General features: G+C 37.2%; 2 protein-coding genes and 1 pseudogene across 2 annotated transcripts; 1 reads left to right on the top strand and 2 right to left on the bottom strand.

The window, feature by feature from the left end:
* Positions 1 to 15,569: 15,569 nt before the first annotated feature.
* On the top strand, positions 15,570 to 25,374 carry LOC107787573 (tryptophan aminotransferase-related protein 4-like; annotated as a pseudogene).
* A 616-nt stretch (positions 25,375 to 25,990) lies between these two features.
* Positions 25,991 to 37,910, bottom strand: LOC107787574 (putative S-adenosylmethionine carrier 2, chloroplastic). Its single transcript, XM_016609169.2, has 12 exons — positions 37,741 to 37,910; positions 33,197 to 33,304; positions 31,103 to 31,189; positions 30,702 to 30,774; positions 29,808 to 29,898; positions 29,335 to 29,388; positions 29,165 to 29,260; positions 28,868 to 28,957; positions 28,213 to 28,264; positions 27,349 to 27,410; positions 27,177 to 27,257; positions 25,991 to 26,645 (listed from the first exon to the last, which is right to left on the bottom strand). The coding sequence occupies exons 1-12, from the start codon at positions 37,769 to 37,771 to the stop codon at positions 26,541 to 26,543; spliced, it is 930 nt and encodes a 309-aa protein (XP_016464655.1). The 5' UTR covers positions 37,772 to 37,910; the 3' UTR covers positions 25,991 to 26,540.
* Positions 37,911 to 68,139: 30,229 nt separating this feature from the next.
* On the bottom strand, positions 68,140 to 71,603 carry LOC107812183 (uncharacterized). The gene is made up of 5 exons (XM_075240338.1): positions 71,008 to 71,603; positions 70,201 to 70,574; positions 69,332 to 69,934; positions 68,709 to 68,776; positions 68,140 to 68,580 (listed from the first exon to the last, which is right to left on the bottom strand). Exons 1-5 carry the CDS (start codon positions 71,601 to 71,603, stop codon positions 68,140 to 68,142), a joined length of 2,082 nt encoding a protein of 693 aa, XP_075096439.1.
* Positions 71,604 to 72,089: the final 486 nt, after the last annotated feature.

Raw genomic sequence — 72,089 nt, 5'->3', positions numbered from 1 at the left:
ATGGTAAGGATATGATTAGTTCCTTGGGTGTGTACGGGGTAATGAGTTCCTACATGTATTTCGCGGCAATGATCTTAGGTTTTGATGGCTTGCGCAGCTTGGTCGAGTTAGAAGGATTCAGTCCCGGCAGGTCTGGTTTGTGCAAGGGGAACTCGGAGAGTCGTTGATGGCTTCTACCTTGGTTGGAGATGCATATTTTGTATGGGCATGAGGAGCATGGGATGTATAGTGGTTCTTTGCTAGATGGGATCAATGGAAAGTTCTTGGCTAGTGGAATGCATAGTGGCTTGCGGTTCGGAAGGGATATGAAGTACTCATGGTTATCCTAGAATGGTATGGGTTATGCAGTATGTTGTAAATGATTGAGAATTGTGTGCGTGAGGTTGCGGTTCAGTTTTGAATGGAAAGTCATAAAATTCTTAGGCAACACGGGCAGTTTTAGATAATTAGAGGAACGAGCTTCAGATAATTAGAGGAAGGGTCTTCGGATGATTAAGAAAATGGTATTGCTAATTTGGGGTGATTTGATGAGGGCATATGTTTCAAAAAGGGCAATGTGATTAAGTTGGTGATACTTCGGTAGTATTGCGACATTTTTCTGGTTAGAACGACTGCTGATACTCGAGTTTGCTTGGTGGCACAGAGGGATTCTAGATTATCTCTTGTGAAATGATTGGGTATTTGAGTTGTGGTATGCATTCAGACGGCGGAATTGGAACCAGATATGTGGATTCATGGGCCATATGGAGTTGGAGACGGGAAGTTCTCATATTCAGTCTATGTGGAGGTTGTGAGTCGTGTGTATCAGCACTGTTTAATGACTATCAGAATTTGGAGACCCGAGCGGATCTTTTGTTGCTTGGTATGTTAGATTTTGGATGTGATATTGGGTTCAGACTGGTTGTCTCTGTATTGTGTCATTCTGGACTATTGCACTAAGGCGATGTTGTTGGCTATGTCGGAAATGCCACGGATTGAGTGGCGAGGTCCGTAGGATTATGCCCTAGTGGAGTGGTTTTATATTTCTAAGGCCCAGCGGACGGCTAGGAAGGATTGTCTTTCTTATTTGGGCTTTTGTGACGGATATTAGTGTAGAGGCTCCTACCATTGATTTAGCTCCGGTGGTGAGGGACTTTTCGGATATGTTTCTTGTGGTCGGGCATGTCGTCGGGCAAGGTTGTTGATTTCGGTATTGATTTGATGTCAGGCATTGTATCGTATGGCACCGGCAGAGTTAAAGGAGTTGAAGAGCAACTCCAGGATTTTTGTGATAAGGAGCTCGTTGGCAAGACAATGTGAATGCGTGTTCTAATTTGAGCCGGCTTGGTTGGCTCTGAATTGTACTGTTGAGGGGTGTATTGATTCGATTGTTATTGAGCTTATTAGTAATCTGGGGAGATCCATGAGTTACCTTTCTGTGTTGTGAGATGTTATGATTTGTTGGTTATAGGTACATATGGTGCGGTCCTATTGGGGTCTCGTAGTGGAAGTCGAGCGGGAAGAGTAATTGGGTGTTGCTCGATGAATGGCGTATCGGTTATGTCCTTTCGGTTTTGCATGGTGTATGTTATTTACTTCACCGTGAGTATGATGAATTGCTTTGGTTCCAGCTATCAAATTGTGCGTGGTTATCAATTTCGAGCTAGTGACTTAAGGTGGTTCATGTGTGGCAGTATTGGATAGGATCGAACATTCGTAGCGAAGTTATGTAGAGGTATGACCTTGCGGGTTATACTCGTGTGTTCTGTTCCTATGATGTGAGATGGGTTCTCAGCCTTGTGTTGTGGTGGTACCGGTGAGCTTGAGGTATAGCTCTTTCATTTGAGTCATTTTCATGATTTGAGTATGTTCGGACTATTGCATATTGATGCGTGTATTGTGCAAGTTGTGGCTTAGGCCTGTATGGATGTGTCATGTCACCAGAGTAATGTGTTGGATTAGAGGAGATCGTTGGGGATCATTAATAAATACGAATGGATGTGATTTCAGCATGTTAGAAAGATAGTATCGAGCTTCGGTTCGGAAATTTGCTGTGGTATTTGCCAAGGAAGAAGTGGCTTCATGAATGGTTGATCTATAAAATGGCTATGGCTTACCGTGTGTCTTAGTGATCATTGGCAGTATATGAAAGTGTTGGGATGAGACTTTAGTTGATAAGAGTTTTTCTATCGGTATGCGGATGTTGTGTGCAACTGCTGTGGTTAGAAGTTATCACTACAAGTGTTGAGTTATATGGTATATCATGTGATTGCACCGGAGATAGCATATATGGTTTGTTACAACTTGTTCGGACTTATTCACAGTATAAATGTGAAATTATGATCGTGTCGATGATTTTAGAAGAGGAAATGTGGTTCCATGGTTTATGGACTAGGATGGACTGTGAAATTTCCATTATATTGTGTTATCAAACCTATGCGAGATAGGGTGACGTGGGATCACCCCCAGGTATGTGCATGGTGAGGTTATTCAGCAATTGGTTGGCTTTTGGAACAACTCTGGGCACGTTCGATGACGAACGTATGTTTAAGTAGGGGAGGATGTAACGACCCGATCGGTCATTTTGAGTATTTGCACTTTGATCGCCAGTTCTCGGGCATGACTTGCCCCGTGTGGTGTATTATGACTTATGTAAATCGTTGGTGTTGCGTTTTAGGTTAATCAGAATTTAATTTGGAAGAACAGTCTCAGTTGAAAGCTTAAAATTTGAAAGGTTTGACCAATATTTGGCTTATTTGTATATGATCTCGGATTAGAATTTTTATGATTTGGTTAGCACCGTATGGTAATTTTGGATTTAGGATCGTGCCCGGGAAATTATTTGGAAGTTTGTAGTTTAATTAGGCTTAAAATGGCGAAAATGAGAAGCCAAAGTTTGGAAATTTGACCGAGGGGTTGACTTTTTGATATCGAGATCAAAATCCGACTCAAGAAGTTGGTATAGCTCCATTATGTCATTTATGACTTGTGTGCAAAATTTGGGGTCAATCGGACCTGATTTGATAGGTTTCAGCGTTGTTTGTGGAATTTGAAATTTCTAAGTTCTTAAGCTTGAATCCGAAGTTGATTTGGTGTTTTGATGTTGTTTTGAGTGATTCGAAAGCTTGACAAGGTGTTAATGATGTTATGGGAGGTGTTGGTATGTTTGGGTTCAGGTTTGAGGGCCTCAGGTGTGTTTCGGGTGGGTTTTGAGCGAGTCTGAATATTCCTGAACTTAGAAAAGGGATGGGGGCAGAAGTTTTAGTGCTGGGCGCGGTGGATTTAGAGCCCGTTTGGCTTAGCTGATTTAGAGTAGCTGATAAGCATTAGGTGCTGAAAATTACTTTTAAGTGCTGAAGCTGATTTAATAAATAAGCAGTTACGTGTTTGGTAAAAGTGATGAAATTAATAATAAGCGACTGAAGTTGTTTGATTAAAAAGCGCTGATAAACTATTTTTATGTTAAAATGACTTAAATGACCTTATAACAATTTACACTACTAAAAACGTTATTTTTTTTCAAAATTTTAGATTCTACATAGATTCAAATACAAAAATGACCTATTTATCATGTTATTTTAATTATAAAAATTATTAGATGATATATAATTTAGTTATAATAAATATATAATCATAAATTAGAACAGGTGGAGTATAAATTAACAAAAGTTAAGAAAAAAAACCTTAAATAATGCACAGTAGGGAAGAAACATGCACTTAATATAGTCACATGGGGACTTTCATGAGAAGTACAAGCTAATGTAACGGTAGATTGTAAAACAAAAATATAGAGTGCAAAACGCATAAAGGGAACATACAATAGCATGTAACTAATCAGTAATATTTTGAAATAATATAACTCAACATATTAAAAGAATAGTCTGGAAGTAAAGAGTAAAGCTAATATGTGTTACAACACCTGTGTATGTGTGTTCCCATATAAATCAATTACACCTAGAGCCACGAGCAGAGTCACCAATGGACAATCTACAAGCAGAGAAGAACGAAAGATGGGAATTCCACGTGATAGAGGAAGCAATAAGATCAACCTCTCTACTGTTGCAGAGGCACGGCTGGAGAAGGCAACGACTGTTTACGTTTTGAAGAAAACTATACGAAGAGTTTTATTTTAAAAAGAAGTATTTTAGGGATAGAATAGTAAATATTTTGGTCAAATCTAAAGTGCTTATAAGCTGAAATTTGATAAGTTGGGGGAGACCAACTTATGATTTTTGGCTTACTTTTGGTTTATAAGCACTTAACTTATAAGCTCTTTTAATTTTACCAAATGCATAGATAAGCTAAAAAGTGCTTATAAGCCAATTTGACCAGCATATAAGCTTAGCCAAACACCCTCTTAGTGCTGGGAGCGGTGGTTTAGTGCAGGGCGCGGAAAATGGTCCGCGATCATGAAGATCCGCAGGTCATCGGTCCAACTTCGGAAGCTCATATCTTTTGATCTACAAGGAATTTCAAGATGGTTTTAAACAAAAGTTGTAGCCCTTCGTGTCTAGTTTCCAGAAAGGTAAAGATATTGCAATTTGGACATCTGTAGCAAACGTTATGGCCAAAATACTAAAGTATGTCACTGCAGAGGAAAGATGTGCGGCCGCGGTCGCTTTTGTGCAGACCGCAATGGTTTGTGCGGACCGCAGTCGGTTTTGTGCGGCTATCGGAGGTTGAAATCTGAGGGGTACACTATAAATACGAGGTTTTGGATTTTATTTGATATTTTGACCTAGAGAGCTCGGATTTTGGCGATTTTTCGAAGGTTTTTCAAGAAATTCATCGACTAAGTGATTCTAACTCAGATTTTGGCTAGAGTACATGAATCTATCATTGAATTCATCATTTAATCCGTGATTTGGGATGGAATTTGGGAAGAAATTGTAAAATCTTTCAAAAATATAAAATGATGATTTGAAGGACCAAATGGTATCGGAATTGGATAATTTTGGTATGGATAGACTCGTGAGGGTATGAGGATTCTAAAAATGTAAATTTTACCCGATTCCGAGACGTGAGCCAAGGGCTCGGGTTTTGGTAATTTCGGGAATCGTGCCCTTTGTTGATTGTTTTTGCTTGGGCTTTGTTTTCTTAGCATATTATGACGTATTCGTTCCGATTTTGGATAGATTCGACGCTCGTGGAGGCCGATTTGAGGGGCAAAGGCGTCGCGAGCTAGAGATTTAGCCGGTTCGAGGTGAGTAATGGTTGTAAATGATGTCCTGAGGGTTTGAAACCCCGGATTGCACATCGTAGTGCTATATTGAGGCAAGAAACGCGCTGGATGATGAGCGTGGGGTCTTTTACTACTGGGGATTGTGACTTGGTCCGTCCCGATTGATGATTTTACCGCGTATTTGACTGAAATTCATTTGTTACCATCATGATTTGGGCTGATTGCCATATCTGGGCTTCGTGCCAACTATTTGAACCCTTTGGGAATTTTTATCACTGTTTCCTCACTGCTTGACTTATTATTTGAACTCAGTCCTGTTGATATCTACTATGTTACAAACTCAGCCACTTTTACTCAGATTTGAAACTTAAATGATATTTCTACATCATGTTTTGGGTTGAGAACTACTGTTTTACTAATGCTCAAGGGGCTTGTGATGATTCTTGGACTGAGTACGGCCGAGGGCCGTATGTGAGGATATGCTGAGTGATATGAGGCTGAGGGCTTGAGATACTTTATATGCCACGAGGTGGCTTGAGTGATGTGAGGCCGAGTACCGAGTGATGATGCCACGAGGTGTCTTGATATAGCGCTTGGGCTGTAAGGAACCCCTCTGGAGTCTGCACACCCACAGTGAGCGCGGGTACCCATTATGATCTGAGAGTGAGCCCGAGGGGCTGATACTATTCTAAGTGATTGATACTGAGCCCGAGGGGCTGATACTGTACTGAGAGTGAACCCGAGGGGCTGATACTATGCTGAGCGATTGATACTGTGCCCGAGGGGCGGATTTCTACTTGTTATTTACTTGTTAAATTACCTGTTTTACTTGTTTGAAAAGGAATATCATTTGATTTCTTCACTGATTTACTGCTTTAAGTGATTTTACTGCTTGATATGGAATTGCTTTGTGCCTTTATGTGTTTTCATACTTTCAGCCATTATTTATAATTATTACTCACTGAGTCGGAGTACTCACATTACTCCCTGCATCATGTGTGCAGATTTAGGCATCGCGGAGTCCGCTTCTGAGTGCTGATTCTCCCAGTTCAGGCAGTGATTCGGAGACTACGAGGTAGCTGTTGGCGTTCACAGCCCCGTGCCTCCCTTATCTTATCATTTTCATGTTTTTAGAACTATTGTATCGGAATTAGTGTTCAGTAGACTTGTATCCGGATTTCTTAGTTGCTCATGACTTGTGACACCCCAGTTTGGGCTGTTTCGGGATGGTTTCCACTTTTGTTATCGTTAAATTTTCGCAATCTATGGATATTATATTATGTTTAATATTGTTTATGATGATTAACTGTTTAAAAGAGGTGTTCCGTTTTGGTCTGGTTGGCCTTGTCTTCACGAGAGGCGCCATCACGACCAGGTTCGGGAATTGGGTCATGACAAAATTCCTCTAAAAATCGCCCACTCTCGGACCTAGGGTTTAAAATAGGATAAAATGAAGCAAAAACCCCAGTTACACAGCTGAAAACAAGCTGCAAATGTCGCATTTGCGTTGCGAACCCTCACAATAGCGAAGAAAGCCTTCACAATTGCGAACAAGGAAGGGCTGGAAAAGGTCGCATTTGCGACAAAAAGTTTGCAATTGCGAACTAGGCATCGCAATTGCGATAAAGATGTTTGCAATTGCGACTACACCAGAAACCAGCAGTTTTTTCCGACACAGAAATGAGCATAACTTCCTCATACGATGTCCAAATTCGGCGATTCTTTTTGCTAGGTTCCGTAATTACGATACAGATCTAATGGTTTAATAAAAACTGAATTTTGAGCTTATTTGTTTAATGTGGTACCATTTAAGTTTGAAGAAATGATGACGAAGCATCAAATAAGAGCATGATTACAACCCAAAACACACCCGAGGCCCCCAGGACCCCGTCCAATCACACCGACCCGCTGCATAACATAATACGGACCTACTCGAGGCCTCAAATCGTACCAAATAACATCAAAACTACTAATTGCACATCGATTCAAGCCTAAGGAATTATTGAACTTCTAACTTCCACATCCGATGCCGAAACCTATCAAATCATGTCCAATTGACTTCAAATTTTGCACACAAGTCATATTTGACATTACGGACCTACTTTAACTTTTGAAATCGGAATCCGACCCCGATATCAAAAAGTCCACTTCCGGTCAAACTTCTCAAAAACCTTTAAATTTCTATCTTTAGCCAAATGACTCTAAAATGACCTACGGATCTCCGAATTCACTTTCGATCGCGCTCCCAATACCAGAATCACCATACAGAGTTATTCTCAGACTCAGAATCCCAAATGGACATCGATAACACTGAAATGCGCTTTAACCCAAACTTATGAAATTCTTCCAAAAATGCTAACTTCCACAATAGGCGCCGAAACATTTTCAGGTCATCCAAAACCCGATCCGGACATACGCCCAAGTCCAAAATCATCATGCAAACTTGTTGGTACCTTCAAATCCCGATTCCGAGGTCGTTTACTCAAAAATTCAATCTTAGTCAAATCTTTCAACCTAAAGCTTCCAAAATGAGAATTCTCTTTTCAAATTGGCTTCGAACTTCCTGAATTTTAATTCCAACCACGCGTACAAGTCATAATACCTGAAGTGAAGCTGTTCATGGCCTCAAACTAATAAACGGCACGCTAGAGCTCAAAACAACCGGTCGGGTCGTTACATTCTCTCCCACTTAAATATATGTTCGTCCTCGAACGTGCTAAGAATTGTGCTTGAGTTGTCCGAAATCATTGTTTAACACCTCGAGCACATACCCATACTACCACAACTCAATTGAGCACATTAACCCGATTAAATGTGAAGATATTCTCTTTTATTTAGGCAAGTAAGCCTTAGAGTCCAATTTCAACATCTGAAATTCTCTGTCAGGCCTGCTTCCAACATGTGAACACCGTATCAATCACCATACGATGCACCGATACAAGATTGCATGCTTTTGCTGAATTCACACTATGCCCTCCATAACTCACTCAACCATAATAATATTCTCTGAACATAATAGCCAAATTTCCACAAATCTGATGTCCCAATGCATCTTATGACCTATACAAGTCTCGTCCCAACCTTTGCATTACCGCCACGACGGAAGAGATGTGCAGAATTTCATAACCAACTATCGAGTCAACAAATCATTGAGTCTATACTTTTAACAAGAGTCATTACCTCATTCTGAACCAAATAATAATCTTTGCTCTTTAATATACTTCATATAGTCCGCACCGATCCTAGATCCAATAATCTCGTCTCACCCAGTACGAACTGCTCAGGCCATAAGCTACCCCGGACATGACCAAAAGTCCCATATAATGCCACAACGTGTCAATAGGCTATGAACTCGAACGTGATACATAAGGAAGACGAACTCTGGAAGGGACTACTCAACTCACGCAACTAATATGTACTTTTCTCAGAAAATGGTAGACAAAACACATAAAAATAAAATATAAAAATTGTACTCGTCATCACACTGTTGCGACGTGCAACCCGATCCAAACAACATACCCGTGGCGATGTGCCACCCGATCCGTACATAAAATTCACATAAGGAGATACACACCGAGCTAAATTGCTCATTACCACAATATACCGAATGTCGGTCTCAAGCACGCTAAGTGCATAATACCATCCTTGGGGAGACAGATAGCGCCATAAGCTACAAAACTCAAGAACAATCGAGGTGTGATATATGATCTAAATCACAAGAGCCATCTTGCTCACATAACACCATCGCTACACGAAACCTCAAAGCCTAAGAATTTTATCAAGTTGTTTCACAACACACGGCAGAATATAGCATTACCTGAAAAAGCCGATGATGAAATAGCATCCACCGTCCGAATACTCCTCCATAAGGAGTGCTATGCTGAAACAAACACATCCGGCCTGATATAGAGCCCACCTTCATGTTTAAATTCATCAAAAGACGTCAAGTCGATTCTGATCACACCGTTCTAGGATAATAACCTTTTATGGGTCCATAATAACCCCCATTTTCCCATAACACACAAGGACAACCATCATAACCAGAGCAAACCTCCACAGCCCACAACCCAATAAACCGAGTGCCCTCCAGGCATAAATTCTCAAATAGTGATATTACCAAAATCTTCATACTTGGTTTAAATCTTCAATCGCTCAAGTGACTACATGTCACACTTATATAATCTTCCCGTGGGATACGCTCCCACGACCTTCCGCACCAGGTAACAAGCCTGTACATTCATACGACCAGCCGCGCTAAGGTTATAAAGCAAATCAAGAATCTGCAAATCAATACACGAAGCCTTTTGTGCAAGGCACTGATCTCAAGTGACGCTAAAGACAATACCAGCTTACTCTAAACATTCAAATTCCTTTCCTGCTCATCCGAGCTCGTGACATCCTTGCCAATGCCGAACGACAACCTTGATTCCCCACTTTCAAATTCCATACCACTCACTGCACCTAACATGCCAACATGCGATAGTACAAGATATTCATCATAACTCCTGAACCACTAGTAGGTTAATACTTCACCATATAGAAACTTTTCACTTAACTTATTTCAGGGGAACCATAGCAACACGCGAGTGCATCCTCATAACTGTAGAATATGCAAATCTTCAAGTGGTGGTCTAACCCTCCATAATCTTTCCGAGATCCGCCTACCCGTAACAGGTTGTAATACTTGAATACTTCCGATAAAATCAATCATGGCGGCCATCAAGCCTCACACATACCGTCACAAATCACATGCATAACTTAATTATGCTGAAGGAACTGATCACTGCCACCAGTATGCCAATCCAACCATGGCTAACCAATCCAACCTCTTCTAATTTATCCTTAATTGCTTTAGAAATAATACTAACTCCATTCAACACATAACTCACTCAACCTGCACTCATCCCGAGTGGCCTTGTAGCACGATACCATGCTGTCTCAAATTTCACGAACCATTTCACACCTTCCTTGTGTGCATATTCGCATTCTCAACTGGTATGCCCATTCTGATAACCCTCCTACGAATCCGAAGTCATTTCCCCTCATTCCCCCAAATGTTACACTGCAAGCCGAAAATATCATAGAACATTCCAAGCCTCTTTTCATAATTCGCTGCAAAGGCTCGATTCTTAACCATACTTATGGACTCGAAATCCTTAGACACCACACTTTAACCTTTGAATCCACTAGGACCGTTGTTGAGAGCCACCCACTCTGACTTGGTCCCGAATATAATCAACTCCAAGAATCTTCTAGCGCATGAACACCCTCTCGACGAAGCACCCCGTCGAATCACTTTCCTTGAAGCCCGCACCTACACAAAGCATAAATCATGAACCTTCCCCCATCCTGAACATAGGTCAATAAGGCCAACTATAGCACACCTTTAACAATTCCCTTGCTCAATTACCACTTATGTTCTTTTCCCTTAGCTGAAATAACTCATCAATACGTTGATAACCCGAAACCTCACAAATAGGCGACCATGCAATCCAACTATAAGCGATGGGACTCTCCCACTTAGCTTGAAGCCACTTATTACATAACTTTGGAACCCACCAAGAGTCCTTATCTCTTATTGACACGACCTTGCACAATCAAACCACGAAATTCCTCGAAATCCTTCCGTTAGCATTTCATGAATACTCTACATCTCTAGCAATATTCACATATTCGGCCTCTTACTGGATAGTCAATAGAATTCTTCGCAAAAGCTTTGCCAATTATGTGGTCGCTGACCTTGCCACAGGAGATAACCCACCTATGAAAATTACATGCCGACATTATCCAACGTTGCTACACGGGGTACATTCACTACGGCATCAATAACCCATCCTGAGCCCGTTCTCATTCACCAGTTGTAACAGTCTATTCACTCCTTGTGGATATCAACTAAATGTACGACAATGTCTTCCATTTCAAAGTTATGTTGTATCGTTTTTCATATCAAGTAGCTCCTCTCCGTCATATCCAATCTCCCACCGTATAATAGCCAATACTTCAGATTAGATCCGTAGAACCAATCACTGACCACTAAAATTCCCAAATTATTCCAAACTTTTCTCAAGGTGCATAGTCATCCGACCACAAAACCCATATGCAACTCCGCCACTTTCCCACTTTGGCGAAACTCACTCCTTTAAACAACTACTCGACCTTTACTTCTTATACTTGGCCTTCTAGAGATTTAACCACCGCTGGACACTTCCCACATGTCCTTCCTCATCCTTCGCCGCCCAGTTGTTGCCTTGATTCAATCTCTATCTCTGCAGCATTTGAATCAACAGATTGCTACTAACTTTAAATCTCCCTGAAGATCATCTTTCTCGAGCCATCAACACTAGAAACACCTGTTCAGCCCTGAACCACTGCACACCGCAATCTCTAACAGTCGCTTCTCCTATATCATTCCACAATACCCTGCCCCAAAGGCAAATTGAATAAAACCATAACACTGGCGAACTTAACGTATTCAATCGAGGACGACGATACCACATCGCAGGTGAAAATTCCACCACACTTGAACACACTAAGTCTCGTTACTCCATCAACTCAAACCTGAACATTCATGGTCTGATTGCCCTTCCTCTGCCGAAAACAAAATACCGAATCTCTGAATCACGCACTGAGTGGACCTTCTTTCAAGTCATTCACTGTCTCGGCACATACACAAGCATCCTACTATTACGCAAACACTATGCGATAGAAACACATGAATCGTCATAACAGTCAATGCCAAATCTCAAAACCTTAGGTAATACTGATACTGAGCTGGAACGACAGGACGGCCTTCCGCAAGGCGACGATAATAGCCTAATCAAATACGCAGGTAGAAACATCCTGCACCACATCTATAGTATCATTACAATTCCTCAGTTCCCAATTGATAACAAGCGCTTCACGTCGTGTAGGATTGAATAAGAAGGAAATAAGGGCACAAGACTCAAAGGAATCAAACCGCACGATGAGGAATCAAGAAGGGAAGTGCTCCTAACAATCCTGTAACCTCTCGAAGATAAGCACAGACGTCTCTGTACCGATCCACAAGACTCTACTAGACTTGCGCATGACTCGTGAGACCTAAGGGAACCTAGTGCTCTGATACCATGTTATCACGACCCAAAACCCACCAAGGGTCGTGATGGCGCCGGACACTATTGTCGGGCAAGCCAACACCCAATAACTAGTAAAATTCTCGTTTTAATATTTTTGAAATTATTTATTTTAAATACTAAACAATAAATAATAAACTTCACTGAATAAATAATGATGTCTTTACAAAATTTATCTACTGAATAATCCTTAAATTATCCCAGAACCCGGTGTCACAAGTGCGTGAGCAATTTCTAGGAAATAGATGTAATATAATAACTGTCCGGAATACAAATTGGAGAGTAAGGAAAAATACATTACAATACTCTTAAGGAGACTCTGCTGGCTGCAGGTCATCTCGAGAGGTGCAGCTCACCTAAGTCTCTATATCTACCATGTCGCGGCGCCTAACTAGGCCACTAGTCATACGTGCGCTTGTGCAACAAAAATGCACAGCAAGAGTAGTATGAGTACAAAAACAACGTGTACCCAGTAAGTATCCTGTCTAACCTCGAAGAAGTAGTGATGAGAGGTCGACTTCGACAATTAGTAGAGGTCCAATAGTAATATATTAATAATGTAAATAATCAGGGATTTTATAGGGCAAATGTAAACTAATAAATCCTGAAGCAAGTAAACAATTCCTTTTTAATAATAATAGATTCTCAATGATTTTTATCTCATCATGTTTATCAATTTATCTCCAACCAGGGAGGCAACATCAATTTTGTAAATCTCAAGAAAGCATCACAAGCATGCGCAAATCATGTCGAGGTTGTACTGCCCGATCCAACAAATATTTAAACTGTGCACTGCCAGAGGGTCGAATGGCTCGAACCATAGATGCATCTATTTAATCTGCCGAGGCGTTCGGCCCGTTCCAAAAATAAACACACACAGATAGTCAATCAAGAAGTCATTAGGGAACAATTATCCAGGAAAAATGGAAATTTCCCTTGTAACAGTTAAGTAAATGGAGTTAAACCTTTTAGAATAATTCATTTACTAATTTGATATGATTTAAGCAATGTGAATTATCAATAAGGTTACAAATATTCCAAGTACAGCATGCTTTTGGGTCCTAGACTACCCGGACTTAAGCATAATAGTAGCTACGCACGGACTCTCATCACATCGTGTGTACGTAGCCCCCACAAATAGTAGCATTTAATTAATTATTTCACCTATGGGGACAATTTCCTCTTACAAGGTTAGAAAGGAGACTTACCTCGCTCTGAAGCTCCATAACCGACATTCCACACCCTTCCGAAGGATCAAGTCAATGCACAACGCTTCAAAGCTAGCCAATAATTATGCAAACCCAATGATTTATGCCAAATTACTCATAATAATCCAATTCATAACTATTTCTAACCCCCGATCGAAAAGTTGACAAAATCGCCTTCGAGCTCACATACCCGAATTTCGAAATTTTTTAAAGATAAAGTTTACCCATAACTTCATGAACTCAAATATATAATTTGCTCTCAATTTCATGCCCAAATTCGTGATTAAAATCCAAGAACACCAATTTCTAGTTTTTTCCTCAAAACCCCAAATTTTCCTTTAGATTCTCACGAATTTTGATGTTAAATCTAAGGTATAATCACAAAATATAATTGAAAATTGGTTAGAGTCACTTACCAATGATTTGATACGAAAATCCTCTCTCAAAATCGCCCACTCTCGGACCTAGGGTTCAAAATATAATAAAATAAATCAAAAACCCGAGTTACACAGCTGAAAACAAGCTGCAGATTTCGCATTTGCTAATTGCGAACCCTCGCAAAAGCGAAGAAAGCCTTCGCAATTGCAAACAAGGAAGGGCTGGAAAAGGTCGCATTTGCGACAAAACAAAAAGTTTGCAATTGCGAACTGGGCATCGCAATTGCGACTACACCAGAAACCAGCAGTTTTTTCCGACACAGAAATGAGCATAACTTCCTCATACGATTTCCAAATTCGACGATTCTTTTTGCTATGGCTCCGTAATTACGATACGGATCTAATGGTTCAATAAAAATTGAATTTGGAGCTCATTTGATTAATGTGGCACTATTTAAGCTTGAAGAAATGACGATGAAGCATCAAATAAGAGCACAATTACAACCCGAAACACACCCGAGGCTCCCGGTACCCCGTCCAATCACACCGACCCGCTCCATAATATAATACAGACCTACTCGAGGCCTCAAATCATACCAAATAACATCAAAACTACTAATTGTACATCGATTCAAGCCTAAGGAACTATTGAACTTCTAACTTCCACATCCAAATTCACTTCTGATCGCGCTCCCAATACCATTCTATCTTTAGCCAAATGACTCCAAAATGACCTACGGACCTCCAAATTCACTTCTGATCGCGCTTCCAATACCAGAATCACCATACGGAACTATTCTCAGACTCGGAATCCCAAACAGACATCGATAACACTGAAATGCGCTTTAACCAAAACTTATAAAGTTCTTCCAAAAATGCTAACTTCCACAATATGCGTCAAAACGCTTCCGGGTTATTCAAAACCCGATCCGAACATACACCCAAGTCCAAAATAATCATGCGAACCTGTTGGTACCTTCAAATCCCGATTTCGAGGTCGTTTACTCAAAAATCCAATCTTAGTCAATTCTTTCAACTTAAAGCTTCCGAAATGAGAATTCTCTTTCCAAATTGGCTCCGAACTTCCCGAATTTCAATTCTGACCACGCGTACAAGTCATAATACCTGAAGTGAACATGCTCATGGCCTCAAACTGCTGTACGGGGCGATAGAGCTCAAAACAACCGGTCGGGTCATTACAATTCCATTTAAAAAAAGTTTAGGGGGGTAATAGGATTCCCGCAAAGATAAAATATGTAATTGGGAATCCAGAAATAGGTCGGGGGTAGTTATGCATTTTCCCATTATTTTTTGTTTTGTTCACTTATATAGCTTTTAAATGCTCCACGCCTTTACATAATCTCATTATGCTTCCCATGTCGAAAACACAAGGCCTGGTTTGGTAGCATTTGAATATATACTTTATATTCATTTTGGTTTTAAAATTGAAATGACACTAAACTTCGATTTTAATTGGTCAATTATTGATTTATTTGTTTCAAGTCAATCAAGTTGAATTTAATAAACAGAACTAGAGATCACGACAGCATGCCTAATAAACTGTAATTAGCTGCAATAAGTCATGAACTTAATTCTCAAAGAAAGAAAGAAGAGAGAATAGAGATAATTAATGGCAAAGAATATTCAGAGGTTCAGGTATGTTATGTGTCACTTGGTTTTGGTACTTGTGAATATATTCTTTTTTACAAAAATGTATTATGAGAAGCAGAAATTGAGTTGGAGCCAAAGAGCAGCAGAGGAAGCAGAAGCAGTGGCCTCAATTTCTTGCTCAGGCCATGGAAGAGTGTATCTTGATGGGATTGTAGTAGATGGAAAGCCTATTTGTGAATGCTATTCTTGTTATGGAGGCCCTGATTGCTCTCTATTCTACCCAAACTGTCATGTTAATGTTGACAGGTAATATTCTGCTCCCATTTCCACATCCTCCACCCTTAGACGAATTAATCTAGAGCGAGTTCATATATAGTTCAACTGAACTTATTGCTTTCCACCAATAAAAATCATATGCTACTTCAGTTCTAGTTTATGTGATAGCATTTTCTTTTCGGTTTGTTCCCAAAAAAGGCATATTTCTTAATCTTGAAAATAATTAAAATAAACCTTCCTATTTTACCCTTAATGACAAACTTTTATAGTTTTACAAATATTATCATACGCTTAAGACCATAAGTTTCAAAAGTCTTAATTATTTATGTCATATTTAAGACCACATGTGTCAAAAAATTTATTTAATTTCTTAGACTTTGTGTTCTTTCTTTTTTTTTTTCATTCTTTCTCTTGTCGTTTTAGTAGATAAAATTCAAATTAACCTTTGACCCGAAAAAAATAGAAGAAGTAAATTTCGTTAGTTTTGCAGGGTAAATTTGAGAGTCCACTAACGATAAGGGCAAATATTTGGAACCAAATTCAAACCAAGGACAAAGTTATTCTATTTCCCATGGTTAAGAGACATTTTTGGCCCTTTTCCATTTTCTATATAAACAAAACAAATTTCAAAAAGTTGCTAATGTGTTTGTTGTTTAATACACAGTGGGGATCCCCTATTCTTAGAACCTTTTTGGATACAAAATGCAGCTAGTAGTGCAGTAGTGGTATCAGGTTGGCATAGAATGAGCTATTCCTTTCCTAATCAATCTCACATTTCCAAGGAGCTTGAGAAAAGCATAAGAAAGATACATGCAATTGCCAAGAATGCCATCACAGATGGAAGATACATTATTTTTGGAGTAGGCTCTACTCAGCTCTTAAATGCTGCAGTTCATGCTCTTTCCGTGGAGAATTCTTCCTCTCCTCTCCCTGCAAAAGTGGTTGCACAAATCCCTTATTATCGGGTTCGTGATCTCCTCTATGATACATATCTACACAATCTCAAAGTTCTAATAATCTTGAGTTTGAAATATGTTACTCCCTCCGATCCATTTTCAATTTATGTGGGTGGTATTTGACTGTTCACGGAATTTAAGAAAGAATTATAAAAATTGAAATTTAAGGTCCTAAACATGTCATGAGATTTAAGTAGCTATAAAAGCATGTTAAATCATCTCTAGATATAAAAATATATCATTCTTTTTTTAAAGAGACAGATGAATGTTAACTTGAGCTGGACAGAGATGCAATGGAGGTTCCTTAGTACGACATGCAAATCAGTTCACACAGACTCAATAGCAAAGAAAAATCGATCGATCGAGAGAGAAGAAGAAGTAAGAGAGGAGATCATTTTTCATTACCTCAACTGATATAAGTGTACACTGTTACATAGAGAAGCAGCGCACTAAGTGCTCTCTAACAGATTTCTATTTTTTAATTCCTTCTAGTTTTAACTAATTACACATTGACCCCTCACTCTTTAACTGAGTTGTTCTTCTAGCTATTTTAATACCCCCTACCCCTCAAGTTGGAGGGTGGAAAACATTCAACACTCATAGCTTGGAGATCAACAACTCATGTTGAGATGTCCCCAGTCCTTTAGTCATTAGGTTTGCAAGTTGCTGTTTTGTAGGTATATACTCTTCCTTGATCAGTCCCTACTTGATTCTTTCCCTAACAAAATGGCAATGTATTTCTATATATTTGGTTCTCTCATGAAAATTGGATTGACAGCTATTTGCAAGCTGCTTTGCTATCACAATGTAGGTGTACAGGTTCTTCTACATTGTTGCCTAGCTCCTTTAGTAAACATGTCATCCATATTACTTCTGCAACTACTGCTGCCATGCTTCTGTATTCTGCCTCTTCTGAGCTTCTACTCACTGTTTGTTGTTTCTTTGACTTCCAAGATAGCAATGAGTCTCCCAGTTTAACCATATAACCTATGACAAATCTTCTTGTATTTCGGCATGCTGCCTAGTCTAAATCACAGTATACTGTGAGAGTATCGGTCTGTTTACTGCTCAACAGGATCCCTAGTCCAGGGCTTCCTTTGATGTATCTGACCACTCTTAATGTTCCTTCCATACGGGATTTCTTAGGAGACTGCATAAACTGGCTCGGCACTTGGACTGAAAAACATATGTTTAGCCTTGTAATTATCAGATACAATAGTTTACCAATTAGTTTTCGATAACTACATATATCTTCCAGCAGAGCATCTCCAGTATTACCAACATGCTTATCATAATCAAAAGTGGTAAGTTTGTGATTTTTCTACATAGGTGTTGAGACTGGCTTGCAGCCACTCACCCAACCTCTTAAGTCATCTCCAATACATACTTTCTTTAGTTTAGGAGAATGCCGTTATCTGACCTCATTACCTCAATTCCTAAGAAGTATCTGAGCTCACCTAGATCATTCATTTTGAAGTTCCTGTGTAATGTTTCCTTTGCCTCTTCAATGAGACTGTTACTACTTCTTGTTAATAGAAGATCATCTACATACACCAAGAAAACTACAATGTCTTTGTTGGTCTTCTTTGTGAATAAGGAGTGATCATAACTGCTCTGTATAAAGCCAGTTTGAAGAAGTGCATCTGTCAACTTGATATTTCATTGTCTTGAGGCTTGTTTCAAGCCATATAAGGATTTTAGCAGCCTGCATACTTTGGACTCCCCCTGGCAGTGAAATCCTTGTAGAAGCTGCATATAGACTCCTCAAATAGATCACCTTAGAGAAATGCATTATTGACGTCCATTTGGAACAGAGGCCAACTTTTGGATGATGCAACACCAATGACTGCCCTCACTATTACCATTTTTTTCACATGTGAGAAAGTTTTATGGTAGTCAAGCCCCTCTTGTTGAGTGTAGCCTTTAGCCACTAACCTTGCTTTGCACCTATCAATCTCACCATTAGCTTTATGTTTAACTTTATAAACTCATTTAGAGCCTATAGCTTGTTTGTTAGCAGGCAGATCCACTATCTCCTAGGTGTGGTTATCTTCAAGGGCCTTGATTTTGTGTTCCATTGCATGAACCCAATTTTGATCAGCTGCTGCCTCCTTGTAGGTCTTTGGTTCAATGACAACTGAGAAGGCCTTTAAGTAGAACTGATATGTTGGAGACAAGTGATCATAAGTAACATGATTGGAGATAGGATATTTGCTCTTTCCTGGTAGGCTGCCTGTAGTGATGTAGTCCTTGAGCCAAATTGGAGGTCATGCATGTTTGTGTGGTCTAGAAGAAATCACTGCCGGTGGAGAAGGTGACTGAGATGAGGGCAATACTATTGGTGGAGTAGGTGAAGAACTAGTTGTATCAATGTGCTAAGGTAGTGAATGATCAGTGATCTCTGCATTGTCTAGAATTGAATCCTCTTCTGCAGAGGCTGTATAGGTATCTGCTGAAGAAGGTTCATGAGGTTCAGAAGAATTTGGATGAGGTGCATAAGGTTCTGGTGAAATGGCAGGAGATGCTGGTAGACTTTGCTCGGTATGAATTGGAGTGGATGATAGCTCTGGGCATTGAGCATTCTTTGAGAGTTGTAGAAAAAGTTTCTTGTTATCAAGAGAGTCATTTAGGAAAGGAAATATATACTTATGAAACTTGACATCTCTACTGACAAAGAGTGTTTTTGTTTCAAGATCATACAATCTATAACCCTTCTGGGTTTCAGAATACCCAATAAATACTGCCCTTGATGCTCGAGCTGCAAACTTGTCCCTTCTGGGCAATATGCTAGCATAACATTGACATCCAAACACCCTCAGATGATCTATGTTTGGTATTTTCCCATACGACATAGCATAAAGAGTCTTTCCTTCTAGGACTTGTGTAGGTAGCCTATTGATCAAGTAGACTGTTGTTCTAACACACTCACCCCAAAACTTAATAGGCATACCACTCTAAAATCTCAAAGCTCTAGCTACCTCCAAAATGTGTCTGTATTTTCTCTCCATAGTCCCATTCTATTGAGGTGTGTAGGAGCAACTGCTTTGATGAATAATGTCAAATGAGGACAACAGTTCATTACATTTGAAATTGAAAAATTCTGTACCATTGTCTCTCCTCAGAATCTTGATATTCACATCAAACTGAGTTTTTATTACAGAAATGAAATTCTTCAGAACAACATAGACTTCAATCTTTGATTATATCAAACAGACCCAAGTATACCTACTAAAGTCATCAACACTAGTAACAAAATACTATTTTCTATCATAGGTTGGAGTCTTATAAGGTCCTCAGACATCTAAGTGAACAAGATAAAATATACTGGTGGACTTAGTAGTGCTAGTAGGAAACTATAATCTATATTGTTTGGCTAAAGGACAAACAATGTAATTTTCCAATTCTTTTCCACTAACATCATTTTGTAGTGAAACTATATGTTGTATAGATTTTTTAGAATCATGTCCTAGTATAAGATGCCATAGCTTTGTGCTTTCCTCCTTCCTTACAGCACACACTATTATTCCTACTGCCTTTGCACATTCTTTCAATATGTAAAGACCTTTAGATTCCTTACAAATTCCCAAGACCTTGCCACTTTAGAGACCCTACAGCACACAAAAGTCAGGATAGAATTTGACTGCGCAAGTAAGGTACCTAGTGAGTCAACCACATATAAGAGGCTGAACTTAAAATTTAGTATATGTAGTACATCTTTTATGCACAGGCCTCCTAGAATTACTGCATCTCCTGTGTGTGTTATCCCTACCTTGTTTCCAGTTGGCAATTGCACACCATTACTTCCTTATTTTCTACTTGTTTTAACATTGTTTAGTGCTTTTTTATTATAAGTAATATAGTGAGTAGCTCCTGAGTCTACCACCTAACTACTTATAGTAGCATTGGACAACAAGGATACAATACCTGCCATATTAGTAGAACATTCACCTCCTGCAAGTTTATTCAGAAGTCCCACCAATTGCTTGTATTGTTCCTCTGTGAGATAATGTCCTTGTGGTTGATTAGTGCTCCAGCAGTATCATCTGCACTAGAAGTGTTGGCATAGGTTATGTTTCCACCAAATTGAGGCTTCTTTTTGCTCTTAAAATCAGCTGGATATCCAACTATCTTATAACGATTTTCTTTCAAGTGACCTTTGTATCCATAATGTTCATCAGATCAACCCAATTTCTTAGGCTTAAATCCCTGAGTCTTCCCCGCTAACATTGTCAGAGGATCTCTGTTAGTATCTGTCACACCTAATGTCCTCTGACTTTTTTCTTGTGTAACAATGACATATGCCTCATTTACAGACACCACTGGCCTTCTCAATAATACATTACTCCGCACATTGTTGTAGCTCTCATTTAGCCCCGTAAGGAACTGAAGCAATCTTTGCTACTCTAAATGAATCAAGAAAGGTCTAGATTCTTCATAATTACAAGACGATTTAGGTGCCAACACATCCAATTCACTCCACAAATTTGTCATTTTGGAGTAGTAGGTAGTCACTAAATCAGTGCCTTGTTTTAGTGTGGCTATTCCAGTCCAAAGGTGATAAATCGTTGTTAAGCTACACCTGTCAAATTTTTCCTTGAAATCACTCTATACTTTCTTAGCATTAGATGCAAAAACTATGGTTGGCATTAGCTCACTCGCAACTGTACTCAATTCCATGACAATACAATCGCGTTACATTTCTCCCACTGCTCTGCCAATTCTCCCCTATACATACTCTTAACACAGCTTCCATCCACAAATTCAAGCTTACTTTTACTCCTAAGAGCTAGTTTCATTGCCCTACTCCACAGGGCATAATTTTCTAGCTCAGTCAGTTTAGTAGGAATCAAAACTTGTCTTGGAGCATCAGATGCTTGTAGAAAAAGTGGATGATTGTGTTCGAGTAGGGTTACCTTATTCTCTGCTATGTTTGAAAAATTAGGGCTTCGTATGACTTGAATTTGCCGGAATTTCGTCAGATTACACACCGGAGCTTCTGTAATTCACGATCGCCGCTCTAATACCATGTTAACTTGAGCTGGACAGAGATGAAAACCAGTTGACAATGGAGGTTCCTAAGTAAGACATGCAAATCAGTTCACACAGACTCAGTAGCAAAGAACAAACGAGAGAGAGAGAAGTAAGAGAGGAGATCATTTTTCATTACCTCAACTGATACAAGTGTACACTGTTATATAGAGAAGCAGCGCACTAACTACCCTCTAACAGACTTCTATTTTCTAACTCCTTCTAGTTTTAACTGATTACACATTGACCCCTCACTCTTTAACTGAGTTGTTCTTCTAGCTATGTTAACAAAAAAATATACGGAAGAGAGAGATTATACATAATGATAATGTTAATATTATTATTTGTCCCTTCCATGCAACTTAACCCGTTGAACCAGATATTACGTAACTTTAATATAGTCGATAATATATTTATTTTTATTTGGATGAAAATTATTTTGTCCCCTCTAACTACTTAACCCGTTGAACCAGATATTACGTAACTTTAATATAGTCGATAATATATTTATTTTTATTTGGATGAAAATTATTTTGTCCCCTCTAACTTTTCTTAAAATATCAGAACCCCACTCCCATTTTGGACAATAGGCATTTTCTCCTTAAATCCTAAGTGATGTCTATTTATTCGAGTGAATTGCATCGATGTTCATTCAACTTTGAATTTATAATACAAAAGTTATTTTTCTATTTTTTGTCACATAAAAGTCATTTAATTTTGAGTTTGTAACATAAAATTACTTTTTTATTTTTTGCCACATAAGTCATCCGACTTTAGCCAAATTAACTAAAAGGTACTAAATATCACTTGAATTTTTATATTTTATACTGGGATTATGACATGACACTCCAAAAAGTAACTATTTAGCTTAATAAAACATATCAAATGTAATAGATTAAATTTAGAGACCCCCTTCTCCCAATGTTTCTCTTTGTAACATTACTCTCCCTTGTGGTTTATGGAATTATATTTATCTCCATATTTTGATTTCTTTGTAACAACTCGTAGCCATGGGAAAAATATCGAGTTGATATTTTCGATCCCTCTTCTATGTAATTATCTTTCTACTATATAAGATAATTTATTTTAGATAAAGTTGGAGGGGAAGTATGATTTTCACCCATTTTTATTTACATTATACTACAGTTTAACTAGTTATAGTATATTACTTGTTCTCTAGATTAATAATATGCAATTTGTATAGATTATGGATATTTAGTAGTAACCTATTAAGTGATCTAAAAGTAAATAAGAAAAATTTAACTATCAAAACATAGTTAAATTATTGAAATAATTGTTCTCGTTGGTAACCTTTTGTTTTCCCAATACACTTTAGAAACAAAATTATTTCTTGAATGCACTTGAAACTGATCTGATTTAATTTTCTCAGCCCTATAAGCTTCAAACAGAGTTCTTTCAAACACTGTATTATGAATTTGAAGGAGATTCATCCATTTTAAGAAACAAATCTGATTTTGCTGGGGATGTGATTGAGTTTGTGACTTCACCAAATAATCCAGATGGGAACTTGAGAAGTCGCAGTTTTAAAAGGCGCCAATGTGAAGACAATTTATGACCATGCCTATTATTGGCCTCATTACACAGCAATTCCAGCTCCTGCTGACAAAGATCTCATGCTTTTCTCAGTATCTAAGCTCACTGGTCATGCTTGAAGCAGATTTGGGTAATATATATTCAATATTTAATCTAAATTACTGTTTGTTAATAGAGGCAACATAATTTATGGATATTTAACCCACGTATGCAACTACGTGAACATTGGACGTGTTCAGAATTAGAGCCAAGATTTGAAACTTGATTCTGATTCTTTTCATTTATTTTTTTTGGTTTTTCATCCGGTGTCTTTTTTGGCTTTCATCCGGTACCTGCATTAGGACCCGAGTAAATCTAGATTTGCGCCGGGAAGTCTCACATTGGAGGGCAAAAGCATTCTATAACAAAGACGACTCCATACCCAGGGCACGAACCCGAGACTCTGGTTAAGGATGAAGGAGTATTTACCACTCCATCACAACCCTTGTTGATGAGTTATTGAGTTCTAAAATAATAATTTATAAATAAAACTCGTAAGACAAATACAAGCTTCGGACAAAAGTTACTGAATTCTTTGACCCGCCCTGTTCGGCTCTCCCTCCATCATGGACACATAACGGCTAAAACCAACTCTATTTTTTGTTTTACCGCTCACCGTTTTTTAATAATTAATATTGTAGGTGGGCTATTGTGAAGGACGTGAATGTGTATAAAAGAATGATGGACTATATTGTTCTGGCTGAAATGGGGTTCTCCAATTGAGAGCCTTAACTCTACTGAAAGTTGTTGCTCAAGGAGATGGCAAGCAAATCTTCAATTTTGGACATGAAATCATGAGGGGCCGTTGGGAAAAAATGATTCACATCTTCTCTTTAACTAAACGTTTTAGCCTCCAACGCATTCCAACTCAGTATTGCACATTTCTTGACGGTCAGAGAACCATCTCCAGGTGACTTTTTTCACTCAACAAAACTTATACATAAAAATATTTTTATTTTAACTTGTTCTTAAAAGTAAAAATCAGATTGAACCGGGAAATATAACCTTAAAACCACTACAATCCCATACTAATAGCTTCTAAAATCAGCTTATTTTAAAAAGTACTTTTTTCAAAAATACTTTTCAAAACTTATACATAAAAGGATTTTTATTTTAACCTTTTCTTAAAAGTAAAAATCAGATTGAGTCGGGAAATACAACCTTAAAACCACTACAATCACATACTTATAGCTTCTAAAATCAGCTTATTTTAGATAGTTAATTTGAAAAATATTTTTCAGCAGTAATTAGTGTTTGACCAAGCTTTTAAAAAGTGCATCTAAGTGGGCGTTTAAACACAAGAATTGTGAAATTCCAGAAAAAACTCGGAAAAAAATCTCAAGTTGAAAATGGTATGTGAAAATTAGATTTGTGCCTGACATGAATACAATTTGGAGCTGTTTTTTAATTTTTGTAAGTGATTTGAAAAGAATTTTAAAAAATAGCTTTTTTGAGTTTTTCAAATTGCAAATAATTCTGAAATTCAACTTCAAGTGATATTTGGAATTTTCATGGCCAAACACCTATTTCGGAAAAAAAAGTGAAAATAATTTGAGGAAAAAATAAAATTTTTATGGCCAAACAAGCCCTACGTGTATTTTTTTCTCAAAAGTGTTTTTGGGAAGAAGCTATTTTTTTCATTTCTCAACAAAAAATTCTGCTTCTACGCACTTTTTTTCCTTCTAAAATCTTGGCACAAGCACGTTAACTTTGGACAAAAAAAAAATTTTAAACAATATGTAGGCCTACATCATGTTCGCAACATTATCCTAGGCCACTGTGTGCGCGCGAGTGTTCGCTGTTCTAAAGAAGAAATCGTTGTGCTGTTGATGGCAGCTTATGCGTGGGTGAAGTGTAAGAGAAAAGAAGATAAAAACTGCACAGAAATTTTTAGAGTAGCAAAAATCATAGGTCGTCCAGGTAACAACTTCTTTGCAAAAGATCGTTACGTTCGACTCAGCTTGATAGAGTCAGCATGATTTTGACATTTTGATTCGTCGGGTGAAACAATTGGTTGATGAAGAAGGTGCACAAGCCATGTCAACTTTGTAATAGGTGATTTATAGTACATATATTCTTCTAGATTTCATCATGAAATAATACACCGCCTATATCATTAATTTTAAATGTCATGCGGTAAATCTCCCTAGACTTTCAAATTCTATTTAATAAAACAATGGTTTAATCTTGAAGTATACAAATCATGCTTTCATTTTATTCCTGTGTGGCAAAACTAACTTCATATTTTATTGGATCATGAATCTTATTCCATCATGTTAGTTAGTTATCGGTTTACCCGATAAAATAACTCAATTTAGAGGGGGAAATATAGTATATAACACACTAATTGACTTATAACCTTGACCCCTTTCAGTTATATTCTAAGGAGTGAGCAAAGTTTCAAGGACACATATCTACCCTCCTCAAAAAGTTTGTTCAATTGCAAATAACAACAAAAATGCTCAAATGTACTTCACATATTCACACACAAATGAACATCAATGAGATTATGAAATGAAAGAGGATGGCTTCACCATATTAACTTGCATCCTATCAAAACATTGACTGAAGAACTCATTATTAATTTTTTCATCAAATGTAATGATGTTTTATTGTTTAAGAGAGAAATATTAAATATACTGATACGTGAAATGTATTGATCCAACAATTGCTCATAATTACAAAAGATGCTTTCATATTAGGAATTAAGAGATTTGCTCAACTCTAGTAATCAAAGCAAGTAGAAACAACACAAAATAGTACTAGCGATTACACCTTAAAAAATATCAAGAAGTCCAAATGTAATACTAATAGAGAATAAAGCCCTAAGGTGGCTTTATATACCTAAGGGTAAAATTATAAATTTGATAAAGTTTATTGAGCTATCGGTTAAACCGTTAATAATATTGGGCAAATCGAGACCTGAACCGATAACCCAATAATCAAATAACACTAAACCGTTATCTAACCATTGACCCAATAACAATAATCCAATAAGCTTTCTCGGTTCGGACTATCGATTTTACTCGATATATGCCGTGGCTCTAGATCCCTCGCCCCATGTTGCGTCGTATACAATTTCATAATGCCATACCCCTTTGATTTTTAACAGGGTTCAGCCAACCATAATTTACAGACAAATGAAGAAATGTTTTAAGAAAACTATTTCTGGTCTTGTAGCAACAATGAAGATAGAACAATTTCGAAGGATTCAAATTTTAATCAACACGGTCTTTAGCAGCAACTAGTTGCTTTACCCTTTCAAGAACACCAAAAAATATGGATCCTCCAATACCTATCCAAAGTATTCTTGGCCCCATTCCCTGCAATATACAATGGACTAGAATTAGCTTAATTTCTAATTAGCTTTTGTTTGGTTGATTATCACAGCTATGTTAAATTATTTATCAACGTTATTTATATAGATATCATTTCCCGTGAGAATTCCAGGATAATTCTGTTGCCACATAAAATTATTTCCGGTGAGAAGTCCAAGCTGAACCACATTTCAACATTAAAGTCCTAGTGCTTTTTACATGAAATTGTTGAGGAGATTAAAGGTTCAAAGGAACTGGTATTGTTTTGGAACTTCTTTCCCACCCCCGAGATGAAAGATGTCAGGTATCATGTCACTGCTCATAAAAAGAAGAGGGAATGACTGAAGATGATGCTTCTATCACATACAGCTAACACGGAGGCTATTCTGAAAATTTGTAGCTCAATCAGTATAAGAAAGTTTATGTCAATCCATCATCTGCACTCTTTTCTTTGCGGAAGGACAAGATGAAAATAAACATTATAGCCACTCTGTTCAAAATCAAACATACAGAAAACACAGGATGCAAAGTGCTGACCTTAAAAAGAGTGGAGGCTCCTTCTTCTTTTACGATACTGCTAACACAATGCAAAATGCCTTCATACTGCTTTGTTGAACCCTGCACGTAATATAAATAAACAAAAGCAGGTGTCGTGTTTTCAATAATGAATAAGAGAACTGTAGTTAGAGAGATGTGAAAGGTGCCAAACCTGAATCATCAATCTGGTTTTTATCACATCAAGGGGAGTAGTTATGGCTCCAGTTATTGCACCTGCATTTGATGTAATACTCAAATGTAACAGATGCCCGAATAGAAATTATTGCCATGATATTAATGGATAAAGGGTTTTACAATCAGAAGTAAATTGACGAAGGCTCCTTATATAGTCTTCGCCTCTTGGGTAATCCTCACCTCATGAGCTAATTGTTGCAGTATAATTAGGCTTAAAGCTTATTTTTTTAACATGGAAGAGCCAAACTCATCCCTATCTTGGTTTACCCAACGTTGGGCCCCCATGTTAATGCCCAGCTCCGGCCTACTGTAGTTGAGAATATGGGTTGTTGTCTCCTTATATGATCTTGCGCAATCCTTACACTGAGCTAGTGATCCAAACGGACGGAAGAATAGGGAACTCTATAAAGCATGGCACAGATAATCTTCAACTCATAGAGCACATAGATTGTCTCATACCAAAAAAAAAAGGAAATCATGCAGGTCAAGCATATTACTTTCAATAATGGCCAAAAGAGTAAGAGTTCGCTAGAAGGGAAAGTAAATATGTTTCTCTAGAATTCAAGTCTCAACTGACACAGTTTTTTTCCCTAATATATTTAAGCATCTCTCACATAGATTAATCCATAGAATTTTCCATAGACTACAAGGAAAAGGCTCTTGTGATCCTAATATGGCACATGTTCATGTTTGGACATATATGGACTATTTCACTCTTTTAAAAATTACAGTGAATATACATGGATTGGTTCTTGATAAAAATTTCTGCATATCACAGGGTAAAGCTCAATAACTAAGATGATATCAGCAAGATTGGAAGTAATATAAGACATGTTGGTACCTGCAAAGGCACCAATCATTGCATTCTCAGGATCTTTAAGGTCCCTTTTTGCCTGCATAAAAACAAAATCATGTCTCTTCTTCGAAGAAAGAATATAAAAAATTACTTTATAGTTTTCTGGATAGAAAGAAGTGTTTATATATAATCCTTGGGCAAAACTTAATGAAATCTTGTAGTGAAAAGCAGAATTAAATTGAGCAGTTCGAGCTCAATGCGTATAGAAAAATATATAAATGGATGAAATCTTCATGCTCCACTGGTGCTTCAATTTTAGACAGTTAATGGAATCTATACACAAATAGCCGGCCAGATTCACTATTTAATTTTTCTAGCCGATTTATATAAATTATACACTGATTATATACGGTTATACAAATGTTATACATCTGTCGGCTATTTTTAGTTTAAGCCGCTGGGTAGGTGGCTATTTAGGTTAATTCTTCCCACTTTTGCACCATAGAAAGAAAGACCGGAAAGTTTCATTGTAATTGCCAGCTCCTAGTGGTCCTTGGGTTCAAAGATAGATGGTGAATTTTGTTACTACAGACCTTTGACAACATAGCTATGATTCGAATTTGCCATGCATGACAGAACCAGTAACTTTTATTTTGATTGAAATTGATGAAATGTAAGCATCAATAAGCAGCCAACTTACAGCTAACTTATATCCCATCCGCAGTTGCTCGTATAAACAAAACTGGATTGCATCAAACGGTAAGTCCCGCAGTAGAAAAGAGCCATAACCCTGCACTCAAGCAAGAACACAATGGAGCACTCAAAAGGTTGGACAAAGAAACCCATCATTCAACTAGTGAATTTCTCTATCAAATTTCACATATTTTTCCTTTTTCTTTTTCTAAATTTTGTCTGAAATGTCCAGATTGTAAATAAACAGGAGTGTTTTAAACGGATGTCAGTTTCTGACAAATTCACCAAAAAGACACCTACTTACAGCATAAAGGCCTCTAAACCCTTCCGTAGCAACAATAAGCCGGACTGCATCAGGGGCAGAAGCAAATTGGCCAGTCTGCATCCTTTGCTTAACCACCTGTAAGTTATTCATATCTTAAATCTCTGAAGCAACATCAAAACCTAGGATGTGCGAATTAAGTTTTCAATTACCTCAGTGGGTACACGGACAATAGAAGAAACAGCTCCGCCTATAGCACCTGCAGTCTAAATGAAGTGTAAATAAGCTTTTGTAATTTAAATGAAGTGTAAATAAGCTTTTGTAATTCAATATATTTGAAATATGGAACATTTTATTGCTGGTCGTTCTCCTAATTTATTCACTGAAACTGCATAGTTGATTGAAATACGGCAATGGACAGTTTAAACTTATCATCCCACAAATATCATCTAAATCCACTTACATGTGTTAATTGCAAAGCTACTTCCAGAAATAAGAATAATGAGTGTTAAGGAGTTCCATTCCATCTTCAGGATGGTATTTTAACCCAGGATTTAATAGTCTAGTAGTAGATAATAATTCGCAGTCCACAGATTTCCTGGGCCCTGATCACTGAGAATTTAAAATAAAGTAGGACTAAATAAGAAGAAGATTTGCCTAACAGTTTATCAGTCAAAATACTTACCAAATGAGCTAAGGCACTAAGATTTTCAGGGAAGCTCTCCAACAATTTTCGCTTGGTAGGTTCATATACACCAACAAATATTGCCGATGCTCTGAAACAGAAGAATATTTTAGTGACCAATCTACTTTGGTGAACAAAAGTAATGTATTCCAAAGAAAGCAGTTCCAGATTTCCAAGAGAGTACAACATTTGAAAGCTGTAAGTTGGTTTTAGAAACCCATGATATATAGAAGATTAATTACACAAACAAAGATCTAGTTACCATTCTATTGAAAGATACAAGTGCAGCACAGTAATTTTTCAGGTTCTTCTTCCACATAAATATTAAAAGGTTTTCTATAACCTAATAGGTAAATTTTTATCATCATTAACCGGATGGTCAACATACAGCTTACTTTATTTGTTGCAGCTATATCACTGAAAATAAATCAAACAATTAGAATAACATGAGTCCTTTCACATTTTCTTCCGCTAAATTGTAGATAACAATCATTTCACACGGGGGGGGGGGGGGTGGCAATAGAGGTTCTGGAGAAGACAACTAGTTTGGCTTCAGCAGGCAGCTCGCACTAAACTCCATCAGTTTCCAGCCCTTCTATAGCTTTCTGTCAAGTGCACATCCAAATTACTTGTCATTATCCAAAATGTCAAGCAATTGCAGACTATTTAGTGATGCTGAAGCTGAATGCATAACCTGTCAGCAAACAAATTTCAGCTTCACAGTTCAAGGCCTTGTTCAGTTCAATTAAGTCTTAGGACAGGATAAGATTTCGAACACATAATATGTAGAGAAAGGACCTCAGTGTAATTTTATAATGCAAAATGTGCACTGAAGATAAAGTTCATCCATGTATTCAGATTCATAAAGTGAAGTATTCAAAATCCACTACTTACGGTAAGACACCAGCAAGATTTCCAGCCAATCCTGAATAAAGACCTTTCAAAATGATTTGTCCCCCACCACGAACTGCCTAACATTAAACCATGAACAGCTGGTCAAATCAACTATACTATAAGAGCTGATGAGCTACATTAATCTGAAGGCCAGCAGATCCTCGTATAAATAAAAACAAGTTTGAAGAAATTTACACTCCAGTATGACAGTTTGATGGATGAGAAATAAAAGGGTGCAAAGCTGTTAAAATTTTTGTTAAGAGCTAACCTTATCAAAAACTAGTCAGAATATCAAGTGAAAACCATCCAGATAAACAGTCAGTATGTGCTACTGGAGAAAGTAGTAGGAAGGAAGAAGAGCAACTATAGGTGATATTCATGAAATGTTACACAGTCTAAACCTGCTTGTAGTCGAGTTTTAATTGTATCAATTGGATACAGAACAGCTTCTACAACAACACCAGCAGCAGCTCCAGTTATAGCTCCCTCTGCAAAAACATTTACAATAAAAGAGAGTACATGCACATTTTTTTGAATTTATCATTTGATGTACACAATCTCAAAATCAACACATCAGAAGGCTTCGGAAACACAAAGCTGTATAACTATCAACTGCACTGCTTAGAAGGTATAGAGTCAACCAGGTTCATGATCTACAATCCAAAAGTGCACAATTATTACTGAGACAAAGAAACCAAAAATATTTATAAGCTATTGCTGATTAGTAAGTTTGTACTATATTTCTAACATTATAAGAAAAAGCATTTTCAGTATGTATTTTGAGCAATTGTTCAAGCCAGATATGGGGATCAGTTCTTGTAAACTTCAATAATTATTAATAGTTGCATCCCTTTGAGTTGGTAACCCGGTGTGACTATATAACATATTGATGACAATTTAGTAATGGGATTCAACACCATTAATTACAATGGCGCTAGAAGACACATTTTGTATTTCAGTACTGAACATACAAAATAGAGACGTAATGCTGTCCATAATTTACAAAGACACCAGACTAACAAAATCATATCAGAGAGAAGGTAAGTGCTAATTCTCAATAGGTGGACATAGTTTTAGGCTTTTAATATAATTGTAAAGGGAAGGAGAATGATGCAATTTCAATTGAAAGGAATATAGTAGTGATATAGAACACACATGAATGTCCAACAAAAGTATGTACCAGATGGTTAATTCCCAGCTTAGTGATGACAAATATGTGTTTGGTTCTACGTTCACCTATTTAAGTTACTTTGAGTTTCTTAATCCAATAGAATGTGGTAACTCTGCATGAGAGCACTAATGAAAGATTCTTACTACCGTTCTTTTGTTATTTTTCGTTTCAGATTTCAGAAAATTCTTTATAGTTTATTCAGGTGATGCCTTTTTACTCATAAAGTAACTAGAGTCAATCTTTAGACATAGAAATCATATACAAGGAGGATTTTAGTTCTGGCAAGCAGTAGGTCAAATTAGCAAGAGCTTTAAGAAGTGCTATTTCGAGCCAAGTCGGAAAAATGGTGCAACGGCATTAGATGAGAAGCATAAAATATCACCAGCTTCCTTAAGTAGGAAATAAGATGACAGAGAAGACATAAAAGATATCGGATATATAGTCTTCCAACTTTAGAGATGAATTTAGTCTTCTTAAATAGGATCCTTTTTCATCCTTTATTTTCTTAGTCCTTTCAAAGAATTTTCTAGTTTATTCAGGTGATGCCTTTTTACTCATAAAGTAACTAGAGTCAATCTTTAGACGTAGAAATCTTATACATGGAGGATATTAGTTCTGGCAAGCAGTAGCACAAATTAGCAAGAGCTTTAAGAAGTGCTATTTCCAGCCGAATCGGAAAAATGGTGCAACAGCATTAGATGAGAAGCATAAAATATCACCATTTTCCCTAAGGAGGAAATAAGATGACAAAGAAGACATAAATGATGCCGGATATATAGTCTTCCTACTTTTGAGATGAATTTAGTCTTCTTAAATAGGATCCTTTTTCATCCTTTATTTTTCTTAGTCCTTTCAAAATACTCTCCAACATATTCCGGTCAATTAATAAAGGACACAAATTAGCTTCCCAAGCACAATGTGATCTGCACGTGTTTGCATGATGCATTTGCACATGTCAGTGAAATAGTGCAGATACTGCAGACATTGCAAGTATCACAAATTCTGTATCACTTGAAAATTCATAATTTTGTATCTATTCTTGCTATCATTGTGGTTATCTTACAAGAAAGTGAAAACTGAATGCAAATGCAAGCAGAATAAAGATGATGTTAATTTGCTCTGGGGATAGGAAAAAGTTTTACCCTTGAGTCTGATATTTTCATATTAAAAGGTTCAGTCACTCTTTTATAAAGTTAAAAGGCTTGAGCTCACCAGTAAAACTCCAGAAATTATAGTGGTAACATCTTGCACAGGCTATCAATCCAAGAATTTTTGTGGTAACATCTTGCACAGGCTATCAATCCAAAGAATTAAGATAACTTACCATATAGTATGCGTAAGAGATCAAGTGGTGTCTGTTGTTTGCTGATTGATGCAACGGGTTTCTTTGACATGTTGTGCAAGTTGATTGCTCTCGAATTCAGTCTATCTCCTGCAAGAAGTATTTTCTTATCATCAAAAGTGGCAAAAGGGAACATCAATTATCTGATTTATTTAAATTTTTGTACAGGTCTAAGGAATCATTTCAAAACCTGTGGAAGGTATAAGGAAAATTAAATATGCAAGCAATGTAGTCAAGTGAAAAAGGAAAGCACACATGCCAACCTAAAGGCACTTTCCAATGCTTTGAAATATATATTTTTTTGATAACCGAGAAATCCCCAATGGCCATGGTGCACGGTTCGTAACTCAGTGAATAATGGCCCGCCCCTCTACCCTTTTCTACTTAAATACCAGGCTTTTGTCTGTGACAGGGTTCAAACTCATTACGTGTGCGCTTTGAAATATGTCTTTTTGTTCGTTTCTTTGTTTTCTACCTTCCTAGCAACACAGACTATATATGTGAATTTCATAATACTATCAAAGTAGATGGCAGTGGCACAAGCATAGATAGAAGGATATCTTTTCATATTCGGTCATCAATGGAGTTCTTTTTCCTTCTTGTATGCACCAGTGTTGTTAAAAGCGAGCGATGCGAAGCGGACCTTTGGCGCTTCTCTGATCTGAAGCGTATCAGGTTACCTAAAGCGATCGTTTCTCCAAAAAAAGCGAGAAGCGTGAAAGCGAAAAAGCGACAGAAGCGAGTGCTTCTCTTTATAACTGGCTGCCAACGTTATTAAATTAAAAAGGCTCTCTTTTTCTAAAAGACCATCGAGCAGGCAGCAGCAGAGAACAACAGAGGCGACTAGGGTTCAAGTTTTCTGCACTTTTTAACTTCAAGATCATCAAGTTCAAGCCCAGGTATGTGATTTCTTCTTCTTCTTCCTCCTCCTCCTCCTCCTTGTTCTTCTTCTTTTTCTTTTTCTTTCACTATTTCAGTCTCAAAATAGCATCGAAATGCTGGCAAATTTTTTTCCCTTCAGGCCTTTTTCTCATTCTCTTCTTCTTCTTCTTTTTCTTTCACTGTTTCAGTGATAAATTGCAGCGAAATGCTGCCCATTTTTTCGTTTCAGTTATACTGCCATTTTTTCGGTATACTTACTGCCAGTTTTTTAATATTATTTATTCTTAGTTCTTATTATCTTTTGTATGTGTTATTCAGTTGTTCTTTTAGTGGCACAAAAAGAAGATAGGAAAGAGCCGGCTTGGGCTTATTTTGTAAGAGTTAGCGAGACCAACAAGATGGAAATTAGATGTCTTTTTTATGACAAGATTTCGAATGGGGGAATCTATCGTCAAAAATTTCATCTAATCGGTGGTGATCCAAACGTCGCATCTTGTCCTAAAGTTCCGCCGCCTGTGAAGGAAGAAATGAAAGCATACCTTAAAAAAAAGAGTCAAAGACTCAAATGCATCATGAACAAGAACAACTACATAATCTTGACGATGACGATGATGCGATAGAAGGTGACGATGGTTCGTCGCTTCCATTAAAATCACAAAAGCGAGGAAGGATACAAACAATGTCTTCAAGTTGTGGATCTACTGGTAAGACTAAAGGTCCTATGGATTGTTATTTCCTGCAAAAACCAGGAGATATGGGAGGGAAAAGTGGTAATCGTCAAATTGATGCCAAAGCGATTTTGAGGGATTGTGCAGTTGCAATGTTTGCGCGGCGGATGTATGATGCAGGTCTTCCTTTTAATTGTGTTAATTAAACTGACATTTTTTCTGCTTTTATTGAGGTCGTAGGCCAATATGGTCCAGGAATGAAGCCTCCAACTTATCATGAAGTTAGAGGTCTATATCTAAAAAAAGAGGTGGAAGAGACTAACGAAATCGTGGAGGAGCACAAAGTAGAATGGAACAAGTTTGGTTGTTCCATTATGATGGATAAGTGGATGGCAAGAAATGGAAAAATGATCATCAATATCTTGGTGAATTCTCCTAAGGGAAGCTTGTTTCTTGAGTCCGTTGATGCAAGCAACTCTTCTATTGATTCAATCAAAATGTACTTCGTGTTCAAGAGTACAATAGACTCTATTAGAGCAGAAAATGTTCTTCAAGTTGTCACGGACAACGCCAGTGAAAATGTTAAATCTGGTGATTTGATGTCTGTAGCGTACCCGCATATTTATTGGACTCCATGTGCAGCACATTACATTAATTTGATCTTCGGTAACATTTTCAAGGAATGACCCTTCAGTTCAGCCTTTAATCAGGCAATTAGAGTGCATTCCTATATTGTTCAGAGGCCTTTATTATTGAATATGATGAAGAAATTCACTAAACAAAGAAGCTTGGTTAAACCTCCAAAGACAAGATTTGCTTCCGCTTTCTTGACTTTGCATAAGATGTATGAGCAAAAAAGCAATTTGAAGAAATTGTTTATTTCAGATGAATACACTAACAAAACCTATGGAAGGGAAGCTCGAGGGAGAGAATCTGCATATATTATGCTTTACACTTCATTCTAGAATAATGTGGTTCATGCATTGAAAATTGGTGATCCTTTAGTTAAAGTGTTTCATTTGGTGGGTGGAGAGCAAAGACCAGCAATGGGCTACCTTTACGAAGCAATGGATAGGGCAAAGGAGGCTATTCGAGACTCTTTTAGTGATAAGAAAAATATAAAAGAGTCTTTGAGATCATAGATAAAAGGTGGACGAATCAAATTCATCGCCCTGTGCATGCAGCTGGACTTGTTTTGGACCCGGAACTATTTTATGACAATGAGGATAGGATTATAGGAGATGAAGAATTGTGGAATGGATACATTGAATTTACTGAGAAGTTGATGCCGGAAGAATCCGTGCAAGATAAAACAACAGAGCAATTTAGTACTTATAGGAATGTTGAGCAACATTTGGAAAAAACATGGCTATTAGACAAAGAAAGATGAAGTCACCAGGGTAGCAAGTGCTTATATGTTGCTTTAAAGTTAATAAGTTATTTCTTTATAAATATTATGTTTTGAATATTTGTTCTACTTCTACAGCTGAATGGTGGAAGCAATATTGTCATTCCACTCCAGAATTACAAAAGTATGCCATCAAGGTTCTAAGTCTAACGTGTAGCTCATCCGGGTGTGAAAGGAATTGGAGCGTGTTTGAACATTTAAGAATTAAGAAGAAAGATTTAGTATATTGATATAATTAAATTATATCTCAATTGTTCTAATCTTACTAATTACTTATTATTTGCAGATTCATACCAAAAAAATAGGAACAAACTAACCTTGAAGCGTCTCATCAATGATCTAGTCTTCATTAAGTACAATAGAACATTGAGGCGTTGTTAGAACGCTCGCAATATAATTGATCCAATTAGTTTGGACAACATCGATGATGCTAATGAATGGTTAACTGGAGTCCCGAAAGATTATGCAGATGAAGAAGTACTTAAGGAAACTTCTGATTTCACTTGGGGTAATGTTGCGGAGGCACGTGAAATTAGGGAGAGGATTTATGGTTTGAGGGGGAGTACCTCAACTTCAAGTTCACACAGGAAGGGAAAAGAAGCAGCAACTTTGTCCCTAATTGATGAAGAAGAAGAAGTTGAAGAAGATGACTAGCAATATAATAATGACAGTGGAACACAAGAATTTGACAATCTTGTAGAAGAATAGGATACTCATTTTGTGCTCTAATTGATACTACTCTTTAGTTTTTACATTGAAGTATTGAACATTTGCTTACGGTTACATGTGTTGTCTATACAGTATTTATTTTAATATTTTTTTAAAATTCCGCTTCACTTTAAAAAAGTGAGCGATTCGCTTAAAGCGAGAAGCGAAAATGGACTTATCGCTTTTACTCGCTTCACGCTCTTCACAACACTAGTATGCACCTAAGTATACCCCTATATTTCTCTCTTTTTAGCAAGAAAAATTTGGAATACAAATTTGCGCACGGTGATGATCTTACAATCAACTTTAGTAATTTTGCAAATACTTTGTGAGATATCCCCAGTGGTGCTGCCTCCATATTGTGAAGGCAGGTGAAAGTGCCTTAACTCTAAATAATTAATACATTACGACAAAAGGCACCAAAATGAAACAGAAAATGTTTGCTCACCCCGAACATTATTCAAAAAATGAGATTCACAACTTTCATAGGGTTAACATAAAATCCTCATCACGCTGAACTGAATTAGAACCATATCATCTAACATTTCGCGTAGGTAATGAAAATTTTCCTAAAGTATATGTTTAATCATTGCACATACTGTAAAACTGTCAATTTAACTCTAATTACAAACATGATTTACATGATGTTCGAATTGAGGTCCGAATTGAGCAACTCACACGTTACCCAAACCTGGTCAATTTTTTGGGCCAGAGGGAGTTTAAAATTCATTTTTCAACACTTGAAACAGAATGGATGGAGCACAAAAAAATAATGTGAGATGCTTTAACTAAGCAAACAGATATAAGGTTCGTCTTAATCCTAAAGATCTAAGGCTAAATTAAAAAATAGAGGAAATCACCCGGCAATTCCGTCTTCGGGTTGATAGCCATTCTGTATCCCTGAAGAATAAAAATCAGTTAAATGAGTCTGAAGTTTACTCTTATGAATTAATTATGAACACCTGTAGTGCTTGTAGTTGCAAGAACTTTGAGGGATTTATTAGAGAGGGGTTTATTAGAGAGTTTGAATCGTAAATGACCAAAAACTATGTTTCTTTTTCCGAATTCCCCTCTTTGTTACATCTCTCTATTTAAACACACTTACTACTTGCTACATTTTACATTTTAGAAGAATTAACCTAAATAGCCGTCTATCCGGCCGCTTGAACTAAAAATGGCCAATAAATATATAGTATATGTATAATTAATGTATAAAATTAAATTTAATTAGTATAAAATTCATGTATTCTACTATCTAATAAGAGTGAGTTAGCACACGGCTGGACGACCAGGTCTACTTGGGGTTGTAAGGATAATTTGGTCATTTTGGGTAAAATAAAATATTATGGTTGGCTAAAAAGGAATATTATTGTAGCTGCTATGTAAACTTTTGAGTAGCTTGACGAAATTGACCTTTGTTTGTGTCATAGTCTGTCATTGCACACTTCTCATAGTAGCTTTACTCTGTTCTTCCCCATGTGGACCCCACGCCCAATCCCCACCTAAACCGTCTCTCACCATTTGCATTTTCCAACCATTCATATTATTACAATTGTCACTATTTACTAATTGCATACACTTATATTGATCTGTTAGCTTTTGGTTCTGTAATTAGTATATACTGAATTACCATTATATGTAAATAATGTGACTAATTTTTTTTTGGAAAAGTTTATAAATTAGTTTTTTTAAATAAAAAAAATCATCAAGTTTTTTGTTAAATAACCACAAATGGCGTAAATATTTCAAATAGAAAAAGGAATTTATGTTCTACTTATCATATTAAATTTATAATTAACCTACTTGCTGATAAAAAATAATAAGAGAACATTTACTTCTAATTTTATCATATCATTATGCAATATTAAACTATCTCTTTCTGATAAAATTTACTGTTCCACAACTGCTTAGATTCAATAAAGACTTAATAACCTAAAAATACTTGGAAATATAATTATACTATTTTTTTTCCAGATAAGTTCAACACTAAACTATAATGAAGAAAACTATATTATACTCTATCAAATACATGTATAATGAGACTAAAAGTTTCATAAGGATCAACTTATTAATTCATTAATTTTAAATATTTAGTTTATAAATTTTATGTTAAGGTCAATTTGACTAACTTCTAAAGCAAACAGAAAATCAATCTTTTTAAATTAATTTTTTTACAAATTCCATCTAATAAAACAACATACAAAACTTAAAACTTTAGAAGCAACAAAAATATTTATTCGAAAGCTAGATTTTTATTCAATAATTGGCTAATAAAAATAAAATGAATTAAACATACTGTGAGCACGTGATTTTTGCCTCATACGAATTACTCCAAAATAATTCCCAAAATTAGGTATTTTCTTTAATTATGTGTTATTTTTAGGAATTATTGTGTGATTTCCCTGATTGTTCGCATATATTTGTGTGCATGTTTAATTTTATTAATGCATTAAAAATACAAAAATATAGCATTTTCATTTAAGATTTGATTTTTACATTTTTTGGAATTAATTAATAATTAGATATTTTACAAAAATGAAAATTCAAAAAATAATAACATATTTTTTGTAATTTTAGTCAAATTGTTGTGATTTTCTTTTAATTTGGCATTTAATTATTTGTGATAATTATTAGTTGGAGTTAATTAGTATTTTTAAGTTAATTTGGTGTTTTTATAATTTAATTTAGGATTTTGGTTTTAAGTTTTCAGAATTGGGCCAAATTTAAGTTGATTTAAGAAGCCCAAAACCAAAACCCAGCCAAAAACCAGCCCAGACCCGTCCCAACCCGGTCCGCCCTTACCAGAACCAAACAACGTCGTTTGGACACGCTTTGATCAGGGCCGTCAATTTTATTTGATCGAACGACCCAAAGCTTTGCCCATCACCCATATCCGACCCATTTAATCTAAGACGGATCCGGTCTTCAGCTCACTCAAACGACGTCGCTTTATTTAGTCAAATGATCCAAGTCGTTGATCTCGTTTGATCGAACAGCCTGGATCCAATTCCACCCCAGTATATATACATCCAAACAAACCCCGTCCCCCTCAGACCCCCCCCTCCCATCTCGTCTATCGTCTCCCTCACCCCAAACCCTAGAGACCAGCCGCCACCATTCCTCACCGCCTTCCGGTGGCGGCGCCGGCTCCGTTCCCCTCCAAAATCACACCCTAGAACCACCCCAACCCCCTCTTTCCAAATCCATGACTCGTTCCCCTCGAATCTTGCCCGAACCTCTCGAATTTTAGATCTAAGTTTCAAATCCCAAAACCTCTGAACCCTAGCCGACTCCAATCCCTCCCAAATTAATACCACACAACCGCCTTAACCCCCTCATACCTAATACATCACCAGTTTCCCTTGAATACCCTTGAAGCCCCCTCGAATCTGGATTGGAAAGAAAAAAAACGAACCCCAAATCTCAAAAATCCAAATCGTTAGATGCTTGAAAATTTGAAATCGAAATCGACCTTAGTTGTGTGTTCTCAGTCGAGAACACTCGATTAAGGTCTATTCCAGCCACAAATTCGAAGAAAATCAAAGGCCTAATTAGAGACAGTATTCAGATATTTGGAGGTAGATTTCCTGATTTTAATTTTTTCTATTTTTTTTATTATTATCTTCTTCTACTCCTTTCTGTTATTAGAATATTTATTTGGTCATTATTGTTCTATGTTTTTAGTTAATAGATTGTTTGTTGATTTTGTTTGGTGTTGTTTTGTTTCTCAGTAGTTTAAACTCACAGTAGTTCTTGAATTGATTCTTGTTAATTTTATTGAAATTATTTCATTTTAAGAACTATTAGGCAGTCTGCTGGGAAAGTTTATTTGTATAAAGATTGAATAACCTAAAATGATATGAATTGAGTTCAGTCTGGCCCATGAATTTCAAGTTTAAAAACAGAAACTTTAAGATAATAGTGGAAATTATTTAAGTGTTCACCTACTTAAGAAGTTTCTAGTGGATAGTAGGGTAGTATTTGCACTAATGGATTAAATAATTAAGTGGATAATTGAGTGAACAATGGAGTGGAGCATTAAAGAAATGAAAGTTAAATTGGTAGTGGAAAATGCACTAATTGAATGCCTATTTAAGGGATTTGAATTTCAGGAGAGGAAGAGAGGCTAGTACTTGGAAAATAGAGAAATATACACTGAGAGAGATTGGAAGAGAGATACACAGAAATAGATACAGAAGGAGAGTTAAGAGATAGAAATAAAAAAAAATCAGAAACGATTGCAGAATTTCAGAAAAATACACTGTTTCATTGAGTCATTTGGTATTTTCTGAAGTTTTCCTCTAGTATGGAAGCAATTTCTGGTTAGCTGATAATAAAAAGGGTTTAAGTCGAGTCTGGTTTGGGGTCTGTTGATTCATTAAGACTGAAATTAGGGTCTGGACTATTTTATCATATCTCTTGGTTTCAGAATTAGTCTGCTGGTTCACATTCTGGTGTTGAATACTACTGCTGTTGTTGGTTACTGTTGATACCTCATTTTTCTGCTTCCTTCCTTCATTTCCAGGAAAAACTCTTTTATGCCCTCGCGGGTGTAGTGAAAAAGGAGGTGTGACAGCTCTGGCGACTCTGCTGGGGAACCGAACCCAGAATCTTTGGTTCAGGGTTCAAAATTCGAGCTTAGATGAATTGTTATAGTTGGATTTATTTATTATCTGATTTTGTTACATGTTTGGGCCTAATGTGCTAAGTGTTGCTTTTACCACTTTGATATTCTGTGAAATATATATGAACTGCTACAAAACCCTTCTTCTTTCTGAGTCTTCTAAATCATAGAGGAGTGTGCACTTCGTGTGACTTCTCTTCTGTCTAGAGTCTTATCCAATTTTAGAACGAGGTTCGGATAAGTTGCAAAGCCGGTGAAGCTTCTGTATTCCCGGTACATTGCCCCCCCCCGGCTCGAGCTGTCCGCTCGGGTAAGCCAGGTCTAGAAAAAACACCCAGGTTCTGAACCTAGAATAACTCAACCTCATGTCGAATCCCTAGTAGGAACGCTTATTTGCATCATGTGCATTTGACTTAGGGGACTCAACACAGGGGTTGGGTCCGTCTAGGACAAACAACCTAAAATGAAAAAGACCATCCTGATGCATCCTACTTGTTTTCTGTGTATTTATTTGTTCGGACTCGCATGCTGACCGGCTTCTGAATCTCGGGAATATCAGAAATTTGAGAAAAAGAAAAAGGAGAGAGAGGAAATAGCAGTGTAGAGAGTTAATTACCTATTTTTGGAATAAAACCAATGCCCAAATATTGTCGAAACTCTGCCGAAATTTTAAGAAAATAAAAAGAAAATATTTTATGTTTTTAAAATTGGTTGTTTTACTCAAAAAGCAAAAATACGTGAAAAAGAGTCTTTTATTTTAGTTTGTCTTGTTTTCAAAAACGGAGAAGAAAAATAGTTTGTTTGTTTGTTATAAAAGGGACAAAGGAAAAAGAATCTTGTTTTCAAAAATAGCTAGTTTCTCTGCCCGAACTACGCAGGTTTGATTCTCACCGGATGTGAGATACGTAGGCAACCCTCATCGGGTCCAACTTCCCCTTTTGCAAAAATAGCCAAAAATGTTAAATTTTAATTTTCGTCATAAATAAGTCAGGTGATGCTGTTTTTGTCAAAAATAGCCGAATGTCCCCAAAAGGGACGCCGGAAGGCCGATTTTGCATGAAGAACCACCTTTGGTCAATTTTAAGATTTTGATCGGTTAATCCACACAGCCTTAAAATCTTCGTCTCCGAAGTGCTGAAAGGCCGTGTTTGAAAAACCGGGTATTTCATTTTAGTTTGAAAAAAAAAATAGTAGTTTTGTTTTGAATCAAATAAATTTACCTTTTTCTTAATCACCTTAATAAATGTGCAGGATGAGCACAAATGCAAATGAATCTTTCACCATACTTAATGAGGTCCCCCTCCAGCTCCACATGTGGTGGAATAATCTGGGAGAAGGCAACATAGAAATAGTGGCTAGAATCCTGGGAGGTCTTGTCGGTCTACTAAATGTCAAGCCAACACTACAAAAAAAACTGGATTTAGCTACGAACGTTGTCGCTAATCTGTCGCTAAAATGCTCGTTGCTAGAAGAATCTTTTGATAATCCATCGCTAATCCGTCGCTAAATGAGATTAGCGACGGATTTTTCTGTTTAGCTACAGATTTCGTCCGTCGCTAAACCCTGGTTTTTTTAGTAGTGCAAAGTCGGATGTTATCGAGGCCTTAATATCATTTTGGGACCCGACCCACAATGTGTTTCGCTTTAGGTGTTTTGAGATTACGCCCACGCTGGAGGAAGTCGCGGGTTATGCGGGTCTGAATGGAAATCTGAGGGGTCAATATTTGCTGTCACCAAGACCGGTATCTCCGCACAAATTTTTGGATTTGCTAAACATCAGCGGGAGTGTTCAGAATGATGATTTGTCGGGAGGATGTTGCACTCTTCAGTTCTTGTATCAGCGTTATAGTAATCCTCGGGGTTTCGAAGAACCAAATCTGGGACTAACCCATGCTGGGAACAGAAGTAAATGAGAAGCAAGACGAACCTTGGCGTTCATAATGGCATTCTTGGGAATCGTGATTTGTCCACGAGTAGATAAGAAATAGAGGCAGGTCTCGTAGGGATGGTTGATGTTGCAATTAAAAGGGCAGATAGAACTATAGTTCCCCTGATTTTGTCAGAAATTTACCGAGCATTGACTGTTTGCAGGGAGGGTGGACATTTTTTCCAAGGTTGCAATTTATTACTTCAATTGTGGATGCAAGAACATCTGTGCCACCGGGCGGGGTACATGAACTATGGGCTGACTGGGTTAAGCTGTATCGAAGAATTTGAAAAGCGGGTAAGGGGTATTGCATTTCCTGAGGGTACCGAAGCTTGGCTCATACGACTGAGGTCATTGACTGCCGATCAAATTGAATGGGCATTTGGGTGGTTTCCCGTTACCGAGGTGCTATATATGTCAGCAGGAGAGTGTCATATTCTTTTAATAGGTGTTCGAAGTATCCAACCGTGTATGCTCCCCATTGGGTACTATGCCAACTGGGAAGGTTTCAAGTCATCCCCAAAGATGAAGATTTGAGCAAGCACGTCATTGAGTTAAGTCCGAGAGCCACATTCCCGGAAGATAAAATTCGCAAATTGTGGAATGAATGCCGGTTCCTCGAGCCTAAGACTATGGTCCGAGATCTGGCTAAAGGTGAGGTGGACCCGAAGTATAATGCGTGGTTTGGGAAAAGGTTCCAGATTCTCCAAAGGCCCGCCAAAAGAGCCCATGTCCAACAGTTTACTAATGATTCACAAGAGCAATGGGGTTGGTTAGCAAAAGAAGAGAGTTAGAGGGCAGAAATAGGCAAGCTGAAGCAACAGATTAGAGACCTGGAATTTGAAAATAGTCTGCAAGTTGATGTCGATCAGGGAGAAAAGAACAAATTGGCCCAAGAAAATGAGGCGCTAAAAGCCTAAATCCGACAAATAAGGATAGATGCTGACAACCAACAAAGGAGTCGGTCGGATGAGCGGTTAATAAAAGGGTTGAAAAAGGAAATCAGTGAGTGCCAGGATGATTTGAAGAAATCTGAGGGTACCATAGCACAACTCCAGGCACAATGGGCAAAAAGAACAAAAGAGCACACACAGTACTTACAGCAGGCGAGGAAGGATTATGAAAAGACCATTGCCAGTCTAAAAAGGAAGGTGACCACCCTAGAGAGCAAGGCGGCTAAACAAGCCAAGGCTTTTGAAACCGAAAGTAAACACTGCTATGATCTAATAGCCTTGATAGAAGATGAAATACAGCAGTTACAGAAACAACATCTGCATGATTCTTGGGTTTTGAAGGCTAGAGGGAATCAGATAGAACACCTACTCCTAGAGAAAGACCGAACCAGGGAAAAGATTTTGACTATTGCTCATGCTATTACCAGGAAATGTCGGGTTTGTGAAAACATGACCCGCACTACTTTCTTCTTGGCAGTGATGATATTTGTGAAGCAAATCATGTATGAATTGGAACAGCTGGAAAAGGGGCCTTACACCTAAGCGGCAAGGCCGAATGACGCCCTGCGGGCACCCAAATTTAAAACTTTAATGTATTCGTAGTTCGAGTCTGCATTTTCTTTTTCCTTAGAGTCTGTTGTCTGTTAGAGTCTGTTTTTCCTTTCGCATCAGAGTCTTTCAGAAGTTCTTGAGTTCGTACTTGGTTTGGTTTCGAGTCTGTTATTTTCCTTTCCGAAAGCGTCTAGTTTGTAATAGAATGTTTATTAATGAAAAATCGAAAATTTCCAAAAAATTGTCTCTTTGCTTTTCGCACTTATTTTGATAGTACTACGCACGGTCTGATTCATGCGGGGACATGATACGTAGGCAATCTCTATAGGATTTGACAACCACTAAAAAGAAAAAGGGGAAATAAAGAAGAATAGAATAAAAGAAGCTTAAAAGAAGGGGCATAATTGTGAGAGGCCGGGATGACGCACGCAACCGAAGCAAATGCATGATAGAAAATGGTTAATTGCCTAGGTGCATTGCATCCCAACGTGTAATTACATATGTGTTAAACTCTAAGAACTAACAAGTTTGTTGTTTTCCAGAAAGTTCAAGCAGTTTGTTTATTTAGAGGATACTGACACATTATCATTACCAAACCAGATCAAAGGGACCAATACCAGAAATCATGTCTATCCCGGAGGTCGACACTAGTGTTGAGGTAGAGTAGTTGGACGTCAATAAAATGAAAGAGGAGATGTTCAAGCTTAAGCAACAAATGGTCGAAATGTACCAGGCCTGGTCCCAAGGGCAATCACCACTGTCTTACCCAGCCAACCCGGTTTTTACCCCACCATTAGCTCAGTCTCAGGATCATCCCGCCACCAATCCAGGTTTTCCCATTTATCAATACTACCCTGGCACTACTTCTCATATGCCGCAAGTTCCACTACCAAAATCGATTCCATGCCCTCCTCCGCCAGTCACCCCTGTCTTTGCGGCATCTCCACCAGCTGCACTCTATAGATCCCTGAGTGAACCCATGTTCCAAGCTCAGGACAACCAGTATTATCCCCCGGAACCAACCTTCAAAGCTCCCGAAACCTACCCCTGCGATCCACGTTCTGATCTCCCGAGAGAAGTTGAGAGACCAACCAAAAATCCCAAACATGAGGAGATGTTCAGAAAAATGAAAAGCATAGAACAATCCTTCAGTTATATGAGAGGGCTAGGAGGTCAGGTAAGCGTGGCTTACAAAGACCTATGTTTATTCCCAAATGTACAACTACCGGCAGGGTTCAAAATGCCCAAATTCGACTTGTACAATGGACACGGTGATCCGGTGTCTCATTTGAGAGGTTTTTGCAGTAAGATGAGGGGAGACGGAGGAAAGGATGAATTGCTAATGGCTTACTTCAGTCAGAGTTTAAGCGGAGCAGCATTGGAGTGGTACACCCGCCAAGATCACGAAAGATTGTACACATGGGATGATCTGGCACAAGCATTCGCTTGTCACTTTCAGTATAATCTTGAGATCATTCCAGACCGACTATCTTTGACTAAACTAGAGAAGAAGCACAGTGAAAGCTTTAGAGAATATGGTTTCCGGTGGAGGGAGCAAGCAGCAAGGGTAGATCCCCCAATGAAAGAGAGCGAGATGGTTGATTACTTTTTGCAGGCTTTGGAGCCAACTTACTTTGGTCATTTGGTGTCTGCAATTGGCAAGTCTTTTAATGAGGTTGTAAAAATGGGAGGCATGGTCGAGGAGGGGCTTAAGTCCAACAAAATCATGAGTTATTCAGCGATCAAGGCAACCACTGAGGCCATTCAAAGCGGCACTGGGGGTGTACTTGGGAAGAAGAAGAAAGAAGATGTCACGACTGTTGAATCTGGTGCCTGGTTCGGATCTAGAGGCCCGTCACCCTACTATAGCCAACCATGACCCTACTACCAAAATTACCCCCACACTCCATATAGCCCTCCATAACATTACTACCCATCACCAGATCCCCATTTTTCCGTCCATCATGCACACCTATACCCAAACTCCGGCACACGCACAATGGTGTGCGCCGACTCCACCAAATCCATACCCAGCTCCACAAAATACATATCCACCCCCAAGAGCCTACAGAAATCCGCCCGGAACGGGTTTTCGACCAAACCAAGCCTTCAAGAACGAAAGGTTACAGAAGCAAAAGACTTTCACTCCACTGGGGGAATCATACACCAGTCTTTTCCACAGGTTGAGGCAGTTGGGCATGCTGAATCCAATTGAGCCTAAAATGCCAAATCCTCCTCCTAGAAATCTTGACCACTCGGTGAGTTGTGAGTACTGTTCAGGAGCCCCGGGGCATGATACAGAGAAATGTTGGAAACTGAAAATAGTTGTGCAAGAGCTTATTGATACTCATCGGATCGAGGTTCAGGCCCCAGAAGCACCAAATATCAATCAGAATCCACTGCCAGCTCACCATGAGACCCATATGATTGAGTTGATACACAAATGAGGGGATCCCAAGAAGCCCTCGCAGACAGTAATGATGGTCCGTTCCAGTGAAACTAGCTCAAAGGAAAAGGTAACTAATGGTAAACCAATGGTCTAGTTGAAAGGGGTAGACAATAAGCCAGCTGTGGTAGCCGAGAAAGGGACGTCAAGCATTGTTGAAGTGAAACTCGAGAAAGCTAAAGTGGTAGTACCAGGGGTTACAAGTGAACATGTTGTGGTCGTGAAGGGGGCTCGCACAGAGCCTGTCATTATAAAACCAGTAACTCAGCTTCCAGTGATCAACAGCAAAGCTGTTCCTTGGAATTATAAACGGGTGACGGTGATTTACAAAGGAAAAGAAATCAAGGAAGAAGTTTGTGAAGCACAAGGTTTGACTCGCCCAGGAAGCTGTTTTACTCCCGAGGAGTTAAGAAGAACTAAGGATGATCCAACGCCGGTGAAGAAAGCTGTAACTAAAGAAGAGGCAGAGGAATTTGAGGAAAATGAAAGTGCATGACTATTCTGTTGTAGAGCAGTTGAGGAAAACGCCCGCTCAGATCTCATTGCTCTCATTGCTAATCCATTCAGATGAGCACCGTCGATCATTGATAAAAATCCTAAATGAGGCCCATGTTCCCGACAATATCTCGGTGAACCATCTGGAAAAGATAGCCAGCAAGATTTTTGAAGTAAACAGAGTCACTTTTTCCGATGATGAATTGCCCATAGAGGGTACTGAGCACAACAAAGCCCTTTACCTGACAGTAAAATGCGAGGATTCCGTAGTTACCTGGGTATTGGTTGACAACGGGTCAAGCGCAAACATCTGTCCTCTCTCCACTCTAAGCAAGCTGAAATTAGAAGATGAGAGGATCCATAAGAACAGTATCTGTGTGCGAGGATTTGATGGCGAAGGTAAAGACTCAGTCGGGGATATAATGTTGGAGCTGACTATAGGTCCAGTAGAATTCACAATGGAATTTCAAGTGCTGGATATAGCTGTTTCCTACAATTTGCTATTAGGACGACCATGGATCCATGCCGCTAAAGCAGTACCATCAACACTCCATCAGATGGTCAAGTTCGAATGGGACAGACAGGAAATAGTTGTGCACGGCGAAGATACTTTGTGCGCTCACAACAACACCATTGTGCCATTTATTGAGGTGGAAGATGACAAGGGACCATGTGTCTACCAAGTTTCTGACACAATGTCAGTCGAGAAAGTTCCAGAGGGGAAGTGTATCCCAAATCCAAAGATAACCGCCGCATCAGTCATGGTAGCGTATGAAATGCTGAAGAATGATTTTGTACCAGGAAAGGGTTTGGGGTCAGATCTGCAAGGCATCATACAACCCGTGTCTCTTCCTGAAAACTTGGGAACATTTGGTCTGGGATTCAAGCCCACAACCGCATACATAAAAAGAGCCAGGAAATTGAAATAGAGGACATGGGTCCTTCCAAAATCGGTCCCACGTCTTTCCAAATCATTTGTCAAGTCCGGTACGAGGAGTCGCCCAGTGACATCAATTCCTAGTTCTGTGATTGATCCAGACAAGGAGTTAATGGAAATATTTGAGAAGTTGTTCGACAGTGTGAACATGGTGGAAATTGGAGAAGGTTCTAGCAACGCGGAAGTGCAATTTGTCGGGCCAACAACAAAGCTTAATAATTGGAAGGCTACTCTTCTCCCTACTCGGAAGGAGTCTTGGTAGTTTGCTTTGATTTTCCTTTAAGTTTGTACGGATTATTCCAGGGTTGTAATCCGGATTTATTTTTTTAGTCTGTTTGAGTGTGCAAACCTTGTTATCTTTTATCATTCAATAAAATACAATTTCCCTTTCTTCATCATTCCTGATGGTTTTCCTTTTTTTTTTTGCTTTCTTTTCTATACAGTTCTTTTTACGATGGTTCTAATGACGCGGTATGCATAAGGAATCCTCAGCCTAGTCGTAAAAATCAATCTGATTCTGAAATGTTAGTTCAAGAAGTAGATTGTGATTACGAATCAGAATACGATGATGAGGATGAAGCCTTCAAAGAAATTAGTAAGGAGTTAATTCACTTCGAAGAAAAACCCAAACCCAACCTGAATGACACAGAAGCCGTCAATTTAGGGGACACAGACAATGTTCGAGAGACTAAAATAAGTGTCCACCTCGAGCCAAAAATCCGGGAGGAGTTAATCAAAGCACTCATCAAGTACAAAGATGTTTTTGCGTGGTCATTTGACGACATGCCAGGTTTAAGCACTAATTTAGTGGTCCACAAATTGCCCACTGATCCGGCGTTCCCTCCCGTCAAGCAAAAGTTGAGGAAATTCAAAACTGATATGAGTGTGAAGATTAAAGAAGAAGTTACCAAGCAGTTAGATGCGAAGGTTATTCAGGTCACTTGATATCCTGTTTGGTTGGCTAATGTCGTGCCTGTACCAAAGAAAGACGGCAAGATCAGAGTATGCATCGATTACTGCAATCTTAACAAAGCTAGTTCGAAAGACAACTTCCCATTACCCAATATCCATATTTTGATCGATAATTGTGCCAAGCATGAGATAGGATCTTTTGTGGATTGCTATGCTAGGTATCATCAGATTCTAATGGACGAAGAAGATGCAGAAAAGATGGCATTCATCATGCTGTGGGGAACTTATTGCTACCGGGTGATGCCATTTGGTTTGAAGAAAGCTGGGGCAACTTACATGAGAGCAATGACTATAGTGTTTCATGACATGATACATAAGGAGATTGAGGTATATGTGGATGATGTGATCATAAAATCAAACCATCAGGCCAACCACGTTGGGGATTTGAGGAAATTCTTCCTGAGACTTCGCAGGTACAACCTCAAGCTTAACCCTGCCAAGTGCGCATTTGGTGTTCCATCGGGAAAGCTGTTGGGATTCATAGTCAGCCGGCGAGGCATCGAGTTGGACCCATCAAAGATCAAAGCCATCCAAGAATTGCCACCTCTGAGGAACAATACTGAAGTAATGAGTCTGTTAGGGAGGTTCAACTACATCAGCAGGTTTATTGCTCAGCTCACGACAACTTATGAGCCTATTTTCAAATTGCTGAAGAAGGATGTTGCGGTCAAGTGGACTGATGAGTGTCAAGTAGCATTTGATAAGATAAAAGGATACTTGTCAAACCCACCCGTGCTAGTTCCGCCAGAACCAGGAAAACCTTTGATTCTTTATTTAACAGTCCTGGAAAATTTATTTGGCTGTGTACTGGGGCAGCATGACATCATCGGCAGAAAGGAGCAGGCCATCTATTATCTTAGCAAGAAGTTCACGGCTTATGAGGTTATGTACACTCATCTGGAAAGGACATGTTGTGCCCTAACTTGGGTGGCTCAGAAATTGAAACATTATTTGTCATCCTACACTACTTACCTCATTTCGCGTTTGGATCCGTTGAATTATATCTTTTAAAAGCCTATGCCGACAGGGAGACTTGCGAAGTGGCAGATATTTCTCACAGAGTTTTACATCATCTATGTGACTCGGACTGCGATGAAAGCCCAAGCATTGGCCGATCATTTAGCTGAAAACCCGGTCGATGAAGATTACGAACCATTAAGAACTTATTTTCCTGATGAAGAAGTGATGCATATCGATGAACTGGAGCAAATTGAAAAACCAGGCTGGAAACTTTTCTTTGATGGGGCTGCCAATATGAAAGGAGTCGGGATAAGAGCTGTGATTATTTCTAAAACAGGGCATCACTATCCCGTTACGGCCTAGCTTCAGTTTTATTGCACCAACAATATGGCTCAATATGAAGCCTGTATTTTGGGTCTAAGGCTAGCTGCAGACATGGATATCCAGGAAATCTTGGTATTGGGATACTCGGATCTTCTGGTACATCAAATTCAAGGAGAATGGGAAACGCGAGACTTGAAGCTCATACCATACCGATAATGTTTACATGATCTTTGTCAACGGTTTCGATCAGTGGAGTTCAAGCATATTCCAAGGGTCTATAATGAGAACGTCGATGCTTTGGCTACCTTGGCATCAATGTTGCACCATCCGGACAAAGCTTATGTTGATCCTTTGCATATTCAAGTCCGAGATCAGCATGCTTACTGTAACATGATTGAAGACGAACTTGATGGCGAACTATGGTTCCACGATATCAAGGAATACATCAGAATGTGGGTATATCCAGTGCAAGCCATGGGGGATCAAAAGAGAACAATTCGATGGTTGGCAAATGGATTCTTCTTAAGTGGAGGAGTTTTGTATAAGAGAACACCAGACCTTGGATTATTAAGATGCATAGATGCTAGACAAGCTACGACTGTCATGTCCGAAGTACATTCGGGAGTCTGCGGACCACATATGAGCGGGTATGTGTTGGCAAAGAAAATTCTCCGAGCAGGCTACTATTGGCTTACCATGGAGTGAGATTGTATCAATTTTGTGCGCAAATGTCATCAATGCCAGATACATAGAGATTTGATTCATTCTCCACCATCGGAATTGCACACGAGGTCGGCACCATGGCCCTTCGTTGCTTGGGGCATGGATATCATTGGACCAATTGAGCCAACAGCAACAACGGGCATAGATTCATTCTGGTAGCCATTGATTATTTCACCAAGTGGGTTGAGGCCAAAACTTTCAAATTAGTGACCAAGAAAGTAGTGGTCGATTTTGTCCACTCAAATATCATCTGTCGATTCAGCATCCCAAAGGTGATCATCACGGATAATGGTGCTAATCTTAATAGTAAATTGATGGAAGAGGTATGCCAATAGTTTAAAATTACACATCGCAATTCTACCCCATATCGCCCCAAGGCGAATGGAGCAGTTGAGGCCGTCAACAAAAACATAAAGAAGATACTTCGGAAAATGGTAGAAAGTTCCAGGCAATGGCATGAAAAATTACCGTTTGCGTTGTTGGGCTATCGCACTACTGTCTGTACTTCAGTAGGTGCGACTCCTTATTTGTTGGTATATGGAACTGAAGTAGTGATACCTGCGGAAGTTGAAATCTCATCCCTTCGGATTGTCGTTGAGGCTAAAATCAATGATAATGAGTGGGTCAAGACCCGTTTGGAGTAGTTGAATTTGATTGATGAAAAAAGATTAGCAGCAGTGTGTCATGGCCAGTTGTATCAAAAGAGAATGGCAAGAGCATACTACAAAAAGGTACGTCCCAGAAAGTTTGAAGTAGGCCAGCATGTGCTGAAATGTATCCTTCCACACCAGGTTGAAGCGAAAGGCAAGTTCGCCCCAAATTGGCAAGGGCCATTCATTGTGACCAGAGTATTGTCCAATGATGCTTTGTGTTTAACGGATATCGAAGGAAAATGCATAGACATGGCTATCAATTCTGATGCAGTAAAAAGATATTATGTATGATTTCTTTGTTATAACTGTTGATTGTTTGTATTTGGTATTATTTCGAAGATTGGAATGACGAAGGCAATTTATTCTGCTATCTAAACACTTCACCCTTTGTTCCCCCTTTTGAGCCTTATTTATTTCTTTCATACCCCTCTTTTGGAATCAATAACGAGAAAGAGAGAAAAAAAAAGAAGAAAAAAAAGAAAAAGAGAAGAGAAAAGAAGTGAAAAGTATAACAACAAGGAAATTCAAGTGTGAACTATGTTTGACCTGATTCTTGTTAAGGATACGTAGGCAGCTTCCCGGCTCGGTCATAGTAAAATAAAATATTCAAAGATCCCCAAGCAAGAAACTGGGGCAGAAGTTGTACTTGTAATAAGAAATGTGATTCCAAGAGTTGTAATTTTAAACCCATGTCGAAATTGCTTTGAGCCTTTGATACCCTTTCTTTCTAACCCCATCCAAAAGCCCACATTACGGTCCAAAGAAAGACCTTCCGATCAGTTTCTGAGAGATGCCAAGTCGAGCAATGTACAGAGAATTCATATCAGGGGCAACACTCCAGTTGAAGTAAGAAAAATCAAAAAATGAGAGAGTCTTATTGGTGAAAACCCTCATGGGCACCATGAGGCGACGAAAGCTGAGAGAAAATAAAAATGAGAGAGTCTTATTGGTGAAAACCTTCACGAGCACCATTAGGTGACAAGTAATTGAAGAATCAACAAATGAGAGAGGTTTGTCGGTGAAAATCCTTCAGGGCACTGCAAGTCGAACGAGGTCCGTGAGTTGGCGGAAAGTAAAATTGGGTTGTGGAAATCTTGGAGAACAAAGTAAAACAATTGGAAAGGAGATTGGTTAAATAGACTGGACTGATTAATCCAAATGCATACCATGATCATTGGTGCCGGTGATTCCGCTCAGATAAGTTTCTTTTCTTGTCTCTAATAGTTATCCAAATTTGGATTCTTTTCTTTATTCTCAAAATCCTTGCATTTCATTGCTGTTAACTTTACTTCTCTAAAGCTCTACAAAGTTTAGCCTTGTAAGAAGGAATTTCAAAGCTTACTACCAGTTTCGGAATTGCACAAAGCAAAATGCAGCTAGAACATGCCAAAGATGATATGATGAAAAATGGGACCTATGGCGTAAGCAAAAGTTAAAACTGTGGAATGGTTCAGTAATGTCGTGGGAGATGTACGGTTTTAGGCAGAAAGGTCAGGAGGGGAGAATAACAGTTAGGGATCTTGCGGTTAAGGATCAGTCAGAAGGTCAAAACCATATTTTCGATCAGTTCAAGGTAGTTGGACGAAGCAAAGAATGGCAAAGAAAAAACCACATCCAGCAAGAATGCCACGATGAACCACCATGTTTTAAACTGACGAAATTTTCTTTGATTTGAAACAGGGGCAAAAATGGCATTTGTTTTGGGAAATCATCCGTAGGAAGAGTAAGTACCAGGCAGAATTGATCGCGGAAATTCTCAGGACCCTCCTGGAAAATAGGACTTAGTTTAAAATTCAAAATAATCATGAGTAGCGGAATTTGGCATGAGTGCACCCTAGAAGATTATAAGTGGAACTTTGAAGTTTGTATGTTTGAGATACACTTTGGACATTACCCCATGAGGACAAAGATTCTGACTTCTCTTGTTTCCCAGATTAATGATTATGATTTTCTGTTTCCTCAACATTTTCCCCAAGTAGAAACGCCATCGTTTTTCCGCCTTTTCCAAATTTAGTCAGAATTTTTTGGGACCCTCCTGTAAAATGGGACCTAGTTTAAAAAAAATCAAAACAATCATAAGTAGCATGAATATACCCCAGGAAATATAAGTTGGTTTCAAAGTTTGCATGTCTAAGATAGGATATAATTAGGAGTTTCCAGGACCCTCCTGGATAATGGGATAGCTTTAAGACCCTCTTAGATAACAAGATTTAGCGGAAGTCACACCTTTAGAAGATATAACTTTGATTTAAAATTGTCGTTTAGGTAAGAATTGTCAGGACCCCCCTGGATAATGGGACCTAACTTTCGAATTCTTAGTAATATTTGGTAATATGATTCAGTTTAACACTCACATATGTGCCCAACCTCTAAACAGGGGCAGAAAGTTTTCTTTGCTTTATCTGTTTCATTGAAGTTAGGTGCCCGCCTGGAGAGCAGGGAATACTTTCAAGCGCAGCAGTTAGGAGCCCACCTGGAGAGCAGGTAATACATTCAAGTTCAGCAGTCAGGAGCCCGCCTGAAGAGCAGGGAATACATTTCAAGTTAGCAGTCAAGAGCCCGCCTGAAGAGCAGGGAATACATTCGAGTTCAGCAGTCAGGAGCCCTCCTGGAGAACAAAAGAGTACAATTTAAGTTTTAGTTTTCAAGTTCTTATTGATATTTGGTAATGTGATTCGTTTTATACTTACATATGTTCCCAGATACCCAAACTGGGGCAGAAAAATTTCCTTTGTTTTCGTCTATTTTGGTTGAATTCAGGAGCCTGCCTGAAGAGCAGGGAATACATTTCAAGTTAGCAGTCAGGAACCCGCCTGGAGAGCAAGGAATACATTTTAAGTCTAGCAATCAAGTACCCGCTTGGAGAACAGGGAGAAGCAGTTCAAGTTTAGCAATCAGGAGTCTGCCTGGAGAGTAGGGAATACATTTCAGTCTTTACATTTTTCAAGTTTTAAAGTTGGGAGCCCGCCCATATAACAGAGGAATACATTGAAGTTTGAAGTCAGTAAAGCGGAGGGTTACAACAAAAATCCCCAGCAGAAATCAGAAGGAAGACCACAAGTCGAGCCAGAAGTAAAGAAACAACGGAGGAAGCACAAATCTACAAGGCAACATTAGTCACAAGATCAAGTTTGGAAATAAATCTTTGTAAAGCATAGATTAGAGCTTAGTCTAGCTTCTTTATTTTTGTCATGGTGTAATAAGGAGGTCAGTAGGCAGTATCAGCAGCAGCAGTAGTAACAGCAAAACCGCAGCTTCATGGTAGTCCCAGCTACCAAAACTTCCCGAACTACATTGACCTGATTCCTTTATAGCCAAGGATATGTAGGAAACCTTTGAAGCAGAGGTTCGGTCAAATCTTTCAAAAATGCTTCCCTACAGAGTATTCAAACATGCAAAAATCGCTCGTATCCGCTCACTTTATCTTTGCACGAAAACTCTTCATGTTTCCGGACAAAGAGGGGCAGCTGTGAGCACGTGATTTTTGCCTCATACGAATTACTCCAAAAGAATTCCCAAAATTAGGTCTTTTCTTTAATTATGTGTTATTTTTAGGAATTATTGTGTGATTTCCTTGATTGTTCGCATATATTTGTGTGCATGTTTAATTTTATTAATGCATTAAAAATACAAAAATATAGCATTTTCATTTAAGATTTGATTTTTACATTTTTTGGAATTAATTAATAATTAGATGTTTTACAAAAATGAAAGTTAAAAAAATAATAACATATTTTTTGTAATTTTAGTCAAATTGCTGTGATTTTCTTTTAATTTGGCATTTAATTATTTGTGATAATTATTAGTTGGAGTTAATTAGTAAGTTAATTTGGTATTTTTATAATTTAATTTAGGATTTTGGTTTTAAGTTTTCAGAATTGGGCCAAATTTAAGTTGATTTAAAAAGCCCAAAACCAAAACCCAGCCAAACCCAGCCAAAAACCAGCCCAGACCCGTCCCAACCTGGTCCGCCCTTACCAGAACCAAACGACGTCATTTGGACACGCTTTGATCAGGACCGTCAATTTTATTTGATCGAACGACCCAAAGCTTTGCCCATCACCCATATCCGACCCATTTCATCTGAGACCGATCCGGTCTTCAGCTCACTCAAACGACATCGCTTCATTTAGTCAGATGATCCAAGTCGTTGATCTCGTTTGATCGAACGGCCTGGATCCAATTCCACCCCAGTATATATACATCCAAACAAACCCCGACCCCTCAGAACCCCCCATCTCGTCTATCGTCTCCCTCACCCCGAACCCTAGAGACCAGCCGCCTCCATTCCCCACCGCCTTCCGGTGGCGGCGCCGGCTCCGTTCCCCTCCAAAATCACACCCCAGAACCAACCCAACCCCCTCTTTCCAAATCCATGACTCGTTCCCCTCGAATCTTGCCCGAACCTCTCGAATTTTAGATCTAATGTTCAAATCCCAAAACCTCCGAACCCTAGCCGACTCCAATCCCTCCCAAATTAACACCACACAACCGCCTTGACCCCCTCATACCTAATCCATCACCAGTTTCCCTCGAATACCCTTGAAGCCCCTCGAATCTGGATTGGAAAGAAAAAAAACGAACCCCAAATCCCAAAAATCCAAATCGTTAGATGCTTGAAAATTTGAGATTGAAATCGACCTTAGTTGTGTGTTCTCAATCGAGAACACTAGATTAAGGTCTATTCCGGCCACAAATTCGAAGAAAATCAAATGCCTAATTAGAGACAGTATTCAGATATTTGGAGGTAGATTTCCTGATTTTAATTTTTCTATTTTTCTTATTATTATCTTCTTCTACTCCTTTCTGTTATTAGAATATTTATTTGGTCATTATTGTTCTATGTTTTTAGTTAATAGATTGTTTGTTGATTTTGTTTGGTGTTGTTTTGTTTCTCAGTAGTTTAAACTCACAGTAGTTCTTAAATTGATTCTTGTTAATTTTATTGAAATTATTTCATTTTAAGAACTATTAGGCAGTCTGCTGGGAAAGTTTGTTTGTATAAAGATTGAATAACCTAAAACGATATGAATTGAGTTCAGCCTGACCCATGAATTTCAAGTTTAAAAACAGAAACTTTAAGATAATAGTGGGAATTATTTAAGTGTTCACCTACTTAAGAAGTTTCTAGTGGATAGTAGGGTAGTATTTGCACTAATGGATTAAATAATTAAGTGGATAATTTAGTGAACAATGGAGTGGAGGATTAAAGAAATGAAAAGTTAAATTGGTAGTGGAAAATGCTCTAATTGAATGCCCATTTAAGGGAGTTGAAATTCAGGAGAGGAAGAGAGGCTAGTACTTGGAAAATAGAGAAATATACACTGAGAGAGATTGGAAGAAGGACATTCGGAGAGAGATATAGGAAGGGAGATGCACAGAAATAGATAGAGAAATCAAAAAAAAAATCAGAAACGATTGCAGAATTTCAGAAAAATACACTGTTTCATTGAGTCATTTGGTATTTTCTGAAGTTTTCCTCTAGTATGGAAGCAATTTCTGGTTAGCTGATAATAAAAAGGGTTTAAGTCGAGTCTGGTTTGGGGTTTGTTGATTCATTAAGACTGAAATTAGGGTCTGGACTATTTTATCACATCTCTTGGTTTCAAAATTAGTCTGCCGGTTCACATTCTGGTGTTGAATACTACTGCTGCTGTTGGTTACTGCTGATACCTCATTTTTCTGCTTCCTTCCTTCATTTCCAGGTACACGTCTCAAAACTCTCTTGATGTAGCTGTTGAAATAGAAATGAGATCAGCATGTTCATGTTCTCTATGTGTTGTACACTGATGGCTAGATAAATGTTAGTTAGTGTGTACATTGTTTGATGCAAATCATATTTGATGTGTAATAATCTGGACTTTGAACGATATTGGACTGTTAAATTTGAATTAGAATTTGTTCATTCTGAATAGTAGTTTTAGTGTAGTGTATCTTGAATTCATGTGATAATTATTCATTACAGCTTAAAATTGGCTTTGAAATCAGAATGTAGATCATGATAATGTTAAAATCGGGCCTAATAATTGATTTAGTAAGTGCAACACTTTAGTTTTGACACCAGTAATTTGAGCTTAAGATCAGGGAATAGGCACTTAAATTGGTGAAGTGTGTTTGATAGCTCAACTTAGTCGTTAATCACTCCATTGCCTTCGGAATATTGTGGTAATACATTAGTTAGGCATAACCCAAGCTTGGAATTGGAATCAAAATGATCAGTGCTTGCTAATTTGAGTAGGTTTACCTTGTTCTTACTTGTTACAAATTATAGAGTGCACATGGAATAGCTTGAAGCAAATTCAGTAGTATTCGTTTTAATTGAATTAAGTTTGCTTGGTACAAAGATCAAGGCTCAGCGGCCTGTTTCCAGCAGTTTGAGCTTCAGCTCCTCTGACGCGGGCCCAGGTCCAATTTTAATTCACTTTGCGTTTGGACCTGGGCCAAGGTCTGCGACTGGCCAATTTTGGGGTACAAACCTGGATGTAATTTCTCTTTGTTGGGCTTATCCTGGAGCCCAATGGCTAGACTGTGGTGCAGAACTATCATTTGGTCCAGTAACAAATTAATTAGGACTTTTTCTTTTATTATTAGAGACAAATAAAAATAGAAAATCATAGTTGCTTTTAGGTTTGCCTTTTAAATAATAAACTGAGATGAGCCTCGCTAAATAAAATGCCTAAATCGCGGGGCCCTCAATAAATGTCTGTATTAAATTACTTAGAATTCGGGATTGGCCGTTTAGCGAATTTCACGCCCCCCCCCCCAAAGATAATAACGCGTTAGTCACTTGAAGTGCGCTTTTAATAAGTTACTTTCTTAAACTAGGGTGTGCATTTCATGTGACCCAAATCAAATCCCAAAATGTTGAATAAAATGTGTTCAGGATTGCGAGTGCATTTCATGTGACGCAATCCAAAGACACGTTTTAAACAACGTTCAACTTTCTCTAAAAATAATTGAATAAAAGCGGTTGAAAGCTAAAATCGGCACATAAGTTCAACATGTATTAAAATCAGATAAATAAGCTGAATATGACAGTTGAGCGACCGTACTAGAACCACGAAATCTGGGAATGCCTAACACCTTCTCGCAGGTTAACAGAATTCCTTACTCGGATTTCTGGTTCGCAGACTGTTAACAGAGTCATATTTTCCTCTGGTTCGGGATTCAATCGGTGACTTGGGACACCATTAATCTCCCAAGTGGCGACTCTGAATCTTAATAACAAATCCCGTTCCGATTGTCCTTTTAAGTAGAAAAACTCCTTTATGCCCTCGCGGGTGTAGTGAAAAAGGAGGTGTGACACATACGATAGCAATATGAAAAACTGAAATGATAACTAGCATTTCAATATTTTAAGATGAAGTATTATGAAGCTATTTTATTAATTAAGCAGATTAATGTAATATTATTACCGATTTGACTTTTTTTTGATAATGATAGATTACAACATTGTATTAAGAAATTTTTTTATTTGTGATAAATGAATTCTCCAATAGTATAGAAAATGAGAGACAATTAAAAAAATAGATATTTAAATTATGAGAATAAGCTCATAAGGTGGAAAAGAAAAACGCAGGAAAATGTACGAAGAAATTAAAAGAAAAAAGAAAATTAAGATTGCACACAAAAATTACTAACACAACTATAATAAAAAACTAAAATCTCTAAATTTGACTAAGGATGAATATCAATTCATTTTAAATATGGACACTTTACAAAAATAATGAGGACCAATAGTAAGAAGACAAATGCATGCTTCGAATAAAATTGGGAATTCAGGACAAGAACGAATATTTTAGAGTCAAATTTCAGAAGGAAAATAGTTTTTTATTTTATTGATTAATATACTTTAAAAAGAAAAAACATGAATTCAAAATGTCATCATGTAATTACCATCAATGTTTTGCCCCTTGAGAATCGGGGCATGTAATTACCTCATTTTAATAAAGCTCAATTTCATATTAGCTAATTAATTATATACACAATAAATATACCAAATTGTTAATTTACTCAAACTTAATTGCAAATCGGAGCATTCAATTTGTTTGGCCCATGTCTCTAATAGTATAGAAGATAAGAGACAATTATAAAAATAGACATTTAAATTATGAGAATAAGCTCACAAGGTGGAAACGAAAAACTCGGGGAAATGTACAAAGAAATTAAGAGAAAAAAGAAAATTAAGATTGCGCACAAAAAATACTAACGCAACTATAACAAAGAACTAAAACCTTTAAATTTGACTAACGATGAATATAAACTAATTTTAAACACGGACACTTTACACAAATATTGAGGAGCAATAGTAAGAAGACAGATGCGTGCTTGGAATAGGATTGAGAATTCAGGAGCAAGAAAGAATATTTTTAGAGTCAAATATGAGAAAAGAAAGAGTTTTTTATTTTATTTATTAATATACTTAAAAAAAAATATGAACTCAAAATATCATCATGTAATTACCATCAATTTTTTGCTCCTTGAGAGTCGAGGCGTGTAATTACCTCATTTTAATAAAGCTCAATTTCATATTGACTAAGTAATTATATACAAAGATAAATATACTAAATTTTTTATTTACTCAAAATTAATTGCAAGTCGGAGCGTTCAATTTGTTGGGCCTATGCTAGCACGGGCCAACGCCTATCTAGTACATATAGAAAAAAGGAAATTTTACACCCTATAGAAAACCTTAGTACCCTATTTATTTTAAATAAATATCATTTTAAAATATTACATCCTATAAATATCTTTTATCCTTTATAGCAAAATATCTAATTATAGTTACATCCTATATTTAAGGCACCATATATGCTAAATAATATTTTTCTCTCTCCCTTTTAGTATTTTCTCTCACATAATTACCGTATATCTGCTCTAAACACGTTCTCTCTCTCTCTCTTTTTGCGTACACTTTACTCTCTTCTCCCACAAACCCACGTTTCACAACTCTTCTCCCACCCAAATTCTCTATTTCTCCGCCATTATCAATCCCACATTCAAAATATATCTTAAAAGTTGGTAAGTTTTCTCCTGGTAAGTTTACTTCTTCGAACTTTGATATCATTAATTTGGTTCTCTAATTTTTATACAGATTTTTCATAAATTTCTGAAACAATAACCATTGGTATTGTTTGCTCACCAGGAAGCTTTGATTTTTCTCTTCAATGGCGGATTCAATGCCATACAAGATGATAACCAGAGGTATACCCACCAAAATTCTCAATTTTGATGGGCCCTCTTTCTCGTTGCAAATAACTCAAGGGGAGTCGAATTTTACAGGTAAGTCAGCAACTACAGTTTCACAGAGAAGAACTAAATTACACAATGACAAGTCGAAAGAAGTCCAAGTTGAGAAATCTTCAAAAGAAACAAAAAATCCAGTTGTTTCAAAGATGAAAAAACCTATGAATGATTCTTCATGTGTCAATGTAAAGGAAGTCGCTGCAAAAAAAAAACATCAGATACACGACACCAAAAGGTAATTGCTATTGTATCAATATGCATTCAAAGAAACTTATATGTATTCATAATTATTCAAGTTATTTACATGTACAATGTTGTATTCGTATGTATCTGGTTGTATTTAAATATATTTAGTTTTATTCAATTTCACATTTTTGTACTATTTGGTATTACTGTATTCAGTTGTATTTATAAGTATGTATATGTATTCTTATGTATTTTGATAGTTTGCAACTGTTCAATTTTTCAGTATGTTTTTAATTGTATTCATATGTATTCATCTTAGTTATTTTTTTGTTTGCAATTGTTCAATTTTCCAGTAAGTTTTTAATTGTATTCATATGTATTCTGCTTACTTATTTTTTATGTCATGTGTGTTGTAGCTAGTTTTTTAATATGTATTTAGCCTTGTCAATGTATTTAGTTGTATTCGTATGTATTCATGTCAGATGTACTGTAATATATTCTGTGTATTCAGTTATATCTATACTTCTAAGTGTAAGTAGCTGTATTCATATATATATTCATGTAAGATTTACTATGAAATATGCTTTGTATTCAATTGTATTTACATGTATTTATTCTTGTTAAGTGCAGGGAATTATTTTTTTTTGTGAAACACCAGCCAAAATTTGCACCCCATATCAGTGTTTATACTAATACTGATATAGTTTCCCAGCTAAAAGAGAACCTTACTCCTGATCAGTACCAACAACTTGGCAATACTTGCTTTGGCTCATTTCTTCAAATGAAGCGCTGTGAAGTTCAACATCAATTCTTCAAATGCTTCATGGCTCTCCAGTTAGAAGGCACTCCTAACAATGTATTTGCATTACACGTCAATGGTACTTCATTACATTTCACATTAATGGAGTTTGCGATTGTGATTGGCCTCAAATGTGTTGGTAATGATGAAGATTTTGAGTTTAGTGAAAAGTTTCCTAACCGGCTTATTGAGACTTACTTTGGAGGTGTTAATCTTGTCAAGAAGGAACAATTGATGAAATGCTTTGCTGACAAGAACTGGGGTCCCGACAATGATGGTGATGCCTTGAAGATATCTTTGTTGTATTTCATACATACCTTCATTTTTTCATCCGAGAAGAATAGTACAACTATACCAAGGCTACATTTTGACTTGGTAGAGAGTGGGCACTATTCTGAATATCATTGGGGTTTAAAAGCATTTGAAATGCTAACAAAATCGATTAGCATGAAGATGGATGCTGAGAAGAAGTATTATAGGATAGCTGGGATGCCACTGGCTATGCAAGTATGGTTTTATGAGTGCTGTCAGTTGTTAATTCCAAAATTGCACTCCGAGTTGATGACGTGGTCCCCAGAATACTCAATTGGAGAACCACCGGATATCAACCAACCTTTGCTTATCTGATGAACGGCATGTTCAATGACACCGGGAACATGGTAATATACAAATTGTATCATTGATAGTTTATATTTTAGTTATAATTAATAGGCATACATTTGCATATAGAAGTATGCAGTTGCATTCAGATACATTTTTGGTGATGTAATACCTGCTGTAGTTTCAGCTGTCATATTCTCACAAATATGCTGCATACAAATGCATCCAGATTACTCATACATTTGCATACAAGAGACTGCATTCATTTTCATGGGATGCATACAACATAATACATTTGTATACAAATATATACAGATAGAAAATATTTGTATTATCAGCTGCATACAGACACAAAATATAGTTGCATACATTTTCAGGGGATGCATACAGCAATATACATTTGTATACATATGCTTACAAATATAAATACTTGCATACAAATTCAAGATACATGTATACAAATGCATAGGGACTAATAAACAGCTGCATACACTTGTATACAAAGGCATACAAAAACTGTATACATTTGAATACATCTAATGCATACAAATGCATTCATATGCATACAACAATATATAGCTGTTGTAGCCTTCATTATTAATTCTTCATATAATTGCATATTATTTCCAAATCATTAGTGTTGCCAGATCTGCATTTGTATACAATTGCATTTTATATTCAATACAAATTTCAGTTTGTATTCCAGATCTGCATTTGTATGTTTCTGGTAAGACTTTGATTGTATTTCGTTTTTCAGATTGTTTACAAGGGCATCAGTCCTAGCGATATAGAGCTTGCCATTATTCAGAATCCTCCTGTAGGCGCCGATGTTGAGAAGAGACCTTCTCCTGCTCATTCAGACAAATCGGGAGATGATTCAGATGACTTTTCTCCTACAACCGAGCTTCAATGTAAGAAGAAACATGTTGCAAGTGTTGGTCCATCTTCATCACCGCCCCATAAAAAGTGCAAGGAACACGAAAGGCATCTTAACAAAACAGAATATCAACCCAAGATTCCTCCTGTTTGTGTATCCGAATTTGGACATAAAGTTTTGCATGACAATCAGCTGCAAGATTCCCAAAATGACGAAGTATCTTCGTTGAGGAAAGAACTAACGTATTTAACCACAAATTAAACATTACAGTTTAATGAATAACATTCATATATTTTTGGCGCAATCTTATAATTATTTTTGTATTGTTAAGGTTGTGGGAGAGTTCAAGTCTCTAAGAACATTGATCAATGATAACTTCAAGAATCTTTCTGACCATCTTCAACAAAATCAGCAAACTGAAAGTTTACACCAGAGAAAGGAACCCATAGGGAGACGTGATGATGACATTGACACAGATGTCGGAGATAATGTTGAGGTATACCATTCTTAACATATTGAGCATTTGTTTATATCTCCTGCTTGCTGTTATAATTAAATAATTGTATTTATAAATATTGTATGTATTCGACTAGCCTTTAACTGCCTCACTAAACTGATAAATGCATCGGCCAACACATGTATTTAGCTGCATTCATATCTGTGTTAACCTTAATATGTAAATGGAATTAACTACTGTATTTAAACATATTCAGCTGTATTTTGATGTATTCTGATTTGTATTTCTTGAATATGTGTGATGTATTTCAAACTCCCATTTCCATTACCAAAATCTATTTTCTTACTACACTTATATGTATTTAACTGTATTGTAACATTAAGTTAATACACTAACAATGATACATACAACTAACAGAAACAAGTGCTTAATGATCAATGTTTGGAGTATAGAGGAGAGGGGAAAACTACATCAGAGGTGCCGTCCAACATACCATCTACTGGTCAAGAGGGTGTATCTACAGAATTCTATGTATCTCAATTTGAGCTGGACGACAAGTTTCTTCCCAGTCAAATTCCAGAAACTAGAATTGTGATTCACAACAATGCAAAAAAAAGCTGAATCAACCCCAATACCATCTCATAGGAATCGGTGACCAAGTAGATGATACTCTTCGCCTTATGAGTCTAACTTCGACTCCGCATGTTAGTATTTTTGTAAAGTAAAGATTCAGCTTTCCTCAAGGTTTTTAAATTTAAAAGTCTCTAATCACGAATTCAATGAACAACAGGTACCTCAGTAAAGTTGACCCCCATTTTTGAAAAAAGACAGCCCTTTGAGGGTGATTCAATAATGGGGCCACATCCTACGTTAATCATTCAGGAATATGACAAATGGGTTCGTGATGGTCTTCTCGCTAGACATGATCAGAGGTGAGTTTTCCCCCGGCATGTGTATTAAGTTTTTATATTTTTAAAAATGTATATAATATTTTTTATACCATACTTGTAGAAGTAATTGGAAGACCATTACAAGAAGAACAAGTCAACACTTCATATACCATTGGATTTTGGAGTTGATCAAGTTAATTCAAAAAATTGGTTTTACCTTCTATCGTTTGACGGGAAGCTATGGGATGACAACGTAAGTTTTTTCCCCCCTAACTGACTAATTTTCTTTGAATAACAACATGTTGTTTTATTCAGCTATATTCAGCTGTATTATTCATTTGCATTCAGCTGTATTAAGCTGTATTCAACTGTATTCAAGCTATAGTCAGTTTAATTGAACTGTATTAATCAGCTATAGTCAGCTGAATTCAATTGCTATATTCACCTTTATTCAACTTCTGCATTCAGTTGTATTCAGCTGTATTTTGGTGTATTCAGATGTATTCAGTTATAGTTAGTTGAATTGAACTGTATTAATCAGCGATAGTTAGTTGTATTCAATTGTTATATTCAGCTTTATTCAACATCTTTATTCAGCTGTATTCAGCTAATTTCAATTAAATTCAACTGTTTTAATCAACTGTAGTCAGATGTATTCAACTGCATTTCTCTGTATTCAGCAGTATTCAACTGTAGACAGTCATATTGAAGTCTTTAAATCATAAGTAGTCAATTGTATTATTCAGTATTATTCAGCTATATTCAGTTGTTTTCAATTATTTTAATCAGATGTAGTAAGCTATAGTCAGTTGTAGTCAACAGTTTTATTCACATACAATCTGTTGTATTCAACTGTATTTTTCATATGTATTTCTCTGTATTCAGCTATATTCTTTAATAGTTTGATTAATTGGACTCACACCATGTACTTAACTTTGTGTATAGCATATTGACGTCATATTCTACTATTTGAGAAAGAAGGGAAAGTACAATCAAACAAGCAACTTCAAGTATACAACTGTTTATTGTATATTCAAGACAAGAATCACTGAAATATTCGACAGGTATGCTGATATAGATAGTAATGCTAATGTAGCCAAAAAAAGGATGTGGTATGTGAGTACATAAGAGGCTACAGATTGCATGCAAATGTACCTTGGCATACTGTGGATAATGTCATGATACCAGTCAACTTGAAGGACAAACTACACTGGGTATTGACTGTTGTCTCATTCAAGGAGAGATGTATCAAAGTGTATGACTCGTACAGATCTACAGGTCATGATGCTTATGTAGTTTCTGAGATTGATAAGCTAGCTAAGCTTGTACCTCTATATCTATCAATCATTGGCTTTTACAGAGATAGTCAAGGCATAGATTGGTCTACTTACTCAGCATACATTGGCAAGTCACATAATGACCCCTTTGAAGTTTTTTCATTTCAGATCTGCCTCAACAGAAAGTTGGTAGCATGTAAGTATTCAAGCATCATTATTGTATGTTATATACAAATCTAATTGTATGCATTATTTCTAATTGTTTCAATCAATTATTTTTTAGGGATTGTGGGGTGTATGTTACAGCATACACAGAGTTTCTGAGCACTCTTGGAGAGATTCCACAAATAACATTTGATTCCTCTCTACTTCGTCAAAGATATGGTGCTCTCCTCTGGGACTATGCTATGCGGAAGATAGACGCTGATGCCATAAGCGAGAATGAAGCACCTTCAAAGATTGCTAGACAAATCACGAAGTCAGATTCAAGGATGCAGATAGTGTTAGAGTAGCTTTAGGTTATTGTAGTTTTGGAGTGTAGTTTCAAGATGAATACTATTTTGAGTAGTTTTTGGTGTAAATGGTATTTAGTTTGAAAAACTTATCACTTTATCAACAGTGTTCGTGTATGACAATTGAAACTTTTCAATCATTGCTTCACTAATTTGTTCATAAGTATTCATGCTTATTCTTCAGTTTGGATACATATTTATCTTACAGGATTCACGTATGTGTTAATACCAAGCAACTTTGCTTGAACACGTTTTAGTTAATGAACATGTTAATGTCAAAGTCAGAAACTTTATGTATGCTGATGGTAGGTTATATAAAAGAATTCAGATGTTTTTTTTCTGGATTCAGTTGTATTCAGTTGTATTTAACTGTCAAGTTCAGTTGTATTCAGTAGCATCCATTTAGATGTATCTTTCAAGTTCAGATAACACATATTAAAGAACACAATTTCAGATGTATTAAACAGGTTTTACGTAATCAGTTGTATTCAGATATACTCAGTTGTATTCAACTTGTTTTATTCAGCAGTAGTTAGTTGTATTTAAGTGTATTATTCAGCTGTATTTAATTGTATTTTGATGTATTCATTTACATTCAGTGCTACTCAACTGTATTATTCATAAAAATACTTCAGTTGTATTTTTTAGTATTCATCCATACTGAGTTATACTCAACTGTATAGTGCATATGTATTTATCTGTATAAAAATATTTCAACTATATGTATTCAGAAACTATTCACGAAAGTCATTTCAGAATATATTACTTGACAATGAGAATTTATTACTTGACAATGTTAACATAAGTATTGACAAATCGTTGAAGCACTAATACATGTCAGAGTGTTAACTATTTATTACGTGGAGCATTTCTACACGTTCGCTTGTTATGTCCTCCCTGCCCACATATGCTACATGAATGTTGATTTTTCGGCTGCAGCAATTCACTTAATGTTTTATCGCGCTTCTTCTTTGGCCTTCCAGGAGGTCTTTTCCATTTGGGTGGTAGTACAACCTCCTCTGCAACATGTTCTGGTATATTCCAGTCATTTCTGTCTGGTAGCGGGTACACTGGCAAATCATATGTCATTACAATTGTATTTGATTTGTAATAGTTAGAGCAACATTCTTCTGGCATTAGAAACTTGCTCTTCAATACAGCCCAAGCATGTGGGCACGACAATTCATCAACTTGGAACCTCCCACAAACACATTTTCTCTCTAACAGGCAGACTGTGTAATTCCTCCCACCATCGTTAACCGTATGTAAGTATTCAGTTGATGGTACCACCTACATTTAAAAATAGAAATATAAGTTTTGAGCACATATATCTGAATTACCAAATGTATAATGCTGAATTAATAAGTTACATACAACTGAATTTTTTGCATATAGATGAATACATCAAATATTTAGACCAGCACAATACCAACTGCTATTAGTGCAGAACTTATCAGAATTCTGTTGTACTTTAGGCAACAGGATGCTAACAAAAACATTAGAATCATACTTTAGAAGCATTTGAATTGAACTGTATTAATCAGCTATAGTTAGCTGTATTCAATTGTTATATTCAGCTTTATTCAACATCTTTATTCAGCTGTATTCAGCTAATTTCAATTAAATTCAATTGTTTTAATCAGTTGTAGTCAGATATATTCAACTGCATTTGTATTCAAGATGTATTCAGTTGTATTCAATTAATCAACTATTTTAATCTGCTGTACTTTAGGCAACAAGATGCTAACAAAAGCATTAGAATCATACGTATTGACAATACATATTAAAATTACATATAATACAACTTTGTTAGTTATATTATGATGTATTCCAATAGTTTTTGCAGCATGCTTTTAGTTATATTCAGTTCTATTCATATCAGACCTACGGAAAAATATATCTTTTATGAGTTTGAATATAGTTGTATTCATATGTATTAATGGTAGTTCTACTTAAAAAATCATTGTATTCAGTTGTATTCATGCCATTAATTCAGTAACAATTAAGCTATATACAACAATGACGTTAAAATATAACTTACAGTCATACATTTCCTCATTCAAAGTCAGCATCTCCTGGTATTTTTTTCCAAGAGTCGTGTATGTCTGTGTAGCTTCTTTGCGGTTACTACAATTGCAACGTCCAAACATCTTTCTAACTTCTTCGAGGAAGTCGTATATTGGCAATTCCCTTGCTGAAACTAGTGCGACATTGATTGACTCAGCAATATTTGACGTCATTGTCCATCCCATGTTAACAGGTGCATACAACCTAGTCCACTTTTCGTAACCAGCTAACTCTAAGTATTCTTTCACCCTAATATCTACCTTCTCCACCTTCTCTATCAGATTGTCAAATTCAGCTTGTGTGTATGCTTTTGCCATAGAGAAGTATATCTCGCTCAACTTGGCATGGCTCTTTTTGAATTTCTTATATACGTTGTTCCATAGATGCCATATACAAGCAAAATGCGGTACATCTGGATACACTCTCGATACAGATTTAATGATACTCTCATTTCTATCTGAAACGATGCACATATTTTTCCTTTCACCGTATGCTATCTTGAATTGCTCAAAGAACCATGTCCAAGCAACATCGTTCTCTGAATCAATAACACCATATGCTAGTGGCAATATATGACCTGTAAATACAATTGAGTATAATTATTTTTAAAAAATGTATTTCAATATTTAAAAATATTAACAGATTGTATTATAATTCAGATACTCACCTGCACCATCCAACGTGCTTGCCGAAACGAATGTCCCGGTATAGTAAGATTTTAGGTGACTTCCATCCACAACAACAATAGGTCTACAATGATCAAACCCCCTTATAAAGGCATACAAGGATATATACACGTACATGAATTCATTTTTGGCGATTTTACCATTCTTATGTGGGAACCTGGATATGTCATATCCATTGTATATAAGTATTCTGGTAATTTTTTGTATGAATCAGCCGGTTCACCTCTCAGAAAATTCATTGCCTTTTCTTTAGCCCTCCACGCCAACATGTAGCTAACATCTACACCTAAATCTGATTTCACATCATCAATAATATCCCTTGGAGTGTATTTCCTCTTATGGTTTGTAAGCTTAGGCCTTATCATACCACCTATAAGGCTGCTACTAGCCTGCCGCTGCTCATACACCTTGTTCTTCAGCGGACATGTATGGTTATCATTGAATTCTCTCACTTTGAATAGTTCTGATTTGTTAATACTTGAAGCCTTAAACCTCCATTCACAATCTTCTGAAATGCGTAATAATGCATAGCTGCAAAGAATTAATTATTTTACATTTGATTAGCATAAGTGTTTACAAAAAATGCAGCTCATATACAGACAAATATAATCTGACATAGATACATCCTGACATCTATATATATAAATTTTTATACTACTGAATTCTATTATAGTTATATGCGTTTGAATACAATGAATACAACTGAATACACTTGTTTGTATATGCATACACTTAACACCACAGTAGACATAATAAGAAAATAATTAGAGCCACTGTTGTGTATTTATACTAGTAAAATACATATGAATACATGTATTTAAATGACCTAAACTAACATATGTTTACTTCATCTGTGATCATCTAGATGAAATACATAAATACACATAAATACAACGACGTTAAACTTACAGCTCAAACAAATAATCGAAAATACAATGGAATTTTTTTTTAAATATATGCAAACCTGACAGCATTAGACCTATCAACCCGGAATTGAAACCTTTGAGCTATAGCATAATTCTCCATCACCTCTTTCAATGTATCCTTATCCTTATAAACTTTTCCAGCCATAACCTCCTTTTGATTAGTTTTTGAAATTATCAAATCCTTGTGGAGTTCGAACACTCCAATCGCTTCTCCTGAATTGACAAAATCTAGAGCCAGTGTATCATCTGTATCGGAATCGTACCTTTGAACTCCTTCGTCTATTTGCACAATATCGCCTTGATTTAAACTACCTCCGGATATAAGATCTTTTTCGATAGTTGTTATGCACAAAGGATACATCCCAAATTCTCTGTTCTCTTTTTTCAATTCTACATAAACTCTGCAACCCATATCATTGTGTATTTCAATTGGTGTGCAATTTCCTTCTACTTTGTATTGTATTTTAATTGTCTTGGAGATCAAATCGATACCCAGTTGATTTGAAATTGAAACAACCAGATCATTAAAGGAGGCATACTCCTTTATCAGTATTCCCTCAATTGAAAAATCGATGTAATTGCCCTCATCGTTCCACTTGCCAGAATCACGCAACAAAACTGTTAAACTTGCCATATGTATAGAGGATGAATACCTTATTTTGTATATAATTTGTATCAATCGAAAAAAGAGAGAAGAGAATGGAAGAAGTTCGATCAGATATTGCTCTGTTTTTTCGTTGTATTCACGTTTCTGAGATGCTGTCTTTGAGCAGAATACAGATTAATGTGTACTAGTTTTAGTTCGTTGAGTTAATTTAGGAGAATATCATGTGATTTGATTTCCTTCCGTTTTAACAAGTTTAACCTTCCAGATTCTGCGCAGATACGTTACTGTATTTCACGTTAAAGCCGCTTAAATACAGTTAAATACATATCAGATTTAGCTGGAATTCTTATTTTTACGCCTATTTTTTTGGTTGTATTAATGAATACAACATCTCAAATACATGAAATACATTGTATAAAAACATAAAAGATATCTATAACACGTAATATAACAAAGAGTATCTATAAATGGCTAATTAGATCTAAAAGATGGTGCTTTATGAAAAATTCTCTA

This window comes from Nicotiana tabacum, chromosome 20 (assembly GCF_000715075.1).
Source record: "Nicotiana tabacum cultivar K326 chromosome 20, ASM71507v2, whole genome shotgun sequence".
Lineage (NCBI taxonomy): Eukaryota > Viridiplantae > Streptophyta > Magnoliopsida > Solanales > Solanaceae > Nicotiana > Nicotiana tabacum.
The sequence above is the reverse complement of the archived record's forward strand: the minus strand, read 5'-3'. Positions and strand labels throughout refer to the sequence as shown.

Excerpts from the sequence above, each read along its gene's own strand:
- LOC107812183 (XM_075240338.1), bottom strand. The coding sequence starts at position 71,603 with ATGGCAAGTTTAACAGTTTTGTTGCGTGATTCTGGCAAGTGGAACGAT. Across the intron at positions 70,575-71,007 it reads GATAGGTCTAATGCTGTCAG|CTATGCATTATTACGCATTT; the intron begins GTTTGCATATAT and ends AATTCTTTGCAG. Across the intron at positions 69,935-70,200 it reads AATGGATATGACATATCCAG|GTCATATATTGCCACTAGCA; the intron begins GTTCCCACATAA and ends TTGTATTTACAG.
- LOC107787574 (XM_016609169.2), bottom strand. The coding sequence starts at position 37,771 with ATGGCTATCAACCCGAAGACGGAATTGCCGG. Across the intron at positions 28,265-28,867 it reads GGATGGGATATAAGTTAGCT|GCAAAAAGGGACCTTAAAGA; the intron begins GTAAGTTGGCTG and ends GTTTTTATGCAG. Across the intron at positions 26,646-27,176 it reads GAGCCTCCACTCTTTTTAAG|GGAATGGGGCCAAGAATACT; the intron begins GTCAGCACTTTG and ends TGTATATTGCAG.